Genomic DNA, 72,089 nt, shown 5'->3' with positions numbered 1-72,089 from the left:
TAATGCCTTAATTTTATTTCTTTTTTTTGTTGATGCCATTGAAACAATGATTAAAGTAATTAAATCTTCAAAAAATAAGTTAGCCTTTATGCTAAGTAATATAGCATTTATAGGTTGCAGTAATCTATGATTATCGAACGTCAATCATTCAGCAGAGATTTTTTTCTTAATAATAAATTATTTCTTACTAGGACTAAGCTTTGGATTAATTTCTTTTACTTCAATTTTATTATAAGATAAACATTTTTTAAGTGCAATTACATTTTTAAAATGTCACAAATGTTAATGTAAGTAATATCTACTGACAATTAATCAATTTAGTTTCACTAATTATCGTTTTTTTATCTACAAAACCGTAATCCAACAAATCAATTACTTGTTAGCCTTTACTTTTCTCCATGCAATAAATATCATTAAAGTAAAAAATAATCATGGTAAAATTAATAAGAAAATAATTCAGCTAAAAATTAAAGTAAGTTATTTATAATAAGTCATAGGTGTTATATTTTATATTCTATGGATTTATGAATTGCATTCATTTCTATAGTCCATCAAGTGATATTTAATTTTTAATTATCAACTTTTAAATTCATCGTTGTAATTATTTACTAATGTAATGCAATATTAATAATAAAATAGTTATTTATTAATAACTTGATTTATGCTGTATTAAAGGAGGCAATGATAAAAAAAGCTAAAATTTATTATGTTTATTTATATTTATAATTAATTTTAATGAATTATATGTTGTAAAAGTTATGATTAATTTTATTATTTATACAATTGCATACTTATCACATTTTATAATTGTTCCTACTTATCTTGAGGGAAAAAATTTTCTTTCATTGATGAACTCAATAATTAAAGGTGTTTTGAAAAATTATTTTAATTAATCATATTTAGTAATGACACTGCGTGACAAAGCTTGTTAGAATATCATTAAGAATATTGTTGCAAATACTCTTGATAAAATAACTTTAAAAAAATTCAATTTGTTTTTTACTATTTCCAAATGAATGCTTCATAGTCTGAATAATATTGCGTTACTCCAATGCTCCTTTATGTATGCATTCTTGCCTTTAACACTTATTAATTATTATTTATTTATTACTCCTATTATGTAATAAAAGAATGTATTTTTATTTATTATCAAAGAAATTAATTATAAAATATAACTCACTATTCTCTTTATTAGCAGAATAATAAGGTTTTCTTATTAACAAATAGTTGAACAAAAAATATGAATCAATGGTAAAATTTGTAATTATTTGCTGTACATTAATAATTGATAATAATTGACATATCCTGGTTAAGAGAAATATTTATGACAACTACAGCATTTATCTAATTCTGTTCAACGAATTATGAGAATTGACGTAACCATGAATCATTTTTGTGCTGGAAAATTATCAATTAAATAAAATCAAGTCAATCAACAGCAGGGATTTTATATCAACTGTATTTACCAACTTATCAACTTCACTTTTCTACCCACAAGAAAATTTTTTTTTTCTGTTATTAATAAAGATTCAATTTGTATTGCGAGTGCTCAAAATTTTTTTGCAATAATTGGGGACTTTTATTTACAACAATAATTGATTTACTTTGCCTGCAAAATTTTCTGGCATTATTTTTAAACGAAAAAGATTGGTGGTTTGTGATTTAAAAAAATAATGATCTGTCAAGGATAAATCTCCAGGTTATGAATAGTGTTACACTTAGTAGAATCCTGAAATGTAGTTTAAAAATTTTTCAAGAGTTTAAAATGATTATCTTTTTTGTTGATTTCATTTTGCAAAACTTTTTAGAAATTTTGTAATTGACTTTTAAGTGGAGTGCCTTGATTGGCAACTAATTACAACTAATTTAATAATAGTAAAGTCATTAGCTAGTGATTTTTATTGGTCTTGATTCAATAAAATAAATTTAATGGACAAAATACTTGTTCATAATTATAAAATTTATATTTAATCTTTTTTTTTTTTTATTAAAAATTTGATATATTAATATAATTGGAGATTAAAATACACTCAACTTTATTAATTCAATTAAAAACACTATTTTATAAATAATAAAATTAGACACTTAACATATTGAAGGTCTTTGTTAGATAAGTAACTACTTAAATTTATTTAAAAGTTTAAATAGACAAATTAAATATTGCTAAAAGGTTTATAATATATTTGTTATAATTTTTTCTGAAAGTGAATGCATTTGTTTATATCGTATTGGTAAATCGTTTTTAATCTTCGTAGCAGACTTTTTTCTTCTTTGAATATTACATAAATTTGGGCCTAATAAATTTTTTATTATTTTCACATGAAAAAAATGCAACTTTATGGGTGCGTAATATTTTCAATAAACTCTTCTCAACTTGACAAGTAATTTAATTTACATCATATATAATGTTACCTCTACACAGATATATATATATGTATATAAATAAACGAATCCAATCGTCAAAATTTTTCTTACAAAAACATAATCGATAACGATCTATGAAATTTTTATCATCAATACATCAGTAGTTTTTCTGAGTAATAATTCCATTTACAAATACTAATATTTTGTTTGCCATTTTTATCAATAAAAAGTCTTTTTAATTATGGTAGAAATATATTTTACTTTTTTACAACTTCTGAAAAAGAGTTTCAGTAGGCAAAATGTACTCATAGAAAAAGTTTTAAAGATGTCCTGTATATAGATGTATAAAAGGAGAAGATAAAAAGTGTAAGATGTTTAATAAGATTCACGCAGTTCGTAAAAATTGAAGTTTCAAACGCGTTAACTACTCGCAAGTAAACTTATTCAAATGGTCTGTAATTGGTTCCAGTACTCGCCAGATATTTAAACGACCCGTAGAAAGTCGACATACGGATAATACTGCTCTGATCGAGCGTTAAATCGCAGAGTTGATTTAATCGTGGCTGAAGTATCATCCTTTTTAGTTGTACAATCGAGAGTATAGAGAAAGGGATAAACAATTGAGATATCGAGATGATACTTGATCTATATTTACTCTATTATTCGTTAAAAAAAATTATAGTGGTACTCACTGAAAAGCTTCCTTTAATTTATATTTGACGTCATGTTGATATACAAGTGTACTTGTATCAAAATTATGTAACATTGCTAACATCATATAATTAACGTACATTTAAAAATTCCATATTTCCGTAACATATGTCCACAAGAGATGGATAAATATTAATTACGAAATGTGTTCTGCTACATTTCCATGCTCCCATTATCATGAATGTATGAAAACGTTGATAGTATATACTTTATATTATCTATCTCTACAAAAATAACTTATAGTATTGAGTGTAATCGGTGCGGAAAATCGTCCAAAATAATTCAAGCGTAGTTTTGTATCGCACATTTTGCTATATTCAAAGTCACCATCATCTCATGACCCATTTTATTATCCACAGTTACAGAAAACGAACAGGACTCTCTGAGAGTTACCGGCGGAAATATCATGCTCATTCTATCACTAACTGTTCGGGGAATTGAGATGTCATTAGAGAGCCCATTAGATGCTCTTCAATACTTCAATAAAGTTTACCATCATTACATTGTATTATCCTTTTGGCAAAATGCACTTTCATCACATTTTGTCAACTTTTGGCCCCACTGAATACTTTAGAGATGTTCATATTGCTTTTAGAAAAGTTTTACTGCATCATTTCTATCAAGTATTTTATAAAAATGTATCAAAAATTTTATTTCGGAAAATTTAATATTTATATAGTATTTTTTGACCCCTTATTTCTACTCTGTAAAAATAAAGATAAATAAAAAATTGTTCTTTGATGTTTTGTTTATACTTTGAGGTGGTTTATGATGTAAAATTTTTTTTTTTAAATCCATGTCATACATTGGAATATTTGTGCTTTTATCTTCAGAATGATTTTTTAATGGGTATTGTACGACATTTTTAACGAAGTTATTGGTTGTTGAAAAAAATCCATCTCTTCCAACTCTTTGAACTCGAATAACTCTTGAACAAAACATTGCACAACAATGGTCTGTAGATCACTGAAAGGCTAAAAAATTCGTCTACAAAATTTTACTCTTCAATATTTATTCCAATAATAATATTCATATTTACCTATTTTCTTCCTTTTTCTTTCACTTTTCTTTTTTTACTAACCATTCTTTCGGATAAAAAATACTATACACTGAAACCATGTTGAACAATCTTGTTTTTAGCATCGCTGTTTATAGTTGTTGAAATGGTAAATAAATTAACATTATTACTCTTTTAAAAAAAAAATTCATAAAAGATAAGTCAAAGATTGAAATATAAAAACTATTGTTAATTGTATTAAAGAGTTTGGTTTCATAATAAGCAAACTTCCCATATTAAACACAGAAAAGTGTTTTTCAAACTGTTTAAACTTCATACTGCTGTTGAATGAACTCTAAAACATAAAACCATTTTTTTCCTTGATTACAAGAAAACATGATTAATTTCATGGCATTCCATAGTAAAATTTTCAGTAAATTTTTCTCAGTAATTTTCGTCGCTATTGAAGAATAAAAAATATTTTTTCGCCACATGTATGAACATACGAGCATACACAGCATAAGCGCTTCATATTCAGTACAGTTTTTATCGACTCTAAAAGACTATAATAACAGTGTTGTACCTAGCAATATTCGCATACAGGACTATGGATTCAACGTCCGAATATATATATATATATATGTAGCATGAAAGCTTAACAAAATATTGCCAAACTACACTTCATCAGAGACATACAATTTTTTTCTATGCTTGTGATAAATATTTTTTACTATTTGTCCCGCAGGTATGTACACTGAATCTGGAATATGTGCGGCAATTTAGAGGAAAAGGTCGAGAATAAATTCTCTACAGATCCCGAAGAGTGGTGAGTACACACAAGAACTAGATGCGTATTCGAGCCATATGTGGGAATATTATATATGTGATGAGCATCAACCTCACACATGAGATTCATCCGTATATTTATTTTTTTTCTATTCAAAGGCTCACTCAAAGCAAAGCTGCCATCCAAGAAATTTAATTTCTTCAATATGCGCAGTAAAAGTGATGTATAGAATCCGTATGTATATTTTTAACCGCATTCCCCCAATTTTTTTTCGTCATTTACATCAAAATGTAAATGTTAATAATCCAGTAATGTTTCCCATCATTTATTTGTTGTTGATAATAATGAAATTCTTCGGTAACGAATTTGTTAATTGAGTCTGCAGTGAGGTGAGTGAATAAAATGAGTCATTTGAGACACGTGAAATGTGTCCTCGGACACGTTGGAATTTAAATGAAAACCTACACACCTACGTCCAATATACATACATAGTTATTCAATGAAACACGTGAGAGAAGCAATAATCGCTCGGCAAAATCTTAAATCAGCGACCGAGATCTCGATACTTGTTCACGAGCATGCGCAACGATCCTTGACGATAGCTGATTTGAATCGCATAACTAGTGATCGACGCAATCTCACTTGTATCCGACCTTGCGTCCATTTTCACCGCCAATGATGACTCTTTCTTTCTTCAGACACAATCCTTATAATCGTATACACTTTACACTTACTTCATCATTGTTATGTATAAATCTCGATGGGTTTTATCTTTTTATGACCTTGATACGACCGGAACCAACAATTCAGTTGCCCCTATTCATTTTCTGGTACTATAATATAATAATGAGAAAGGGCTTCAATTCCATATACTCCGTATTACGTACAACATTACGTACAAGCAATGGCCGCTATTGAAAAGGGTACTGCTGCAGGTACTCAAACAGCTTTTCTTCAATTTCTTTTTTTTTCTTAGTCTCGTTCCCTCGTGTACTTACAGTAAATCGAATTTATATCCGTCCACTTCCGGTTATAAGATCGACGTTAGAGTATGAGACACGCGCGCAAATATATAGACGATTTCTCCAAGATTTTCTGCTGGAGAAAATGGATTTCCTCGTTCCAACGATATCCGGATGTTAGAGAACAGTTTTGAAGAGGGGGACGGAGAGTGAACATGACAGTTAGTTGGTATTACCTTCGCTTTTGTCCTCGACTCCACTTGGTTTGACAGATAATGAGGTTTTATAAAAAAAAAATATATATATATATATATATATCCAGTAAATCTAATTGTAAATCAAATTGCTTCGAGAGTTTATAAAAAAAGAGAATAGTGATCATGATGAAAATTGAGATAGAGGACAGGAAATAGTATAATATTGATAATATCATTTATTTGTAAATTTAGAATTTTTTTGTTTTAAGAATAATGTCATTACTTAACTTGCATTAATTTTTTATTTTAATAATTTTTTAATAATTTTTAGAATTATATTCATGAAAAAAGTTTTATCAGAAAAATAATGTAATGAGTAGTGGAGTACTTGAAAAAGTCTACGAGAATATTTTTGAGATCGTGTGAAGTAGATATAGATATTTTTTTTGTTTCTGTTATATAATTCCCAGGAGTCTTGAAAAAGTTTATTAAACTTTTAAACTTTATTACAGTTTATTTTATTTGTTAATTTTTATAATAAATGTGACAATTTAACTTATTTATTGAAATTATATTAAGAGCTGTTATTCAAAGCTTTATTAAACGAATGATTTCATGATGACACCTATGCAATCATAAATTTGTATTTGATTTATAATCGATTGTTGAATATAAATAATAAAGCGTAAGAAAGTATAACAATTTATTAACTACCTTCGATATCAACTTCTCAAAGAGGACTTTATTGGGATTATTATTGTTTTTATTTTTATAGTTCCAATGTTATGAGCCAGTAGTTTAATTATAAAGTTGACATCTTTAACAATGTAATTATTTAATACCAATGTAACATGACACTGAGTATAAATTTCAATCAGTATTATTTATTCAAAAGAATTCAAGAATTTTCTATAATAACGTAATTTGAGGCATTTTAATTTTGATTTGCAATCACAGATTGTAACAAAATACCAACCTTTTCGAGAAACAACTAGATATGACTATTGTTACAATTTAAAGGATTTTTTTCATTGTATACGAATGTTCTTTAAATGATTTTGATTTTATTTTCTTATCTGAATCTGAATTTATGAAAACGGGACAATGTGTCATGTTTTTTTTTTCATTAAGTAAAAGCTTTTATTGCCATAAAAAATTTATACAGTATTAATACAAGCTTTTGAATTGATTTAACTTCAATAAAACTCTTTATGATTAAAATGAGAAAGGTTTAAAACATCGTAATAATTGGAATTTACATGGATTTATGAATTCCTTTGAGCACTAATACCTCTTTCATTAAATCTGTCATTATTTTTCATCATCAGTATCTAAAAATCCAATGAATTTAATTTAAAAGCTCGCTGTGGAGATATATAAAAATGAATGTTTCAGTGAAAAAAAAACCATTCGATACTTTTATGGACCATATCAATAAATTTTTCAGCAAATAATATTAGAAAGTTTAATAAATCAGTATATTAGTGATAAGTCGATGAATTTCACAGCAATCTATTTGTTTTTACTTAATCAGAAAAATAATAAATTACACCATTTCTTTCGTTCAGTCACCTAAATTATAAGATGGCTCTAAATGAAACACCAACATAAAACCACTGATTCTTGCACTTGAGGCCACACCTTTCATGTATATGGTATCAAACAAAAAAGAACGAATCAAAATTTATATATCTGTATGCATGACAATTGGATGTATCGTGAAATTTATACTCGACGGTGTCGACGAAATAAATACGTTTCACAGCGTGAAGTATGCTAACGTTGCATACAATTTCTCCAGAATAATTTCTACAAACTGTTATTTGAGGACCAATCGGGGTCAAGCATTTTTCCAATCGTCCAAGTTGCGAGTGAGAAACACGCCCATGTATTTATTCAAGTTATTCGAGATTTATGCGAATGTTTATCTGGCTTCTGATCGAAAATGGTAGAAATGATGTTACAGCAAATTGAACCTCTGTACAGTGAAAAGCTCGATTTTTATTATCATTATTTTTATTTATTTAATGTGATTTAAAAAACATTTATTTATTCATTTTCTCCATCACTCTTTCTTGACAGACTTGTATAAATACGTAAAAGGGTGACTAAAAAGAGAGATAAAAAAAAAGATGATGAAAAGTACCTGGGTAAGAGGAAAGATAGGAAGACGAAACACGAGAAAATGGGGTCGAGTAGCCACTCCTGGATATATAGGGCCCCACCAAAGGCTTAAATAAACGTTGGTCGTTTTCTGTGCTACTCGTTCTCTTGCACTTCATGTCTTTTCTCCACAAAAATGCTCGATTATTCTTCCCTTGACATTCGCTTCTGTCAACGCGTGGGTGCGATCAAGGTGCGAGGAATAAAACTGTTTTAAAGGCTGCGGAAGAACAGTGAGTACTAAAGTATTACTTTTTCCAGAAATTCCCGTTTATATTTTACCTTGGCATTAATATTAGGTGTTAAAGTTCTGAAGTAAAATATATTCAGATTCCGCTTTCACATTCTCCTGTAGCAAAAAATTATGTAAAACACACCGTGTAAATGAATTTCGGATAACAAAGCCGACTCTAAAAATATAAATTGCTGAGACAAAAGTCACTTAGTGTATAAAAATCCATTTAAATATGATAAATGATACATAAAGCGTGTATAATATGTTTTATTTTATTTGATGTTAGATTCTTTAATTTACTAAGGGCATTAAATAGCTATGAATCAAAAAAAATTTAGAATAAAAGTAATATATGGTAATTTTTTAAGTAAATAGTGTTTGCCTTCGGTGCTAAATCAAAAAATAGAAACTTTGAATAGAAAAAAAAAAATTTTAGTGTAAAACCACTCTTAATTTGTCAACGAATTTTGATGTAAAAATTTTCATCACTAATTTCCTTTTTCTCTTTATTGTTGAAAAGATACCTATTATAAAAGATTAATGAATATTTTATTGTAAATATTAGTGAAAGTGTCAAAATAACAAACAAAAAAGTGAATGAAAAATTTGTTTATTTTTTACTAAAAAATAAATGAAACATTCCTTGCATGAAATGTTCGTTTGACGTTATTTTTATTGTAGAGCTATTGTTCTAACAAACACGACGCGTTTTTGTAATTTAGTATAAATGGAACAATAGTTTTTTTATGCGGTAGGTTAAATGAAATAGAGTGCACTGTTGTAAAAATGTAATTACTTTTTACAATTGGCAAGAAATTTTTTCTTCATTCAAAGAAAATCAAAATAGGAAATTTCAATACAATTAACATATTAAAATTTAAAATAAAATCTTCAATAGCTGAAATACAATTAATTAGTAAAACATTACGAATAAACGAATGAAATTTAAATTTTTAGGGGTAAAATTGATTAGTGAAATGTTTCGTATTCAATTCTGATCAAAATTGTATGATAATTATAATTTAAGAATCAAAACAAATGTAATTCCATTTGTCATGGAAGATTAAAAAGTATAATAAATTAATGATTTACAAAGATTGATTGGCAATTTATGAATGAGAGGTGAATGACGTTGAATTCAATTAGAACTTTTCGCACAATTATATTATCAGAGTATTCTAAAGACTATTGTTTATTATTCACAAGTAATAAACGATTCATTATTAACAGTTTTTTTGCTTTTTGAAAAATAAATTTTAAAAGAGATAAATTTTAGAAACAACATCGTGGTGATATGCTTCCTTTTAAATTGATTATTGAATTATTTATTTTATTGTTTATCCAAAAATCGATAAAATTATCCATTTGACTGATATTACTTCCTCATCATATTGGATAAATTGTTTTGAGAAACCTTCGTTTGCATATAATGCAACCTATACTAACTTGTACTACAGTACTCGAACAAGCGTTTCATAGATATTTAATCTCTTTATTGAGTTTAAAAACATTATTGATGTTAAAATATAAAAACTTTTTTTCAATTGTTGATTAAATCTTTAATTCAAATAAAAACATTAAATTAAGATGTCAAAGCATACAAAACCCCATGACGTCGCAACAGGATTGTACATACTAATGCATATACATAACACACTCTTGTTAAAACTGATGGATATTTTTATATAGATAAATGACAATGTAATTCCACTCTGTTAGAAGAAAATTTGTGCGTACATTCTCCAAAAATCTATTTTCACTGGAAAAAGAGCGTAGAATTCATTAAAAGTTTTTTTCATATATATTTAATAAAAAAAAAAAAAATTACAAAAAAACAATTTTGAATTGAATGTTAAATTTTATTGGAAAAATATTACCCTTTGTAGTTTTCTTTTATATCGCTTACAATATTTCGCAATTTATAAATCGAATTTTGTGACCAAAAAAAATGAAACGTTCGAAAGAATCTTTTTTTTTTTTTTTCCCAAGCTCTTACACTGAGGATTGATTATGGACCAATGATGTTCATCATTTGTAGTGCGTTAATTAAAGCATCGTATTTAGTTAAATTTTATCCACTGCCAATATAGAAGAGAATACAGAATGTCCTACTGACAGGGATATAAAGCAGGAGAGCTTTAATATATTATAGAACTGTGCTCTCAAGTGCTTTATTATAGACAGTTTGGTTGTAAGTTTAGCATGCATAATTTATATAATGTCACACACGGTACATGATATAATCCCTTTAGTATAATTGTTTGAAAAAATTTTTCGTTTCTAAATCATTTTTATTGCCGAGTAGTTTATACTAAATATGTTGATACATTTTCAAGTTGGTTAATACGGAAAATATGGCTGTAATTATAGAATATTAAAGAGTTTTTTTAATCTTCCAAAAATAACTATTTTTAGTACTTATTAAAAGAATATTATATAAATTAATAAGATAATCAATAATTTAACATGACGATAGAAATATATACATTTTAATATAAATATTATTATATGTTGAATTTACATAATTGTGCAATAGCTACTTTTTTAACAAGAACACTGTTGCTGGGAATGTTATTCAAAGTTTAATTATAATAGAATAATTACTGTTACATCTACATACAGTTGATTCGGCTCTAAATGTTATTTCTAATTTTTAAATCAAGCCAAAATCTATGAAATCATGTTAAACCAAGAATTTACATAACTAGTTTCATGTTAATAACATGAAGAAAAACATTTTGATTAATAAAAATGAAATTTATTAAAAATTGGCAAAAGTTGTCAAAATGCTTTTTAGAAAAAAGATAATGAGATTTATTTTTCTCAAATATAAAACAATGAGCATACATAACGATTTACTTCTTATAATTAACTAAAGTTAAAAACTAACTGTTTAATAAGAGGCTCAAAAAGTAATTCTTTAACTAGGATATAATTAGTATTTCATCTCATTAGAGAATCTTGCAATTATAGAAAAATTATATGAAATAAACAAACGTTTGAAGCTTCTATTAAAAGTGCAATAAATTTCGAGATGCAAATTTCCATGTACAGAAAAACTCACTCAATTTGGAAGTGAGAGGAGAGAACAAAAAAAGCGAAAGTCGTTACGGGACGGAAGCAAGCGGTGGTCGATTTTCCCACGTGCTGGAGCGCGTAACAGTTGCACTAACACCTATAAGAAAAAATATAAAAACTAGTGTCATAGATATACAATACACTTCAAACGTTAATATTAATTGAATTCGATAAATATCCGGTCGATTTACCAAGTCTATGTATCTATTAGTATCACACTGGAGGTAATAAACAATGAGAAAAGCTACAGAGGAAACAGAACACAAATTTCCCTATTTTCTTTTGAGAATTTTCAACGCATCCCATGGAATTGTCCCATATATCTTAAACAATCATTTATATCGACAGAGTGGAAATAGAAATGTAAAAATATACCTGGACTGCACCAACCACAGTCAGGTAATATATTTATGTTGAAGCTGTTGGAGGAAAATGCGATGGAAATCGAAGGAAAGTGCACCGGCCCTTTGATGAAGACCAGCTGTTTCAAGTCTAGGAATAAAAGCCTTGAGTCAGCTGTTTTCTAACGTGGCACACGCCATCCTGACAAATGCCTTCGTGGTAGGAACTCAGCAATCATGCTGTTAATCCCTTAAACTTCAAACGCTTAACGTTGGTTGAAAAACTCCAATATCATCGGAAACAAATTCTTTTTATTTTTTTATTTTATGTTTGAAAGATGAATTGTGTTTCTACGCTCTTTTCAAGAACAGAACTAGGAGGTCAATGAAAGTCAGATTAGTACTGAAAAAATCTTATTTGGATTTAAAGTTGTGATAAGGTAAATTAGTCATAAAGTATAAGCTGTTTTATCATAATATTTGTAACAAATGAAAATTTTATTGAGATTTAATTAATTTTAAGTATTGAAGTAGGGAGAATTAATTTTCGTGGTAGATAAAAAAATGTACAAATTGAAGATAATTTGCATATAAATTAAAAATATTGGAAACTAAATACCTACAAATATTTTTCAATGATGTAATAAATTACTTGAAGCTATCAACCTACACTTTGTGAATGATATAATACTTTTTTATAGCTTCAAGTACTGAAAGAAAAATTATTCAATTCTACTCTAATTTTTCTGTAATGAGTTGTTGGGTCAGTTATACAGAAAGAGAGTTTGAAAAGTTTATGCTGAGAATCCCTGGCTGTACCCACTTGCCCGTAACAAAATAACCCAGGGAAAACATACGGCAGTTGTATACTAATGTACATAACGTTCCAAGTCCTCGTAAGAAGCAGGTGCTCCAATATGTAAGTTTAAAAAACTCTATTAAAAATATATAAGAAGGCTTATGAATTTAATTTCCTACACAGCTAAATCCATCAAAATTTATTAATAAATTATTTATAAACGTTTGAGTTAGAAATTTAAGATGTATTTGTCCACGATACAAACTTGGAATAAATGTCACTAGAAACGAGAAAAATTTGATAAATGTTGTTAATAAATGAATTTTCATTTCAACTTGATGTTTGAGTTAAGTTGCGAGGAAAATGACAAATATTGATATATTACTTGGAAAATGATGGAGAAAGAATTCACATAAGTTTTATTTAGTTCTTTCATGTTGACGTCAACCGGAAGCACTAAAGTAAATCACGAAGAAGCACTATGAGTACCGAAGAGTATAACCAACTCCGAAATAACTAACACTTGCAGTTGTCGATTTAGCTAATCCTGACGTTTATTTCTACAAAGTTGTAAAAATCTATCAGTTTTTAGTTTTAGCGACTCTGTTTTTTTTTATATTGATGTAATTCATTTAGAGCTTATTTTGGTTGAAATTTTTTTTTTTAAAACCAATTGAGTTGATTTTGGTTCTTTTCGACTGAAATCGTAGATCATTTTTTTGTGGTTACGTCAGTAGCATCAAATGACAAAATAAAAATTTATTTCTTTCAAACAAAAAACGTTTGGTCCATGATCTTGTTAGACTTAATAATGATCTAAGAAAAAAAATTAAACCGTAAATTTACTTCTATTTCCGACGAGAAATACTGAACTTAAACATGATTGATATTATTCAACCACAAATATTCATATATATCTATTTTTTAAAATTAGTATGAGTATTTTACTGGTCCTATTATGCTTTTGTATAATAGCTATCAAATCGAATAGATGAAAAAAAGTTTATACTTGAAAAATTATTTATACTAGAAAATAAAGTATTCAATGTTATTAGTAACTTTTAAGTTATAAATTTCATGTTTAAAACCGCAACGTGTTGTCCTGTTCTTTACGATAAAAACATTATGAACGATTTGAAAAGTCTCTACAATTTTATTCTTTGACAATTATTTAAGCCTTCTTAAAGTTGAAAGACTTTAACTAAGCTACACAGGTCACGCGCTTGGACTAACTAGGATTCTTTAAAAGCAGCCATATTCTTTTATACATAAAAGAAAAGTTGAGAATTAATTTTTTGTCATTGAAACAATAAATTTTTCGGGTCATTTAATTTTTTTAGGGTCAATAATATTCTGTCTGAGTTAAACTTGAGATTCACTGCAAGATTTGTGAAGGGCAATTTAATATTAAATCCAATAAATTTTAATGCAAAGTTGAAATAGAAAGTGAAGTAGTTGACATAAATATTAATTCTTAGATGAATTTTTCTAATTAAATTAAAATCTATTTAAAAACATCATTGCGATTTAATTTTAATGGGAATAGATGGTTATGCAACTACTGGGTTCTCAAGTTTTATCCGGTTGCTCATCTTACACTGGTTACCTCGGCTGACAAAGTAAAGTGAACATACAGCAAAGCCAGACAGCAGCTGAGTAAAATCAGAAATCCCTCGCAGGCACTGTGGAAGACGATTCAAAGCAAGGTTATATATAAGAATCGATGGTATTTTTTTTATTACTAAAAAGTTTGGCATGTCATAAAATATCCTTATTTTGGACAATTTAAAACTCGCTGTTTTTTCCTTCATTTACCGACGTAACCTTTTTAAATAAACCCGAATCATTCTGTAAAAGATGAAATAAAAGTGGCTGTAAAAAGAAACTTGCTTGCCCACGAATGAAACCATCAACTGAAAATGTACTCGTAGTAGACGACGTAGGCTTTTGGATTTTCGAGTAGTTCATGATGGACCTATTGAACTTGTCCTCTCTTCTGTTCATCTTTTTTTTTCTTCCTTTTTAACTCTCGCACTTTTTTCAATGACCCTCATTCCCTTTACCGTTTTATTTCATGGCAGCCTCGATGCTCGAAGAGTGGACGATCCTGCCTCACTATGCTTTTCTGCACTATACTCTATATGTGCCAGACACAACTAAATTAAAAAAAAAAACCTCGGGAAATCGTTCATTCTGACGCTAATTATCGGAAATCGAATCGCCACTCTTTCGTTTCTTCCTACATTTTTTTCTGTTAAATTTTGTTAGAATCCATTGAAATCGCTGTGGACTTGTATGGTGGTTTAAATTAAATTATAAGAATTAATTTTCATCTCTTGTAGGTTTATTAAATTTCTTGCTATTTTTTTTTTTCTTTTATTATAACAAATCCGAATAATTTGCATTAGTAATTGAACATTTTTTCTTTTAATTTTACCGTTTTATCATTTAGATTTACTTAAAAAATTTTCATATTTTTTTAATGATTAAAAATTGAAATCCCGACCTACACTTATCCTTCATTTTTTCTCTTGAAGTTTAAATAAAATAATACTTAAAAAGTATTTGTTTTATTAAAGCTCTCATACATATGGTTGAGTAACGTACTTGAGTTCCTAATCAGGCTGTTTCTTTATTTTCTTAAGCCCTACGAGAGGTTAGTCGTTTGGTCAGAATAGTAGAAACGATGTTTTTTGTTTTTTAAAATCTTCGGTCTACTGAACTTTTTAAATTTATTCTAAACAGTCATAACACACTGTCTTTTCTGTCTTCAAACCAAATATTTTTTGGAACTTTCCAACGAATATTTACGAAAACATTTTTATATCTTTCACCCCTTCTAACTAAATGTTTTTTCACTCTTGTTTCATCGTGTTCACCACCTCATGAGTGTTATGAGATTTGAATGAACTTTTTTGTTATGCATTAAAATTTTCTACGTGAATAAACTTACAATCTTTTTTAATTTAAAATGACAAAAAATTTGTCCAATCAAAAAAGTTTTTCAATTTATTGAACAATTTGAGAGTAATCTTTATTCGAATTTGTATTCCTTCAATTAGGTAATTTAATCAAATAAATAAATAAATGGCAGTATGAGAATCATCGTATAATCAATTTGTTTAACGAATTTCTTCAACGATAAAAGTCAAGTAAATTAAGAGAAGAACAAAAGACAAGAGTAGACTACAAAGCCAAAAGTTTGACGTCACTAAGGGTGAAAATGAGTGTCATGAAGTAAATACCCAACCTGAAATCGCCGAGAGAGAAAATAAAATTTTTTCTTCCCTCTAGCTACTACTAAGACGTGCAAGAAACAACGGTGAGTTTTTTCTTGTCGACGAGTTAGTCTCGCACAAGGTGTTAGGGTTGTTTTTTTTACCTTCGAGAGCCTCAACGGTTTGACCTCTCCCCTTTATTCACTTAACCCCTTTTCTAGAATTACTCTCTGGCCGTTAGCCTCCAGCGTTGGTCGACGGAGTAAAAATTAGCATTACTAAATGAAGTTAAACATTTTCATCCCCTTGAGAGTGGTTGAAATGTCTTCGTTTAGTACAAATTTATAAAATATTTAGACTAATGTGTATTTTCGCTTGTCAAGATGCTTATTATTAGCAAATTGCAAATACTTATGCTCTAAAGATTCTATTAGGATACATAAAAGGTCAAAAAAGGAGAGAAAACATTGGCAATATGAAATTGAGGCAGTTCGTGCGTAGATGTTGGACTTTCGATCGCCTAAGGGTCATTTCAACCGCCTGCTTGTCCGGAAATGGCTGACAGTGACCAACGACTTACATAGGAGTGGAAGAGAGAAAATGTTAACCACGGCTTTCCGAGATCTCACTAACTACCTTTAGGGGGAAAACCCTTAGTACTCGTGATGCTATGACGACCGTCGGAACAGCCGGTGGTGCCTATAAGTTTCTCTCGGAAATTTATGCCGACCTTCATGCTAAGATCCATGAACAATTGGCGTAGAGGTTGCATGTCAATTTTCTAGCACCATTATATTATCAATTTTAAATTCCACTTAATATCAGGATTTTATTTGACATTATCATTTTTTTGCATTATTTTATTATGCTATAAACAGTCAATACAGTATTTATTTTCTATGAAAAAATTTTTCATGAAGCTTGTAAAAAGATAACTGTATAATTATTCATTCATAGAATTTAATAGATTTGTAGTATAATATATCGATTTATAATACATTATTATAGATAAAAAGAAATTAAAATAAAATTTAATTTAAAAATAAACTTTTTTATTTTTACATTGATTCTGAAAATAGTGATAGAAGGTTTTGTGGCAAAATACTTGGATGATTATTATTTTTGTATTACAAATTTTTTAATCAGTCAAGAATTAAAATAATTGAATTCTATTATAATTTGACTATTTTTTAATGCCAATAATTTTGAAAAAGAAATTCCATTTTTGCGAAATTTACTAATTTTTGAATAACTTGAGGCAACTTGGAATCTTCAAAACTTCTTGTTGCTTTAGTAAATCTTGTCAATTTCACGGTAATTTGTTCCAGATAATTCACTTCATGTCGTTCCAACTATCGTTATTTGAAAGCCATCCCATGGTTAAGGTTACAATACCACTAGTTTCGAACCTATAGTACACGAAATAACGTTCAACTAAAATTGGTTAACTTCAGAAGTTAACGTGTTTAGCTGTCAATGCAATATTCCTTGCCCCTAAATTAATCTGTTTAAAAATATCCTTTGAGTGCAGTTTAATCTACAAAATATGAACACCAATGAATTCACTTATTTGATCTTGAACCTAATGATGAAATTTTTTTTCTCCGATGAAATTTGGACAATTTAATTACAGCGATTCCATTTTTTCAGCTCTCTCGCTGCAGAGTTACTTATAGAAATAAAAGTTTAAGAGTATAGTTTTGCTACTGCAAAAGCTGCTACTTTTATCTCGAACAACGTCTATTGTCATTGTCTCTTCGTTCTCATTCTATTTTGTTCGTGAATTCGTACATCCGAACTACACAGAATCTTTAGCTTTTTCAATGTTTCATTTTACCAAGTGTGAATATTTAATTCAGAGAAAAGCGTGGCGAATCAAAAAAAATCTTTTTTGAGATTTCAAGGCATTTTTATTATTGCACGATTAAGATTCATATATACATATATACTGAATCATAAAACTTTTTTGCATTTCTATATGTCATCTAGCCAAATAAAAAATTGAAGGTCTCAAAAAGTTTTATTCATCTCATTTTTCTTAACACATGGACACACATAAAGGGAAATTCAAATAAAGAAAATAAGGAATACTTTTTAATAGGAAGAGTGTTTTAATTGAATAAGCGAAGCCGTTTATAGCCTCAAAGGACCTCAGTCATTTATGCACTAGACAGTCAGAAGGGATTAAGACTTTTTCCAACTTTTTCTTTGTTTTCGTAGTGTAGTTGCGAAATGGTGAACGATGAATTGTTTCAACTGCTGAGAGCTGAGAATCACCATGGGAAATCACGTTATTATCCGATTAAAATCCGTTTCGCATCGTTCTCCCTGCTCCAACGGAACCATTTACGTGCTTTGTATGTTACAATGTAATTAAAATTGACATTGGCAATGTAAAATGTAATTCTTTTTTTTTCTTCTATACTCAAAATACATACATATTTACTCGTCTGATTAAATTGAATGTTTTATTGAAACAATATAAATACACGAAATTTTACTAATAATTCAAATAATTTATTGTTCAAATAATTTTTATATAATGAATTAAATTGAAAATTAATTTGTTTTTCACATGATATTTTTATTTTGTAAAATCACTCGATTTGTTTCATTTTAATTTAATCAATTTAGATGAATATTTGAAAAAATCCTTTTTTTGTAGTGAAAATTAAGTAAATAATAAATATCAATGCATAGGAAAAATAGTTAAAATTCTTCATTGAATAGAGGATAATTTATATTTTAATAAAATTAATTGATGTCAATAATTATAATGTCAACTGTTCAAATATCTTGTTCATCAATTGATAAAATCAATTCTGCAATTAGAGAGTTGCTCAGATGAATAAAAATAACTATTAAAAAAAATCAATTACTGTAATGATATTAAATTTCAAATTATTATTAATAATCCCTCTAATGTATTGGCATTGTAGAAATAGAAATACAAAGGTTTTAATTAAAAATAATCTAATAATTAATATCAATATGATTAAAATATTTGATAGAAAATAAAATTTTTTGAATTATGATGTCATATCATCAATATTAAGATATTTAATGAATTTTCTATATTATTATTATATTTTTATCTATTTGATGAAGCGGATTTTATGAATATTTAAAAAATTTTTATAACTTCAAATTAATCGATACAATTTTTTGCCATTCGAAATTATTGATGCCAATATCTTTTTTTTTTTTAGTTGAAATTGAAACTTTCTATTTTGCCATAAGATTCCAAATATAAAACAATGAGATATAAAAATTACGTAAAGAACATTTAATTGTTTCAATTGATGAACAAGTGTTGTAAGTTACATTTTATTATTTAAAAATAATAATTTATCATATTGATATGTCCAGATTGTAATGAAAACGAATGTTCCATTTTTTATCGTACCAATATTTATGCTGTAATTGTGATGTAATTATTTCCATATTAATAAAACAATTCAATGTAAAGATGAAATTACTACTTTAATTTATAAATTGATGAAATAAATTCATATTCAATTGAACTAAATTGAAATATTTTAGCTCCGAAAAATCAGTTATAAATTCAAAATATTCATAATTTATTATTCAGATGATCAAATACAACACATTATCTTGACTTATTTAAATTAAACATTACACTTTAATTTCCTATTTTGTGAAATAAATTCTACAGTATTGTGTAAAATGAAATTGACAACTTTATATTTGAAAACATTTCTTTTTAAAGCTTAATAGATGAAAATTAATATTGAAATTAACATGTATTAATAAGCAATGCTTTTAAAAATAAAAAAAATTAAAATACTTGAATATAAATTATCATTACAGCGATAGAATATGCAGCAATTCAATTTATATTTAAAAAAGAAATCAAACTTGATCTCTTATTTTGTAAAATTAATTTTCATGTCAATAGATATTGCAGAATAATTGAAAATTCATACTCCTAGGGATATGAAGTTGGAAATAAAATTTTCCAGATGGCATTTTTCGTGAAGTAGCATATTACAAATTGAATTTTATGTACGACAGAATAGTACCTATGAAGGAATAAAATATATTCAATAGTTCTTATGCATTTTCAAGCCGATTTATTCCTCATCAATATTGAAAGTGCGCACTTGAAGATCAAAAAGAGAAAAAAAAATAGAGAACCCTGTATGGATACTCTCTTCAGTGTAAGTTTCTTTTATATACTTTTCTCTCTTTCCTCTCTACCCAACTTGCCGACATTCTTCGTCTCACTGAATATCTTTCTCTCTTGTCGTTTCCTTTAGAGTCCAACCGCCTTCTTCAAATTGTCCGCTCAACAGTCTGGCCAACGAAGCTTTATAGAAATCCTACTGACTCCATTCACGAAATTTTGTCGGCAATGGAAGCAAATTCAATCATGTATTTTATTATTGGCGAACAGAGAAGCCCATACAATAATAATATCCTTCCATTTGTCAACTCTTTTATTACAGTAAATTTAGTTGTAAGACAATGTTACAAATGATATAAAATTTATGCTTGATTAAAAACTTTTTTTTAATAAATTCGAGCAATTATATTGGAGTGAGAGGTATAAATTGTTCTGTGAGATAAATGTATCAAAGCGACAGCATATTTTTTCGACCACCTGTTCTTATAAATTGCTTGAATAAATATGAGAATAGCGCATGACATAAGGTAAAACTGATATTGCCTCAAGATATTCACTAACGATTACAGTCTACAAAAAGAAAATCAAGTTTCAGGATACGCTTTCGACGCCACTGTACTGCCAGTCAGTCTCGGTCGTTTCTCTGGGATCGGCCCTTCAAGGGGCGTTAGGCTTCTGTCTCTCTTGCGAATTGAGAGAAGGGGATCCTGCAACGTAGGGAAAAACCCCATAATTTCTCCCACTATACCACGTGTGCTATTAGTCTTACCAACATGTTGGTATTGTTGCTAAAGTGACGAGAAATGGAAGCTTATTTTTATACTGCGTGCATGAGTTATTGTTTTACACAACAAAATATAACTACATTTACCTTTAAATGAGAATAATATTGGTAATAACGGATGGCTGTAGGGTAAAGTTTTCATCGTAAAGTACTGAAGGTAAATTAGGTTTAACCCATTGGTAGAGTGAGTATAAATTGAAATGATGAAATTAAATTCAAGACTTTCAGAGAAACAGAAAGTGGAGATCTATTGGTAACACGTCTGTAACATTTGTTGTTGATTTGAGGAAAAAGTAAAAAGTGGATGAACTGGACTTGGTGTAGAAATAAATTGCTATGAATCTAAAAGAAAAAATAATGTCATAATGAGGAATGTTGCTTTATTGAGTTTTGATAAAAAATTTATTCTTGAAAAAATATGTTCATGTTCTCAAATGATTAATAAATGTTGATAAATTGAAAAAAGAGAATTCTTTTTAAATTTATTACTGTAATTGGAGCAAAACTATTTCTTTAAAAAATAAGTATTTTTTCCATTTTTTTTTAAATTATTCGCTATATTTAACATTCTAAGGCATTTATTCATGAACAATGTAACTTTAGCACCCTTCAAAAAATATTAATAGAAATGTTGAAAAGAAGAGACAAAAATATTTGTTTCCAGTTAACTATTTTATTCAAACAAGTAATTTAATTTTGTGTCACTGATGAAACTTATCTACAAAGAAAAAAAAAATTACTGATCACAAAAAATATAATATCTTTTTTTTTTGGTAGAATCCCTTCGCACTGTGTAAAATCAATGTTAAATTGTATGGAAACGAAATTGTTTTGTTTTCACGATATTCTTGATAAATTAAATATATATACGTGAAATTGAGTCAAATATTTTACTGTTGAAACTTTTCTAAAAATATAAAAATGAGTTCGAAAATTATTGATTACATGGAACAGAAGATAATAAATTAGAAATTGTGGTGTGTATTACAGATCACGTAATACATGATCTCTTTTGAAATATGATCTTCAAAATCTATTAATTTTGATTAAAAATGACTTTTTTATATTTTTTTTATCCAAAAACCAACGTTAATAAATATCTATTGATTTAAATTTTGTTGTTAGAGTCTGCTAGTAATAAATCGAAATTTTTTTGTTAATTTGTCATACTCATTTGCCATTTTTACTTCAAAATATCGATGATTTATTAAAAAGAAAAAAGTATTTCTCTCATGAAAAATTTTGAATTAAAAAAATTATTCATATCATGTAAAAATTTATGAAAATGAATGAAGTGAAAAACAAAAAAAAATATGACTTTTTGATCTCTCGTGTATATTAGAGTATTCAAAATCTACCAAAATTTCAAAACGAAAAAATTAAGTAGAGAATTTTCGCAGGGAAATTTTATTTAATATTGAAAAGATGAGAATAAGGTAGAAAAAAATATGAGCACGTCATTAATCCTCTTTTTTAACGAGCTACGAGTGCATGATCCTGAGGAGTAGGTTGGGATAAAATTAGCCAAGGGTAGGATGAGCAAACGAGTAAAAAAAAAATAAAAAATAAAAGTGGGATAGAAAGATAGATCGGGTTGGGTCCCAGTTAGATTTTGGTCTGGTTGGTGAATTCTTTCTCTCTCTTACTTGTGACAGAAAGGGAGAAAGGAAGTCGTGTATATGGAGGGTAGGTTCCGTGGTCGTTTTCCCCACCTAGTGATGATGGCGCACCGGTCGCGTTGGGCGCACGAGAGGGAGTAAAACAACGAAGCGAGGGACGCCGACGTCGGGACGTCGCAACGCGCACTTCAGTTACCAACAGACCGCGCGAGCGTTCGTACAAGTGTGACGTTAAAGTGTGCGTCAGAGAAACGAACGCAAATGTTAACAAGACCGTGAGAGAGTGAGTAGGAGGATTAACTGCATTATAATTAGTATAGTGGCGTGGAATAAGAAGAAGAAAAAATTGTGTGCATTTTAGTCGTAACAAACAAAGGATAACTGCTGGAAAGAATTGACAAGGAGAGAAAGAAAGAATAAGCGAGAGGAGTGACTCGCGTGGGCAGTTTTAGATCGGCAAACCGTCCTCGAACTCCCGCGTCCGTTCGCCCTGCTCTCGCTCTCGTGTCTTCTCGTGCGCGTCCGCATACGCGAGTTCATCCGAGGAAGCGGTCAGTCACGTAGTAGCGTTCAAGCTGTGAGCAACAAAGGAACATCGAAGCTGAAGTGAGACAAACAGTAAGGGAGAGACAGTTTTGTTCAGTGTGACCTTCAAATAAATACTAAACTAGAGAATAATATTATACAAATGATTGAAAATTCGTTCTCACAGTTGTCATATTTTTCTCAGCGTGAGTGTACCGTATTATAACGCCTCATTGTCGTGTACTTAAGTGGCGTCCAAAACATTCCTTGTTGTGTATGTCCCACGTTATTACCTAGTTTATTTTTGTTTTCATTGATAATATTGATAATAATATTTTAAATTCTGTGATTTTACGAGAAAACTGTAGTGGTTGTGTCTTAAATATCAAACTAAAACCACATCTTTGATACTTGTGAAACGCGTTGTAAGAGAACCGGCAACCCAACCTAACGGTCGACAGAGAGACGACGCCGGGAACACACACGCGAGTCCAGAAATTATATACGGAGGAAATTTTAGGTAGTTAAAGTGAATCACAAAATCACTTTACAAACTGTACGAGTAAAGACATTGTGATAATACGTCATTTGTATTTGTCTGGTTAAAGTTGCCTTTTACGTACACGAGTTTTGTAGTGAAAAATATCGAACGTGTGAAGCAAAAATTGAATTGAAAGGGAAACCATTGAAAGAGAAACAAGAAATTTAACCGGCCAAGTGTACTTATCTTAAACCAAGAAGTTGGAATTCACTTCCCGCGATCGCTTTCTTTGTGTGATATGTACCACGTTGGAAACGGAGTTTGAAGAGGAATTTTTACGAGAGCCTGCGGATTATTCTCGTCTATACGGTGAGTTTTTTCTATGATTTATATTGCGCCACGTGCTCATATCGACCAGTTTGCCGAGTCTTTTCGCTTTTCGTACGATTTCCGGCAGATGTAAAGACAAAAAATGTCAACAAGTGACGTGCGGTGATTTATCGTAAACCTTAAATTTGGTGTTTCTTTATGTAGAATAATAAACTAACTTTTTTCTATTCTGCGTTGTTGAATTATACCCTACTATATATACACTAGTATAGCACATGAAATCGATACGAAACTATGCCCGTTGTTGAGTCTCACTGAGATACGACGGAGAAATTTTCAATGTATGCTTTTCATTCATCTAAAGACGTAAAAGTATTCCATAGTAAGTCTATTGGTAATTACTTTGAGGTCTCAATTTCAATGTGACTCCAATACCTTTATTTATAGTGGTTTAGAAAATTTTTGGTAATTTACTAAACAATCTACATATCTCTTCTCTACTGCTGTTATAGTAATTTAATTTATCATAACATGTTGAAAATGTTTAATGATTTAAAATGTGAAAAAATCTTTCTTAAATTATATACAACTATAAAGAGCCGTGACAGATTACAGATGAGTTTGAGATGGTATAAAAGAAGTTGAGCGACGACGAGACAGACAGGGAACGCGTGGAATTTTTTCTCAGGCTCAAGGACGGGCAGCTGCAGTAGAAGAAGCGAAAATTAGCCGGTTATTCATATAATTGTATCCCAGTGTAGTGAGTGTATATATCGGGGTGTTTCGTTCGTTTTCGTGAACGAGTTAACGGCTGATCGAGGGAGAGAGAGAGAGAGAGAGAGAAACAAAGAAAAGAGAGTTTGAAAACTAACAATCCAAAGTTCCGGAATGTTTTGTTCTTGGGGACATGAACAAAACCTAAAACTATTACAAATTTTCACTCGTTTCTTTGTCACAAATATTTTTCTTTTACTTCTGTGTTATCTACCGGAGAAAAGGAAAACTTTGAAATAGCCAAAGGAAAATCGAAACTTTGTTAAATTTCAGATGTAAAAATAAGTTATCCACATACATGTATTTCTGTATTTATATGTGAATAAAAACTTATGGAAATTGAATGGGCGAGAAATTCTACAGTCGCTTTCCCTCAGGGATACTTTAACAAATTGCTTTGTATTCAATCTGATGTAAGCATTATTACTGAAATTTATGAATTACTCATTAAACAATAAGAATTTAATTTCATAGTTTCATTCAACACAATTGAAATATCATAGAAAATTAAGTACTCCTTTGCCACTCCTCTAAAATGAATATCCGACAGAGAAAGAGAAAATTCCACTTGCAAGAAGGTGGATAGGAAGGTTAATTGAACGTCGTTTAGCAAGTTGAGGAGGTGTCGCACTTACCTCGGTGACGGTTTAATTATCAAAACGATATGCTGAAGAGACGGTCTTGGCCACGAATAAATGAAAGAAGAAAGAAATGAACTGCAAAGGAATTTTTTTTTCTTCTCAAGTATATATATTTAGTTGGCAACAAGTTGAACCTCATGGTAGTCAAGTCAATTTTTCGGTGACCTTCAGTAGAACGCCCTTGAGAGGAATTCGAATGAGAATTTATATTGTCGATAGGAGAAAGTTAACGATAACATTACGCAATGAGAAAGAGTAGTCACGTTGCAAAACTCTTCGAGTATATATTTTTCACTTTTTTTCATTAGTACTGCTATATTTCTTACAGATAATCTTATTCTTCAATTCGATTGTTGCAAACCGTGAGAATAATCTAACCAACAAATTATCTATGTGAATGTAGTGGAAGTTTACTCACTGAACTTGAACGCTCACGCCCTCTCACGATCCAAAGTGCTGTTCTTATTCTCTCCCTCTCTCTCTCTCTCTCTCTCTCTCTCTCTCTCTCTCTCTCTTTCTCCATTTTTTTCTTTTTCCTCCTCCGCCTCTTCACTTCCCGTATACCCATAGACGTAAGATTTACGAGGCACAGGAGACTTCAAGCAACCCAATAAACGACCAATCGTCATAAACGTGCTGAAACGAAAACTGAAATGTTCTGTTTCCGCCTGTGTTTCTATCTCAAAATCTTCAATTTCACTCTCACCACCAATTCCAAAGTTTTTTCCAGCTATTTTATATAATACCTTTTTACGTAACATTGTTAGTAGCCCAATAAACATTGATAAACTGAGGTAATGTAATTGATGGAGATTGTTGATTGACATAAGAATATTATAATGACAATGTGAGCATGTAATAAATGTTAAATCATCAAGCTTTTATGATTATATGAAAAGGTACAATTAGATGCAATACAATATTATAGCTCAGTCTATGTGACCAAAATTGATTGTTTTCCATTTTGCTCATCTAAATAAATTATTATAATATGGTCCATCTGGACAAATATTTACTGTATGATTGAAAACTTTATTTTGATTTTATTTAATATTATGATTGAAAATATTAATAAATATAATTAGTTCGAGTTAAAAAAAAATTTAGAAATTAGAGACAAGTATTAAATATAAAAGTTGAATTTTTGAATTATTAAGTTTTTATAAGTTATAAAGTTTACACAGTAGAATTGAACAAAAAAAAATTACTTTCTCATAACTTTTGATGACTTATCCTAGGTCGTAGCAAATAAAAGCTAAATTGTTTTTTTATTCAGCAGTTTATTTTACATTTGTTAGTATGCATCTAAACGCAGAATACAATGGAAATTTGTATAAATGTTTTAGGCATAAAAAATTTTTAAAATAGAAAAGAAGAATAATGAAAAAATGCAAGTAAACAAAGTAATTAAAAAACAAAGCAAAATAAAATATACCAAAAAATTCTTGGTTTCATCAGAGTCGAGTTGGACGTTGCACTAGGAAAGGGATTAACTCACAATTCTTGTTCAATTTGCGCCCAGGGTACGAAAGATCGAACGATTCGAATAAATCAAGTCTAACAAAATTCTCTTTTTTTATCTACTTTGTTCATATAATTACTTTATTCAATTAATTTCATTTAATTGACCTTTTCTATTTTAAACGTCAAGTCTCACTGTGTGTACGACAAAAAAATTCAAATATTTGTTATCAAATGTGCTGTTAGCAAATGAGTAAACTTCTCACGTCAAGAAATTTTTATCCACGTGGCTCATTTGTGAGTCACATTAATCGATTATTTTCTTAGAGCGTTTAAAAGACGAATACCAGACTTGCCAAGCTAAACCTTAAGTATTACAAGTTGGTTATTACGTACATACGTCCTCATTTAGTTCTGATACATTTTTTGATAATGATAGAGAAAAAAGACATTTACTTATCATCAACGATTCGTTAAGACATCACAGTAATTTCCGGTTACATTCAAACGTAGGATCTTTTAACAAAAATTAATGTGTCATAAAGTGAAAAATGAATGAGTTGAATTAAACTCTCATGTAGATGGATTTGCCGCTGGCGAAAGTAATATCTACGTTATTACATTTACATATATGTGTACTCCCAAGTATATATAATATGCTTCCTACTACTCATGTGTTTAATTACGTAACAACCGTGGTAAAGGAGAACGCTCGTCAGAGACAAGGCTTGTGGCATTTTCCAGAAAATTCACGGTCGAATAAAGATTTTTATTAATTTCTTTAGTTTCTTTCTGTCGTAGTTGACATTTATTCCATTTACTCTGTACTCTGGAGGGTAATGTAATTGTATAAAAATATACAAGATTATATTTTATATTTGTTTCTCACATTGAGAAACCAGTTCATGCTCATAGTATATAGTGAAAGGGAAAGTCTTTGTCCTCCGTAATATCGTAAGAGATAGAAGTCATTTAGAAAGGACATAAAATCTGTAACTCTTTTTTTCCAATTTACTTTTCGATATTTTAGCGTTATTTTTTTCTTCATTACACCGTTATGATATTATGAAAGTGCTTTGTAAAATGATGATGTAATTCCGTAATAGTTGAACCAATTTTCTCTTGCTTGACGATCAAATTCTGTGCGAATAAGAAAATTTAAGCGGGACAATAAATGAAATGATTAAATAATTGTTTCATGTGAATTTGATTTTAACTTGTATACTCGTCGTTGTTGCAAGTATATAGCCTTGTTCTCTTACGTGACTTTTGAACACATACGTGATTCTCCATGTTTCAGCCCGCTTCTTCTACGCACGCTCGTGAGCGAGGACATGACAGACAAAGAAATACTAGTGTCAACTCATGCATCTCTTTCTCACTCGATCGATTGATCTCACTTGTGTTCTATGTCTGACCAGTGAAAGATAAGAGTAAATAAAAAATCAACATTAGCCGATTAATTTTTTTTTTCAATCGTATTCGAAAACTAAATAAAAATAATCTATACATTCATCTACTTACTTGCTTCCGTCATAGTGCTTTTCTTCGTATTTGCGTTCCACTTTACTAGCATTTCATCATTGTATTTATATTCTAAAAAATGCGACAAAATTTATATTGGATACTATTGATAAGATAAAATAAGTAAGAAAATGAACTAACCGACTTAAGTATGCTGAGAAAAAAAATATTTCTGTCAAATATTTGAATTGAGCAAAATATTCTAAATATAAAATTCTATCAATCGATCAAACTAGAGAAAGTTCAACTCTGAAGTATTGGATCGAGTTGGTTTGATTCGAGTTTCAAATCGGTTTCCAATTGCTACGAGTTTTGTTTGAACTGGATATTCTGTATATAAGTTATTCAACTTATATATTTTCTTATTGACCCACTCGCAAGTGTGTTTACAAAGTAGCAAAGCGCATGATTAAGTTTGTTTTGAGCCGAATGAGTTTTTATGAATTATTGATAAATATACTATGTACAAGAGTCGTTAAACTAGAGTGTTAAACACACTTTAGAGGTCATATCATTGCACACAAAACATACGCGTTGCGTAGTGTAAACATGTATATATATATATATATTGCTCTATATAAGGTTGTATCTGACGTGTGTAAAGACGATTCGTTGTGTCTTGTACCATCGCAAGATCGATATCTTAACATGACCACTCAAGCTTGTAAGGCGCGTGACGATGACGGTCTTTAACCTTCCCTTCTTCCTACGCGAAATACCACTTTTCCCTGTCATCATTATACTTATCTGATTAATTATGTGAGTAATGATGTTTTACTTCAAAGATGGAGTCAAAAAGAAATGACAACAATAGTAGATTTATTCCCGTCATTTTTGTAAATATTTCAAATTTTAATTGAAATTGTACAAAAAAAGTTGAGTTGATTTTTAGTTAAATGTGAGTTTAGAATTCCATTTCACTAATGTGAAAATAAAATAACTCATGAACTCTACTTGGTTTGATATCCCTTAAGGGAAAAGTGTTACGTTTATCTCGGAAAACAATAATAAAAGCTTTTATGAACGTTTTGGAAACATTTGGAAATTCAGAAGTAGATGAATATCTTTCATAGAGAAAACTGAATTCAGAAGTATTAAAATACTCATCCAATTATCATTTTTTTTTTGGTCGTTTAATTCTTTTTAATTATCATGTCTTGATGTCCAGTAACAAAGCAACAAAACGAGATACATTTTCTTTTACTTTTACATCGTAAATTGCATTCGTAAAAAGTCAAAAGAGCAGGGTCTAAAAGAATCATGATAGAAGAATAATCTGGTATTAGATGGGCTTCTGGAGAATCTTACTATCATTCATTTACCTTTGCTTTACACACATGCTCCAACCCCAGTTCTTCCATCAAAATGAATTCTTCTTTCTTCTCCTTTTCACCAGTTCTTACAGTTTTTCTTTATTTTAAGGCACACAATCTGTATTAGCCTTGGCACGATTCGCTTGTTGTCCCGCGTAATAATTATCTATTATTGAAATAAAAAAATGCTGATGTGGTAATCATTGTGCTTCGGTACGTTAGAATCGATTATAAATATGCCAGGTGCACAAGTAAACGGTGCGACCGGATCCAGCTGCCCGTTATCAGAGCTCGTCGCGAGTCAGCGATTATAAGCGTTAAACCGATTGGGCCTCTTTGTGCAGTGCCAGAAAACTGACGATGTGTTTTATTGCTGTTAAATATTTCTGTATAGATAATGTACTCATAATTGACATTATTTTCAAGTAGCATAGTGGATTATTGTGTTATGTCATGTAAAGTAAATTAACTGAAACATAACAAATGTTGATAAAATATTTTTTTCCAAGAAATGGCTTCATTTTGTAGATTATGGTGTTTTCGAGTTAATAATTATCTTTATTTGGTGTTGATATTCTTCTCAATTTTTAAACATGTTTTTATAATAAAATTGAAATTTCTTGAGTTGAAACTTATAGTAATATTTATTACAATATAATATTTTTCAGAGTAGAGATGAGAATTTCTTGAGCAACATTTACAATGAATACTTTACTAATAACAATTAAAATTATTTGTATTGGTTTTTTTTTTCTTTATTTTTTCAATTCTAAGTTGATTAGGTAATTTTTTTATTTTTATTTAAGGTATCTGTCGAATAGTTTATTACGAAGATGATTTTTAATATTAAAAAAATTTTTTTACGTAAGTAAAATTTATATTAATTTGCATTTACATATTTATTAAAATTTATTGTTACAATCATCTCAGTACATATATAAAAAGCTGTTAGTTACTACAATTATTGGAATAGATAATTTTAAAAATAAGAAACTTTCTGTTCAATATACCATTCATTCAAGTGTTCACTGATGTTTTATCAAACTTCACATATTTGTTCAAATAACATATTTTTTCGTGAATTAATTGACTTAACTTCCTCCATTTTTTTAAGTTTTCGAAAAAAAATTACTCACTGATTTTTATAAAAAATCAAACAGTGTATGGGTTTTGTGCACAGTTAACAAAAAAATACCCATTCAATTTTCAGTTGTTTAGTCAAATTGGATTAAAACAGCTTCTTACAATCAAATCATATCATGAATCATATATCTTGGAAGTATTTCGAACAATTATTAAAAATTATTAAATAACAAAATAATAACAAAATTTACTGTCTTAAAATATTTCAAAGGTGATGAAATTTGATTTTAGAATTTTTTATATTCAATAAAAAGGGTTTTAAATTATTTCTTCTCCAAAACGTCAAACTGATAAGTATTTTTTATAAACCCATACCATTAGAAGCACTAATAACTCGTAAAAGTCAAATTAGTTGGTTGACAGTTTGTTCTATAGAATTTTGAAAATATAATATTCAAAGACAAACAACCTGCGTGTAAAATAAAAATATAAAATACAAATAAAAATAATCTCTTATGAGATCTCTTAAGCATAGGCATTTTATTGGTCTTTACGATGTTTTTTCTGTATCCTGAGATAAGAATTAACGTATTCCTCTCTCTTATCCAATCTTGAGTAAGCAATTTGAATATGAAATTAATGATTACACTCATGCAATTTGACTCAATTTCCTATTTAATCATGGCACAGCCCAATTTCAAGCACGGTTGATCTCGTATTTGTAAAATCATAATTAACCCAACATAACAGATCGCGTAGCCGCAAATAAAATGAGTGTGATATTTCTATATATATATGTTCCTAATTATTGCCGGACCATATGCCAGCTAGAAAACATTATTGTGGTTTAACATTGTAAGCAAATTCATTTTATTACATTAACAGGAATCATGAATAATTCCCTTTTCCTATTAGTAGAGTTAAATTTTCTCTTTTTATTAATTTTTTTCACTCTTATATATTTACTCGTTAACTATGCACCATACATATTTACCATTTTTTGAGCGAACATGCTGCGAAATAGTCTTAGAATTTCTTTGCATTGCTTCTTTCTTCTTGTTCGCATAATTACGAGTCGTTGTATAACGCTTAAAGACCTCTTCATCCAACTTTCATTTTTTTTTGTCTCGTTATATACAATCAAGGTCGTGCTTTCATTTAGGTTAATATCCGGTATTTTGTACCAAAAATTTTAGGCTAACTTCTTTTCCCGTCGCTCTTCTAACGATTTTTCATTTTTTCATCCAATAATAGTATTTCGGGCCATGAAAAATAAAAATTATGAACATTTCAATCAGCTCTGAATTCTGGTATGTTTTTGATGCATTAAATACCGCAATATTAATCAATTTTGCAAAAGAAAAAAAATTTCACAATTTTTATTTAAGATTATTTAACCAGGATAAAATGAAATGAAAGATGAAACAAATATTTGTAGCTTCATGATATTGTTTTCATTTGATTTAATCCTCTATATCACGATGTAGACTGTGAGCAACATACCGTTCAACCTACTGCTAAATTTATATGATTCGATTTTTGACATTATATTGCCCCCCAGGCAACACTCCCTGTTTTTCTAATTTTTTTGGAAACTAATTGAATAAATAAAAAACTACGAAACACGTCTAATTTTATTTTGTCTTAATTACCCGTAAACAACATAAAATTAAAAATGCATATTCTTGAGTTATAGAGGGTTAAATGGGTAAAATTATATTTATTGAGAAAAACATTGTAGTAAATGAATAATTATTAGTTTTAAAAGCTTTCAACACATATTTCCTTGTAACATATGTCGTCCAATAGGAATTAAACTCATCGCATTATATATTATTATCGCAGGAAGTGGTTTTCCACATTTCCTCATTATTTGTCTATCGTTGTTCTTGCTCTTTTGAAAGTGTATTTATGAATTATTCTATTTCTCACGTAAACAGTTTATTATTCACATCAAACAACTTTAGAAGTAACTAGAACATGCTTTCTTTATCAGTTAAAATAATTAAAAATATTTGCTTTTGAAGCTAATCTAATAATTAATATTAAAAGGTAGTCTTGCTTCCGGGAGTTGAAGCATAATAATAAGGATAAGGATATAAGGATATAAGGAAATTTACAAGAGAATTTTTGCTCTTATAATAAGTCGAATAAACGAGTACGAGAGAATTCTCATTTATTTTTGCCTGATGAAATATCCAAGCAAGTAGAAAGACGTATTTAATCTTGTAATCGGGAAGTGACGTGAATCATCACCTTCAACGTTGATTCTCTGAGTTCTGTACTCACCAACTAGGACGACAAGAGAATCTCTTTTGTCATTCAGCAAACGTGCATGAGCATTTCCGGCTCACTAAATTCCTCGAGTCGTGATTCTTACTACTCCTATCACTTTTTCACTCTTGAAATCTTATTCTCTTTATATTGACTTTTCTACTTTTCCATTTGAACATTTCATTCAATTTCAATTCTTAGAGGGAAAATAATTATTCCTAAAGTGTGTTAAGAAATTAAGTGTCAAAAAATATCGATTAAAAATATCATTAAACCTTAATAAAATAAATTGGTTTACTTATTAATATTGAAGAAATGAATTTTCTTTGTAAGAGATACGAAGACGCTTCCAAGTGAATTTCTTGTAGACACGTATCACTCCTTCTCTAATTAGATTCCAAAGTTTATTTCAGCGCGTAAAGTTGAGTAAAATTTCACCAAACTTATGCCTCTCTTATTTATCAACTATTTGTTATTATATTTTTAATTTAGGGAATCCTTTGTTGCAGTAAAAAAAATTTTTCGACGAAATTGATTTAATTAGCTAATAATAAATCTTTACATGTTGAATTATTAGACGATATAAATGTCCACATTCTTGTATTAAACTAGCTTTAATGAAACGATTGTTTTAATACTTTTTCAAAGTTACCGTTTAAGCAACATATTAATTATATTAATCAATTGAAAATGTTTTTCTAAAATTTAAATACGAATAAAACTATAGTTTTTCTATGAAAAATATTTCTCTGACAGCCATTGATGTAATTTTGTTAAAATCTCTTGGAATGTATTAAATTTTTTAATGCTTGTAAAGTGAAAAGTTATTATAGAATTAGTAATCCTAAAAGATTCATTAGGATTAATGAATAATCTGGGTACAGTCGAACTCCTAATTTTTACGCCTTCGGCTATTTTTCCTAAGAATAAAAATTACGTGGTCGCGTGTTAAGATATAGATTAAACTATAAGGTATTGACATTCAATATAAATAAAGTATAATTACGGGGCTAAAAATTAAATGAATTCGACTGTAGAAGAAAAAAAATCCCAATATCAGAGTTAACTAAGCTCATTAATAATCAACATGTGATAGGTTAATTCAGCACTACTTTTCCGACCATTTACTTATTTTCAATGAATTGTATTTGAAATTTTTTTTTTATCTGTTGCTACATAATTGTAATTATAAACTATTATTACAATAACTACGTGATTTAATGAAGCTCCAACTCGATAAATTGCAATTAAAATCTTTTCTAACTTCATAATGCTATTTGAACAATCAGAAAAAAGCTACATTATATAGTAACTCTTTGTATTATCACTAAATATGATTTTTTTATTGTGCAAAAAAACAGGAGTAGTGTTGAGAAATAATAGTATGACAGACTACTTAATGCTGAACTTGGTTTGAGGTCTCTTGTATTTCAACGTTGTGGTAATGGTGGAGAACCACGAAGGACGCTAGAATGGATCAAAGGCCTGAGTAAGCAGAAATGTTGTGCGTGGAATCATGAAGTATCTTTGCAAAGCATTACATCTGGTTGTGAGAGCCGTAAATAACGACCAAAAAAGCAGGTGTAACCTTGGCTTAATTCGATCTACCAACTAAATGGTCTCTTTTCTTTTTCTACTCACACTTTGTTGAAAGTTATTATTTTTTTTTTTTTTATTATAATATTTACTGCACAATTTTCTGCTTTGATGAATCCATCAGTTTCTTTTGACACTACGTTTCAAATCATAGAATTTTTCATTTATTTTAATTTTTATAGAACATTAAATAATGTAACAAGTTATGATGTATTTCAATAATTAACTTTTTAATAAACTTACAAAAGTAAAATTGAATACGCGTCGCAACCGTCACAAGCCCCTTCTATTTAATAATTCACTGAACATATGAGTAATGTAAAAGTGCAATAAATGCGGACACGTTGTTGTTTAAATAGCTTCTAATTCGTAACTGGTAAATTTTATTTTTCAAAATTATTAATAAATAGATTAAATAAATAAATTATTTTTAATTATTTTTCAAAAAGTTTCTACTATTAATTATTTACTCCGAGTACCTTTCTTGATTTAAGTCGAAAGAATTTCAAAACAAAATTCTTTCCATCATTTTCTTAAACACAAAACTCATGAGTTTAAAGAAAAAAGGGAAAATTTTGGCTGAAACGACGCTTTTATTTAAATAAAGCAGATTAGACCTATAATAAATTTTTTTGAAATCTTTTTCAACTTAATTTTTATTTTCAGTAAATGTTACAGTGGAAAAAGAGACTCAAGATACAATATTCATCATGATCTCAAAAAAAATTATTTTTCGCAACGAAGTGAGAAGACAATGGTGAGAAAAATGATGGATCTTCACATTCAACATGGATTTCAACTCTTCGACTTTACCATACGTCTTCTACGTTTTTATTACTTTTTAGTTCACTTCTTCACATTTATATTTTTTTCTTATTGTTAGTAATCTCTAAAATAGACTGAAGATCTCTAGTCAGTTTTCTCACCAACGATCTTTTTTATTTTGTTTCCTTCGATAACTGATCCATCAAGCTCTATCTTAACCTTTTACAAAGATTTTATACAGTTACCAAAAAGCATCAACTCTCCTCATATCCGGTAAATTTATAAACTTTTCGTATAGTATAAAGCTTCGAGGACATTCCCGTAAAGAATACAAATGATTTTTACGCCAATTTAAGTTTCTTATGTCAAGTTTTAAAAAGATACACGTATACACCAACAGAGGAAAGTATATCTCCCAACGACCTAGGTCGAGTCAATACGACAAAGAAGGAAGTCAGAATCGCTGGTGGTATCGCAACAGGAAGCTAAAGACCGGAGCGAGACTTGAAGGGGTTTCTGGAACATGTAAATATATACCACCAAGCACAAGATAGATAACTATACCTTATGTACGTATACTTATGCGTAAAATATAGAGTCATTACGCACACATGTGTCACGTGTGTATAGTGAAGAAAAGCTACTAGGTCGATAAGACTATATACCTACTATGCTGCTATTATCTACAAAGAAAGTTTGGGATATTCATTTTTAAAGTGATCTCAGTGAAATTTACCCAATAACTGACACGTGTTTTTCTTCGGATGGAAAACAACATCTATATGTTTTGTAATTCGTAAATCTACAACAGAAAAATCCATTGTTTTTAAAGTGCAACTTTTCAACATCTTTGCAAATTTCTGTGGAAGATAAAGAAATTGGAGATAGAGGTTTATTCATGATGATTTCCTTGCAATACAAAGTGACCATTTTTTGAGATACCTATCAATAATGGATAAGAAAGATTCATAAATTAGATGTTGAGAATGTTCTTTAATTTTTATTCCTCCAATCGATGCTCATACTAATTACAAATTAACATAAATTCGGTAACATAAACGTTCTTAGTTTATGACATTAATTCTAATCAACAATAAAACAATATGAATAATAAATTATAATTATTTGAAAGTAACGTTTTTTTAACATAAAAAGTCTGATGTTTAAAATAACCAAATATTTTACAATTTATGTTAATTTGTCCATTTTAACAATTACATTATCTTTTGGAATAATTTTTATAATTTACAAGTAAAATAATTCTTTCTTTGCAATTATTTACATATATCTACATTACTTCAAGGAAGTAATTTTTTCCGGGTATATTTTATTAAACTGTCTCACCTTTGTTTGAGAATATTTGTTTTATAGTCATAAAAAATTTACTTTCGAACAAAAAATAATTGTTTTAAAATTCTTGAATAATCTGATAATTATATTGGCTGAATGAAAAGAGGAAAATACGAAAAATGACTATTCCACGTTATTTCTAGGTTCCTGGTACATTACAATTCCCAAAAAAAAATAACTATCATAGTAACGATAAATAAATTGTTTTATTCAGCTAAGCATTTAATAGAAAATTTTTAATAAAAACAAAGTATTTCAGTAGAAAGTTGGACAGTCCATTTTATGCAGAGTTTAAATGTTTGGGAAGTACGACATAAACTTAAAGGTAATATTTAATTAGAAACGAATCTGATGAAGTCAGAGTGATATCTTATATCTGCACCATTTAGGTAGTTCCCCTCGAGGCGTTTCTCTCCCGGAAATTTATGCCAGCAGCTCGTGGCACTCACCACTACCGTCAGCCAAGTCGACGACATCGTCGTTGGGTACTTTGGTGGGTGCTCGTTAAGCATTGAGTTTGAGGGAGAGGCAATGTAGGTACCTATACCCGTCGGGCATATCGGGGGTTGTTGATGACTGAACTAGAGAGAAGGCTGGACTACTTTGCCACAGAGGTTCTCATTACGTTGTCGTCCCCTGTACGTTTGTTCTTCATAGTCATACACAAGAACAACGTTTAAATGTACTACAGGGCATGCTGCACCTCCAGAAACCTTTTAACAAATCTGAGGAAAAACCGTTTGAAGCTTTGCAATAACCAACAAACTCTTGTACCATCAATGACTCCGCTTTCTCTCTCTCTCTCTCTCTCTCTCTCTCTCTCTCTCTCTCTCTACATTCATAACATAATAGTTATACAGTGATTGTCCGTTCCGTAATTGTCCTCTGTTTATTTTGCATCTAAAATAGTGGTTATCATGTAGTTTTGAATATAATAATAGTAATAATAATAATAATCCTAAAGGTCCTTCCCGGGAGACTGGGACTCAATCTTTATGGTCAGAAACTTGACCGATGTGGTTTGAACTTTGGATTATAGTTATTATCCAACTACTAACTTTACTAATCAAATTCTAGCGGAAATTCTGGTGTCAAAATGACAAGGAGTGAAATGAGTTTGCCAAACTGGAAAACAATAGTTTAAATAAAGCGAGTAGCTGTTCAAGAAATTCGAGATCATTATTAAATACCATAATCTAGATTTATCTTCTATTTGAAACAATAGATATTTAGTAATTAGAGTAAGTGTACATTACTATTTTCTCTCTCGTTCATCAAGAGAAATTAACGGTACAAATTATGCGAGGAATGGTTTGGTGTTCGATTTTCAATACATTATGATGCAATATATCTATATATCCTTTAATTTAGTAAAATTATTATGTAAAGATTTTTCATGGAAACAATGACAAAAAAATTTACGTTTCATTAAGGAATGTTTTGTAAAATGGAACGTCTAGTCTGAATGTAGACGTACATAGACGGTAAAAAAGTTTTTGAGTTCAAAGAAGTTTTATTGATTAAAACGAATACGAAGAAAGATTCAAAAATGAAGTAAAAAAATTGAAAAAATTTTTTGTTATGGTTTTAAGAGATTTTCATGCAACTGCAAGGTTCAAGATGATGTTAAATTAGCAAAGATAATAAAAGAGATGCTAAAAAAAATCAATGAAGAGAAAATGAATGTATAGAATATATTTTTGACAATTTTTTCTGCATTTTACAATGAACATATTCATATAATAAACATAAATATTAAATAATAATTTAAAAAACTAATGTATTATTTGAACATCGAGATAAAAGTGAAAAATTGTACTTGGTCTCCACTTCCTGCTAAAAGTACATCATACTCTCATTTGAAAATCCACATTTCGATCTCTTAGAATTTTTAAATCCAGTTCTTCTCTCACATAATTTGACTGTCAGACTGCAACCATCTGTGACTTTTATGTTGTTCTCACATAATAAGTATCCGCCAGTCATTACCGGCAATTAACAAACATGCAGCACTCTACATGTTTACATCCAGTAATTTCAGACTCAAGAACTTCAGTAATTACTTACTTTAGAGGATTTCTTGTCCTCATGATGTGAGGCTTTTGTGAATAAGAAAATACGTTGAGCCAAGTGAGCAACTTTGACTTTTATTGTTGCATAAGAGGTTTATGTTGATAATTGTAGGCTGACAAAGTTTTATTGCTGTCTTGACATATATATCTGTTGAATACATGACTTGTCCCAATATATACTTAAAGACACTGCTATTTATCGAATCAATTTTGTATTCACTTTCTTTGTTACTATACAAAATTTATACTTCTTCTTTGTCGCGTGTTTTCAATTCTCTTTAAGTGATATTATGCTATTGAGTATCACGAGTAAACTGTTGTATGGATTCAGCGAATGGATAAAAACGGTATCAATTGCACCGGAAGTCTCACCCAACTTCCGTTAATCGAGATATCGTGTTTACGATGTTGATCGATTTATGAAAGAAAAAAAAATTGACAAAATAAACCTACAATCCTAAATACATTCTATTAGAATTCATGAAGTTGAATCACGAAATTCAATTTCTATTTTTATTTTTTTTAATCAATTATTTTAATAAATATAGTTGATTTAATTATTCTATAATTTTTTAACATTCAAGTCACTTTTATTTGAATCAATTCGACATAATATCTGCAAAAAATGACTTTCAAGGGAGTTGGACTGTTGCATCACATCCAAAAGATTTCAATTAAATTTATGAAAATAACATGTTGAGTTCATGGGTTTATCAAAGTCACATGATATACAATTTATATTACCATTTGAATAGGTACGGTAGTTGAATGGATAATCATGTCCTTACTATGAAAGCTTAGATTCAAACTCAACAGTTATTACTTTTTCATTTAAATGAATAATTTGAAGTAAAAATTAGCTAAAATAACTTCAAAAGGTTAATTGCCACCCTGCAAACGAAATGAAATGATTATAAAAATGTTTTTATTTAGAGAACAAAATTTCTCCTTGTTCTAGACAGTTTGAAAAATAATATCCCATTAATATTTGATTTTTATTACGTTTCTCAGCTTGATAGATAATCATTTATATAATATATAAAAAGGTGAAAAAATATAAAGAATATAATTCTATCATTTGAATGCCGGAAGAAAGATGTGGCCACTGGAAGCGAGATTAAATGGAATAACGTTATCTCTCTGTTGAAAATCAAGAGGGATTTCACGGATTGAAATTGAGTGCCATCAATTTCAATGTCATTTTCGAGTGAGGAAGTGCTTTTCGGTATAATTCCTAAGCTCTATGTAGTTTTAACCTCAAGAAGACTACATCACGTCATCAATTATTGCACAACTACTCTCGCGAGAGTAACGCTTTCGTTCAAATATTTATACAGCCATATAAAATACTGATACATTTTTGAATAATACTCTCAGTTATTTTATACGGTTGTTAAAAGCTCAATTTTAAATAATGTTTTTATTTTTAAACTAATAAATGAACCATTTACTATGATTTATTACTACGTGTTATCATATTACCTAGCACGTTACAGATGAATTCACTATTGTATTAACTTTTAATTAATAATTATATTATTGGCGTAAAGTGAGTACGAACTATCATATACAAATATGTACATCCTTTAACAACTTGTTATTTTATTGCTAATAAGATTTTTATTATTCATGTTACAGGTGAGTCATCGACGACTGTATTAGGCGGTATTAAACTTTACCGTTCAGTGATTATTATTGAATATCCAGGAGCACATTAGGCATAGAATTAATTGATGAATTAGGAAAGAAAGGTAAGATAATCCTCTGACACTTCATATCTTTCCACTTCCGACATATCCACCTGTTCTCTTAATATACGTCTCAGGAAATTAATTCATTAATCAACGGATTAATTACACAATCCGGCTTGGGTTTACCATAATCTACCCTATGTCTGATGAATGAAAATTTCATGAGAAATTTTTATTTCTCTCATTTATATCAACCATACTATTCAGCATGAAAATTTTACATTTGCTAACAAGACTGCTTTCTAATGAAATTTTAAAATCTTTTCTTGGGATTGGTAACCATCTAAAATAACATCATTGAACGCCGCCGGGTCGATTAACCTCTTCTAAAAATTGACAATGTCAAGTGATTTATAAAATGGAGTAAAAATATACGCTTTGATTGAGATTAAAAAATCACTAGGAAATAAAAAATTTTGGTAATTTTGTCTCAAAATGAAATAAAAACCATTTTAATAGAATTTATCATATTCTATCATTAAAAATTTTTTTTTAATGACTTTTTAATGATATCAAAAAATTTTACAAATCAATTTAATTATCAACTTTCTGTCAATTTAAAAAAATAAAATTATTAAGATTTATCACTGTTTTTTTGTGTCATTTTAATCTCTGACTTGAACTCGAAATATAATTTTTAGTATTAATTTTCCATTAATACAAAATAATTTCACTTAAAAGAGTAAAAAAAAAAAAAAACTACATTGTTTTTTATTTTTAAATTAATTTTTTCCAAATCTAAAAACCCTGTGGGCTTACTATTAGTTGATATTATTTTTAAAAATGCCCGCAGGCGTTAAAGTTATATGTATTTCCCTAAAAATAATTCTCAAATTAATCATTGAATGCATAAAGCGTAAAATAGTTGAATATCTATAGATTATTCGTAAATTAGTTTATCTGCTATATAAACCAAAAAGTGAACATGATACTAATTAATCCAACAATTAATGAGCTTCATTTTCACAAGCAGAGAGTTTATCACCTTTAGTATAGGTATACCAAGGTTCTCTTGTAAAATTGATTAATGTCTCATGTATACGGTGGTACACCATTTACCACCAAGTATGTCACCCCTTGATCCTATATGATATTCATGAATGATACGGAATTAATTTCTCATATGTATGATTCTTTTTAACATTATAATTTTTTGCATCTCATCTGCTACTGCTACAACTACCATTGCTGATCATCTCGGCCATCATTAATTTTATTATCGTTGTTATTAAAATTAACCACCTTGAACTGAAAAAACAAATTTACAATCAACAATACTAGACCATTATTCTATAAACTCGAACAGGGAAATTACATCAAGATTTATTATTTAATTGGTAACTTAATTAAAAAGTTATAAAATAATAAAGTTTATGATTAATTTAACGACTCACATTCAGAAAGAAACATTAACTTAAAATTCTGTTGATAAGAAAAGCTTAAAACTATGAAGAAAGAAGGGTGGAAGAGTTAAAGTACGGGAAGAGAATTGTTTTCATTGGAATTTGGCAAGAATAGAATGAGAATTTGTCTCTGGTGGCCAGTAATTACGTCCCTAATTTCTAAGGAATGTCTTAACTCGTGGCCGCGACTAAAGCAGCCGGTACTAATGTCACTTGGTGGTTGTTGTGGTGTCATTGATGCGAAGGCGAAAGCATAACAGAATGTGAGTATCGTAGGAAAGACAAAGAGAACCTGGCAAGTGAATACGTTGTAGAGTATCAAGTCCAGTCTTCCAATGAGTCATCGCACCCTACTGACTCGTCGAACAAAGGAATCGCAGTTGTTAGTTTTCCCAACGAGTAAACGAATTCGTATTATTTCTACTACCACTGCTCTTAATAATAATAATAATAATAATAATAATAATAATAATAATAATAATAATAATAATAATAATAATAATAATAATAAGCGTCAATTTGTCCATTACCAACAGTTGGTAACATTTATTATTGAAATGTAACAAGTTTCTAAAAAGATATAAAGAAAATCATACTTTATCGAAGATTCTCAATTTCCAAGACTTAGAAAAATACACCGAGTCTCTAGACTCTTGATTCTTTTTATTTCATTTTCTTTCCTTCAATTTCTTCTGGTTCGCTCACTTGCTTCGTTTTATTCTTCTTATTGCCAATTCTTGACTTGCCCTGCGAACTCTTTGGTTTACATTTCCTTTTGCATTCCATACTCAAGAAGAGAGATACATTGTAGGGAATATATTCCGCCTACAAGAATTTCTTGAATTATAATTATTCTCTTTTACACTTATATCAACACTTTTTCAGAGAGAAAAACCATTTTTCCACGTGTCTCATCTCCATTATTGTTGTTATTATTATTGTACGAAACACAAAAATTTTTATTATTCTTCTTACGGAAAATAATAACAGAAGATAGTTTGTTGCATGATGCACCATAGAGTTTGTGCAGTAATTTTTGCGCCGCTGATAACCGTCAAGAAATTCCCTGAGGTGGATCTTCTCGCGGTGGCTGTGTAATTCTCACGCGTTCTTCTCTTATATACACGCCGTGGCCCTAGAGGCATGTTACTATTATTATTATCATCGCAGTGTCAGTATTTTTTGTTATTTTTAAATCTAGAAATGCGCGTGAGGCGTCATAGAGTCTTCTGGCTCGCGGGACACTTGATTGCAATGTGCAGGAGAATCAACGAATGAAGGGGAAGGGGAACAAAATAATACACAAGTATGAAGGAAAAGGATGCAATACATTACGGGAAAGAATGATTGAGGGTGGGGAAAGGGGAAATGAGGAAGACAAAGACTATAACTAAGAGGATATTTTTGTTGTCCTGTATGTCCTCGCGTGCACAAGTCCATCAAGACTTGAAGCGAGTGAGATAGACCTAACCATTTATCGCTTGCACGAGACGACTTTGCTTTACGTTCATCACATCTAGACACATGATTTAACTTTTTCTTAAGATATGGTACCTTGTTTCTGTTCATACTACAGTCAAACTCCTCCAATTTTTAGACCCGTAATTTTACTTTATGTATATTAAATGTCAATATGTTATATTTTAGTCGATATGTTAACACAAGACTCTGTAATTTTTATTCTTAGAAAGATTGGGCGAAAACGTAAAAATTATATTCGCAATTAAACATTGACTTGTCGTTCACTTTTTTCAAATTATTTACGCCTACTTGATGCTTTTAGATACATGGTATGAGACAGTATTGAGGAAAAATAGAAATTTATCGTATTTCAACACTTTTCAAACGTTATTGTGTATTTGTGTCATTTGAGTTTACTAGGATTGATGAATAAAATTGTTGTGTGGTTATAAAAAATAAAAATAAAAAAATAAACGTGAAATAGATTAAATGTTAACAATAGAGTTATTCAGTCGGTATTAAAATATTTGAAGAAATACCTCGGTAGAGTTTCGATCATTGCTTTCCCATGGAGTAAATTGGAAAATGATAAATTTTATTCCCTGTAATTTAAAAGTATTTTTGTTAATATAAACAAAGCAATTTAATAATAAGTAATAACATTGATAAAAGTATTTTTGTGTTATTTTCTAAATAAGAAAACTTTTTATATTAATTATAAAAGTTAAAAATAGCCATTTTTGAAATTAAAACTACAAGTATTGACTCTTCAATTATTTAGGTTTTGTTATTTTTTTCGTATCATCGTGAATAGATTTTTATTCATACTACAAAATTCTCAATATCACTTTTTGAAATTTTAGAGCTAAATTCAATTGTGATAATAATCATTAAGTGATGGTTCTGAAGCTACTCAAATTTTTTTAATAGATTTGTTGTTCTTTAAAATTAATCAATATACCATTCTACTATACTTGAAGAAAAAAGGTGACATTTTTTCATTAGACTTTTTTTTTCGTTGAAACTGAGTTTCTAACAATCATTAAGATAGTCACTGTTGAAATCTATAAAAATTTCACTGCATTAATTTTTCAAGGATTTTTACAACTACTTTTTTAACGTCTTACATTTTTTTATCTTAGTGAAATTCAACTAGACTTTTACTACAACATAAAAAATCTTATCACTTATATCGACTACCATCAAAAGAAAAATAAAATATAAATTCAGAACTGTTAAAAACCAACAATCTTAAAGTCTTCTTTCTTTTGTGGTTTCAGTAAAAGCATTTTTTTCCTTCCATTAAATCAAAAATTTTCCAGCGTAAAATCAATAAAAAATATATACTATAAATATTGTAAAATTTCTCAATTTTATGGAAAATCTCATCATCAATTTATTAACATTGATAATTATTTTAATAATATTATTAAAATTTATTGAAACAAAAGTTGAATAAATTTTCTGACTTTAATATACCATCCTTATGGAAATAATATATTAAAATCGAAAACCCACGAAAATTGTTCACTATTGATGTAAACAAATAAAACATCAATCAGATGTGTGTCCTTTTATCTTCAACGAGGAAAACACAACACGTCCATTTGTAATGCTTGATATTATATCTATTATGCAATACGTATATACATACATACGAGGTTTATTACTTGCATACAACTGTTTAATATATCACTTCCAATTATTCTGTACAGTGTTATAAACGTGTACACGTCCGCTTGCATTAATTATCTTACACACGACATAACAGTGAATCTGTGAACAATATATTCCAAATTCGTTCATTATTTGATCGCCAACGAATGCAAAAAGAATCTTCGAAAATGTAAATACTTATAAATTTTAATCGCACGTATATTCTACATAAGAACTAACTCGATTATTATTTGACGATAAAGTTTTTCGATCGCTAACATACTTCTTTTCATCATCAAACACGCGATATAAAAGTTTAAGTTTTGAAAAACTTTTATTATTTTCTTCCTTTTTTATTCCATCTCTGAAAGTATTGCAGAAAATAATATTTCATAAATCTATACATCTGCATTCACAACAGGAGATGAATAAATAATACAATGTGTGCAAAAATATAATTTTTACGGTTCAACAACAAGTGAGATAGACATAAATAAATATTTTGTGTTTAAAAGTTATAAAAATTACACATTTGTATAAATAATGATTTTTAAATACACAAAAACAAAGCCCTCTAGTTGAAAATAATATTAAAGAGACATCATCTCAGTTCTTAAGTATAATATTCAGTGGTGGTGAACTTGATGTATATCGAAGTAAAGAGGGTAGCCGTAGGTTACAATGAAAATTTATGAGCGATATCAAATATTCCTGTCTACATCTCCGTCTTGTCTACAGTGTAGGTGGACACCTACTACCTTTAGTGCAGCGATGAATATTCGCCAACAAAATAGTGTTACGTATATTTACCCGGTATACTATGGAAAATCATAAGAGCGTAAAGTGTTCAGGGAGTCTCCAATCAATTCCCGCATTCATTTGTCATCGGTATTTTTATATTCTTTATGTTACAAAAAAATTAATGAAATCATTATTATATGATAACCTATTTTATTAACGGATAAACATTGATAAAAAAATTATTATTCTATTTCTATACGGTCACATGCTTCTCTATTATTTGTGTAAAACAGCTGACTTTATTCGCGTTTCAATGAACTCCATCGCGCATACACATTGAACAATAGTTTCTGAGTCATATATGTGTGTTATATAGCAATCGATTGGATGAGTCCGACAGGGATTTTCACTTGGCGTGGACGAATAATTATTTACAAGCATTCGGCGAGGTTTGAGCCCACTCGGGGATTTCGTTTCCAATTATTGGCAATCAACCAGAGGACGTCATCGGTAGTCCTCGATCTCGTTTCCGGTTTGTCACCTGCGTATACGCATTTTCATTCTCTCTATCACTCTATATATAACCAAAAATAACTATTATTGATTCCTTCTCACCACTTACAAAAGCTCTCAATTCTCTGAAATTGACGTAATTTCAATCTTGATTCATTTTAATTTGCTAATTCAATTATGTTTTTCCCCATATTGATCTATTTTATTATTATTATTATTATTATTATTATTTCGTTGACAAGAAAATTAGTTTTTCGTATAATTTTATGGGAAAAAATTTAAGCTTGAAAGGAAAAACATGTTGGGAAAGTTATAAAGATGGAGAAAATAAAAAAAAGGACAGCAAAAAAAGATGTGAAGGAATAGGAGAGTGCGATAATTTACCAATTTGTATGCTACTTCGTTGAAGCTGTCAACCGCGGATCGTAAAGTATGATATAAATGCGAAGCTTACATGCCGTGTCGACCAAGACGATGCTCTATATACTTGGAATAAGCTTGTGGTTAGCTACAGTTGCTAGTTGTTTAATTAAAACGAATTGCTTACGTCAGCGAGTCACGAATAATTCGAAAAAATGGAGCTCGGTGCTTAGTAGTAGGATGCTAAGAACATTTTCTTGAATATCCGCTTATCTATGCCACCCATTGCCACCTCTTGTGAATTATGGATGGTCGCGTGTTGAAGAAAAAATTGAAAAATAATCTTTAAACTTACAAAAATTTATCAAACTGTATTTTTTTTTTATTGGGATATTAGAATGTGCTTTAGATATTATACTTGTGCTTAAATAAACAATAAAAATCAAACAAAAATTAGTGGAAAGTAAAAAATCATAATTTACTTATTAAGTAACCAACTTTCTAGTAAATAATAATGCATGACTCAACATATTTTCATCTTTTAAAATGAATTCGATGGTGGTAGCGATCTATTTTTTTCACAAGTAAAAAATTGGCCGACACTTTGTAGCTGCTTAAGAAAGAATGCACTTTTTATTTCCTCAATATAATCCAGAAATTACTACATCATTGCTATATCATGGCAGAGAAAATTTAATTTATGTTCGATATTAATACGAATGTAATTTAGTTAAACAAGTTATGATTGACGTAAATCATAATTTATTCTGTAAGTTTAATTCCAATTTTGAGTTGAGCTAGTTTACTAGTAACAACTCAGTACAAATTTACATTAAAATAATTAATTTCTAAATCATTAATAACTGTTTGGTATTACTAAACACTTTTTATTTACTCAACAATATTCGATTACTATATTATTAATTATACCCAACTCATGTCAGCCGATGAAAACTATTTTTGATTATTTATTATGGATTATAAAAAAATGCTATTTCAAATTCTCGTACACATTATATAAGTTTTATAAAACCTCATTAATTACATTTTGCTAATAAATTCTAAGTTCAAATATATCTATTTGATCTCTATCTAAATGATATATTAGTAAATCATTATTTACAGGTGTACATGTTAAAACTGAAATAAAAAATTCAATCAAATTATTTCATTCCAATATTAATCGAAATAAACTTCGAGTTAATTAGAATTTTTTAAAATGGTTGATTTCTATCAAAACTATCCCAAAATTAATAGAGATGTAATTTTAGTACTAATTTAATCTTCTAATTTGATCCATACAACTTTGAAATGAGTTTACTGATAAGTCTTATGCAGAGGTGATTTCAACTTTGCTAAATCATTTATTAAACGAGGAATTTAACGTGTGCTATCTATAAAAGTTTAGATTCACAAAAAACATTTTTGATGTTTATCAATCCAGCGTTTTTTTTCTGCAATCAACGTGTCTCAATTATAAATATATTTTATTAATTATAATGAGATTTTCTGAACCTATACAATTAACGACGAGAATTCCTTTGTAAATACAACTGTTTTTCATATAGTTTTTAATTTAATTTTTATTTAAAAATCAATAAAATAGTCTGAAATGTTACAGAAATAATTGGAGCATTTTTATATTAATAAAATATTCATTAAAATAATAATGACGTGAATGGAAATTTCGTATTTGACCTAAACTGACTTGACGATATTTGTTGATAAATCTTTTATAGAGGTAAATTTAATAGATGGTCTATATGTGACGCGATCACAAGACTGCCTTGACGCGTGCCAACTATCTCGCTTATCAATTAAACACCACCAAGCATCCCGCTGGTATCGATCCTCTATCCAACCACGTTCTCACCACTTGTGAAAGTGAACTTGGAATTGTCTCCAATGAATAATGAACTTGACACAGAATTCGTTGTTAATTTTTTCTCTTAAATTATATTTTGATTGGTTATATTATCTTCCTGGCTTAAGTACACACATCTACTGTGCTCATAGACAGTGGAAAGAAATGCTAATGTTCCAGTTGAAAAGTCTTGCCTAGAGTTATACCAGTAACATGTGTTCTATACTCTATTGGCATATTCAAGCAAAAACCACTTCAGTCTCTAACGGAAATCGAAGAGCTCGTAATTCAGTAGACTACACCCTTCAATTTTCCCTACGGCAATGCTTTACTGAAGAATTTTGTCCTAGAATGCCACCTCAAATGGAAAACCCGAAAATTCCATCGTAAGTTTGCAGAGAGACCTTCTAAAGACATTCTAGATCTCCAAATACTTCAATTGAAGTCGTCATAAGGTCTCAAGAGGAATGAGACAGGAGGGTTGTAACATCCATGTCGTTCCCTTCTTCTATCGATATCTTTAATAAAATTTATTGTTTCCTATCAGCTCTATTTTTATTCTCTGCCTTTTTTCTGATACATTCTAATTGCCAAAATGTTAGGATCCATATCTGAGTTCTCAAAAGTCCTTAAATTGCCTTCGATATTCTTTCAATGGAATTATGATATATCTGTTAAAAGTTTTATTCTGCAATTGCTTTGAAATTACTTTGCGTCCATATTAAAACATAAAAATTTATTTGCTTCTTGAAGACAGCTATTGAGACTATTTTATAAATAAATTGATGTTATTGCTGCACTGAAAGCAATGATGGTTACATTTTTCTAGCACTGCATAGCATTTTGAGAAATAAAATTTAAACACAATCAATTATTCATTTATTATTATTTTTTGTAAAAAAATTTTTTTTCCTGACAAACTTTGCACTAACTTTAAAATGTAATAATGGTGACTATGTCGATTAGTTGGAGTAGATGTACCGTTTATGACCACTTAAAATTTTTAGTTAATATAAAAAAACTTTGAAAAATGCAACTTAATTTCAAAAATGTTTTTGCAAAAATTTATTCCTAAAATAGCAAAAAAATTATATAATTTCTAATCCGCTTCACATCGGAAAAAAATATTAAATTTCAGTTTGAAAAATATTATTTTTTCATATCACCTTATCGATTTATGGATGATAAAAAGCTGTCATAGCTCTATTATAATGATTATCCCAGCACAGAGTTTCAAATTACTATTGAATATACATTTTCTTTTTTCTTTTTTTACATACCTTTGTACATAGTCCGGTATGTATGTATTGAAGTTAACAACATCCTATTAACGGACAACAAATGGCCTACCATCGGGCTGGAATGAAGCGAAACAAAAAAAAAAGCAAAAGGATAATTAAAGATAAAATTACAGCATGATAAGAAAAAAAAACATTGTTTTAAAGATACTCGAAAATACTGAAGTATTATTTCCTACGATGTTCTGCTACATATGGGTCTAAAGTTGAACGAGTGTGTTAAGCAACGGCAAGAAAGTCTATAGAGGTATTCAGGGGGATGAGTAGCATGTGGGCAACCAACAATAGCGTTTCCCTCTTACGCCCTAGCTTCCGTATTGCGTTACTCCAGCCATTAAAGCCGAGTCCTTTGTTGCCAACGAGGGTAGTTGAGCGCTGGGTGTAGAATTAAGCGCGAACAAACCCCAGCTACAATCGCTCCAAATGTATACTAGTAGGTATACATATACTAAAGGTGCATCAGAGAACTATGGGACCAATGAAAGACTCGTTAGATACTTGCTTCTCAACTATGCACGTAATTGTTGGGTTAGTTTATAATTAAAATGACCAGCCTGCGTACTTATTAAACCGTTTCTTCAGCTAAACATCTATTTTAATTTGTATTTCTCCTAAATAGTATAGAGCTATCAGGGTAAGTCAATTTGTCTTTCGACAAAGACCATTGGCTAATTTTCACTAACTCAGAGGACACACTCATATATATTTGCTCAAGTGCGGGATGAGTTTAGGTCGAGCCAAAAGGGTGAAAGCCACGAGACCGTCACCTCTTTATATTTCTCATCTCCTTATTCTCCAGTTTGTGTCCTCTTGTCTCATGATAATCGTTAGCGCCACAGGTGTGCGCCAAGTCCCTATTTCACAAGATCTCGACGATCTGAGAGTACCTTGTTGGTAATCCTCACTACTCTGTTGGCAAAGACCAGCGGTGATATCGTTGAGAATTTACTTAGCTGCGTTGGAAGTATATACAAGTTGAAATATTGTCGAAGGTATTAGAATAATCATCATCATCATCATCATCATCATCAGTGCTGCTGCTAAGTTATATAAATTGCCTCATTTTTTGGGATCTATCTTTCTCTTTCTGTTTTGATATCTCATGTAAAAAATGGCTCGACGCTTAAGAGAAGCTTCTTTAAGTCATACATAAACCACCAAGTATCATTAGAAACTGCCAACCTTAGTATTGACCTCCAAGGTCGAAGACATTAATTATTTGATTAATGTAATTGAACTTGCTCTCGGCAAATGACTTTTATTTTTTCAAATTAATCTTTTCCGGTTGTTGAATGGAACCATAAATCAATCTCTTTAATCAGTGAAATAAAAATATAACATATCATATAAAGTGTGTACAAAAGAAAAATTTTATTTGATGATTGTAAATTTTTTTTACCAACCTTATTCCAAAGAATATGCTGTTCTCTTAGAAAGAAAAAATTTCAATGTCAGCACAGGCGTAGACTCGCACTTGGCGTGAGAATCTCGTCACAAATAAATTCTCTACTGGTGGATTTTTAACGACGTGATGTTGTGAATGTAACGGCGGGCTTTGTGTTGTGAGTCATCGTGCTCGCGCGACCGGTCAAACGGTGCTTGAACCGCAGTTCCCACTCTTAGATTGTTATATGGGGAGTGAACACATGCTTGAGTAAACGTCTCTCTTTACTGCTACAAACTAAACCTTGAGTAGAACGTCAAGTGACTCATACAACATGCTACTGACGATCACGATGATGATGATAACATGTTGTAATCTTGGACGTGTTTTTAACGCAAATTTATAATTGACAACGGTAACGGAAAAATAATAAATCCACCTTGTGCAATCGTATCGGCAATTGGCTTTTAATAAGATCGAAGGAAACTCATCAGTAATTGAATTTCGTAATGGAGATTGCTCCACCTGGCATGCTAATATTTTATAATATCCGGCAAGCATATTTGAGTTTGGTTTGTCAACGAGGGCGTGAGAAGCGGAAGCTTCGAGAATCGATATCGCCCGACTTCGATAACCAACACACTACTCGTCCGGATGGTGACCTTCCGCCGCCAACTGAACGAGTACAGTGACCCCTCTCAGCAACGACTACGTCTTCTTTCTTCTCTCTTGCACATTCGAGTCTCCTCGTTTCATCTATTTGCGTGTCTCTCTGTATATACATATCCTATCTGCTGCTCTCTCTTGGACTCGTAAAATTTCTGCAGCGGAACGGCCGCACAGCATCCGGAAACGTCGCGGGCGGCATACGCTAGGCGCTCACACGGTCACGCTCTATGGACTTTAGCAATGGAAAATTCAGGGGCATTCAACAAATCTTCCGTGGTTCTCATTGCTATATAGATATGTGTTGCATTATTTTTTGCTCAAATATCAATACTCGGTCCTCATTGTTATGGTAATATTGGTTTGAAGTTACTTTTTGTGATTTTAATTGTGAGAAATTAGCAATGTGTGTTCGCTATATCGTTTCTTTTTGTTTCATGCTCTTATAATGGATTTTTTAAATGCAACGTATTTTTTGTAAAAAAATTAATTCTTTCGAATTTTAATATTTAAATTTGTAATAAATTTCTAACTTAAACTCTGTAATAATCGTTTTGAATTATTAACATTCTTTTCTCGTACTTCTGGGAATATTTTAATGTGAATGACTGAACAAAAATACAAACCACCTCGAAATATATTAATATTAACCCAAGAAATAATTTTTTCTATTACTGTCATCCCTTTCTAATTAATAAATTGATTTTTTTAATGTAGCTAAACTCGAAGTAAAAGTTTCTCTCGATTTTTGGTTGCTGATTTTTATCGCGAATTACGTTTTTTTATTAGTTCAAAGTAACAAAGAATCTAGTGAGATTGCACGAAAAGTTTTATTGATCCCGACAGTCGCTGTCTCGTTACCACTACTATATCCTTTCGCTTTTCATTCGAATCAAGTATTTTTCTCCACTATTACATCGCTGCTGTTAAACATGTACATGCATGCACATATCCATCCAATGCCGGTATTCAAAAATTGATGGATTATACGTCAAACTCAATAACCAATATTCGAAAAAAGAATTTTTAAATAAATTTTATTAATTACAAATAATTAATTAGTGAAAGGGATGACGTTTATCATTAGCTATAACTAAGCGTTTCATCATTATGTTAGATACAGTATTGATCCGACTTAGTGTTAGGAGATTCCATGTAATTCTGTAGAGCTGCTCAGATGGTCTGTGCCGAATGACGCGTTGTTAATGACTTTGATGATTGCGATGTTTGCTATTGATTTTCCAGCTTGTCGTCGGAATTACGTTTTGCATACCGGGTGATCGAATTGCTGATTTCTTTGTTTCCAATGACAGCAATAATAATAATAATAGCTATAAAAATGATAGAGAATGTTATTATAATGATTTCAAAAAAATAACAACAATGATAATAATAAAAAAGTAAAAAAAATAATAATTTTGATGATAAAAATATCTAATAATAATTTAACAGAAAAATATAATGAAATGAATAAAAAACTCTTATTCTTTCTGGTTGAATTTTGATGAAAAAATAGTGTTCCGAAAGCAATATTTTTTTTATTAATAATATCTTCTATAAATCCTGTGGAATAAATAAAACATTAAGTAGCATAAACAAGTAATATGATAGATTGTAAGTGAGAAGGTAGACCAAGTGGTGGTTTGATGCAAAAACAAGTCACCCAGTAGACGACGACTACAAACGCACAATCGAGCTGCGTCAGAAGGGCGATGCACTGTCGGGGTTGTCGCGGCGAGGAAGAGAGTTGTCGGGGTGTAGTAGACTCTCCCTCTCTCGCTGTTGCTGTTCACCGGCGTCGGTTCGCGGCGTCCTATTCCGTCGACGTTGGTAGTTCTCTACTAGTACATACTGATGCGGGGGTTGGAACGGTCGATGCGGTGTCGCCATGGCAACCAGACGCGTCGTCCCTCGCCATGGGGTGCATTCAACCAGGGGGAAAGGCGTGCAAGCCATTGCCGGATGAATCGCAAGGGACGCAGAGAGCTCACTCCATCTCGTTCTCGCTTATTCATTCGTTCTCCATGTTCTTCTTGCCAACTTTCACAACCTTCCTCGTTACCTCCCCTGCAAGCTCTTCTCTCCCACTACTTACTCCGAAAATCGAATCGACGTTGGAAAGAACACACGTCGCGTCGAGGTTATGGTCCACGTATCAAGGTTTCCTCCTGATTTTCAAGGTTCCAAGGTCGACATTTTTATATAAAAAATATCGTCAATTGAAAGAGATTAACTGTATTAGATTTTTCCACTCTCTCATCAACTGAACTAGAGTTGGAACAATTTATTAAACTTTTCATAATAAGACTGTAAACTCAGCTGCTTTATAAAACTCATTTCTATGAAAATATATCGTAATTTATCATTTGATAGTTAAAAATTTTTTTTCTTCCATGCTTTTGTTTTTAGAATCGAATTGTTAATATAACTAAAAATTTTAAAAAACACGATATGAAAAAGTGATTGAATATTTTTTCTTTTGCGTAAAAATATGTTTGTCATGACGAAAATGTTAAGCACTTTTGTCGGAGAGAGAAAAAACGCGCCCTTATAGGCGCCAGAGCATAAAATCCCATATCTTAGAAGGTCAACCTTGAACATGGTAAAAAAAAAAAAGTAGACGTAGCTAATCGAATAGAAACTCGTAAATAAGGGACAAGAAAACTGATTATATTAAATTGGGCCGGTTGAATGGATTACGTCGGAATAAGCATTATTATTTATATCATATATTCCAAGCTTTATAAGCAATCTTAAGGTAATTTGTTCAATATTATGATATTGTTTAGTTTCAAATGGTATCAATACTATAAAGACATCAGCAAAGAGAAAAAACTTTTTCCTAACTTCCTAACTATTGTAAAACAAACCATATTATTTCTTAATAATCCATAACTGTAAGAGAATAATAATTATTGTAACAATGATTCTAAAAAAATCTTGTAAATCATTTAATTTAAAATAAATTTTAACAATAATTAATTGATCAATAAACACCAATGACATAAAATATAACTCATGTTTTTATACAAAAGTAGTTTTTTAAAGAAAATATAAAAAATTCATTATTTTATTTATAATATCTTGTAACAATACTTTTCTTATAATAAAAATATTTTTCAACAATTTGTCTCTGTGAAAAATCGAATGATGATGTTACTAGAAAATGGAACATGATTTCTAAATCTTTTTCAATTCACGATTCAATAATACTAACATTAATGACATTTGTTAATACCAATCAATCAATAAAACATTGTTTGGCCAATTTCTAAATTATCAGATTTAATCTAATAATAAACTTATCAAATACAATTGTATGACTAAAAATTAAATGATAATAAAAGTAAAAAATTGAATATTCCAACACTAATTTAGTATTATTAAAATTTGTGGAAATAATTAATTCTGGCTATTCGTGATGGTAGCACAATAACAACTTTTTACACTTTATTTAAAATGTTTCAATTATTAATGGTCTATTGACGGCCCATAGTCCTTTTAATTGAAAATACATTTTTTATGTCTACCTAAATATAATCGAGAATTCATTTATGCATAACACTGATTTATTTTTAATTCAATTTTCAGTTGGAAAGAAACAATGAAAATTCGTCCTATTATATTTTATATGATGATAAATTTTTTAATAAATATGCTGGGAATTCAACATTAATATTCAAATTATATCTCTTAACTCAATGAATCCAATGAAATTATCCGTGAGCTTCCAGCCGAGTGATCAGACCCGACAAATGTAATATTCCTAATGTTCTAAAATACACAGGCCATCTACACATGAATATAACCATACTTTGTTAAAGCTGGCTATAAGTAGGTAGAAGCATATCTCCTTTGATGTATTTCAATTCCAACGACAATGTATATAAAGTATATCCAAAAGAATATTGACTTTTATTTGATTTCTAATATCATAGAAAATGTCTTTGCGAATTTACAAATGTGGAATAAAACTAAAATTGTCGAAGAGAGGCGAGAGACCATTCAGCAATCCCCACGCATATATCGATCCATCTATAGAGGGTAGACTTTCTAGGGGTTAGAAGGAACGAACACGAAGAAAAAATAAAAGACGAGCTTTTTTTAACATAGTCTATGGTAATGATAGTATACTCGGCAACCAGATACTTTTTAATACTGCTGTTATAGCAGTCGTTTATTACAGACTTTACTAACAAAAAGAATAACAGCTGAAGTGAAAAAAAAGTTGAGACAAGATCAGAGCTTGTGATTTGCTTGATTACAGCCATAAAATACACCAAAGTTTGTGAACCTTCACAAGTGTCTCGAATCATTTGACAAAGGACAAAAAGAATATCTGGCAAAAATAACAATACAAATTTCGAAAATCATATACGCATCATTTTTTGAAAAGTATCAAAATTGGTACAAGTAGATATGAGGGTTAAAAAAATAATAAAAAAAAATGAAAAGAAGAGCAGAGCGTATAATACATAAAATACATCAATTTCTCGACAACTGCGGAAATACTATTTTGAAATAACGAGTTTTCCTGTTGCCTCGAGCTGTTTCACCACGCACAGATATATGCACCGACATTTGTCTCTGACAAACATATTAATCTATTTTTATGTGACAATATTATATTTTTTAATTCTAAAAAATATAAATGGATTGAAGTGTACATTCATGAAATAATATACTAATTAGTTTTATAAGACGCCCATGAAATAAAAAATAATTTTGCGATTAAAATAAAAGTTTAGTCAATTCCAGGAATGTTGCAATGAATAAATAGTAACAGTGGAATTAATAGAATGTTTGCATTCTGGCCTCGACGTTTTATACTCCCTGGAAAAAGTAATCTCAAGGTCTCTAGCTATTTCTTTCTCTGTTCACTCTTCTTCTCTTACATATACATACAAAATAAAATCTCGAAATTTCCTGGAACCAGTTAAAGTACCTGTCCACAGAGTTTAATCCCATTTCACGTCCACAGAGTCGCTAGATGAAGTATTATTTTACCATAAGAGACAACCAAAATAGTTGACATGTAACCTGGGCGATAGTAAGAGAAGAAGGTACTAGAGGAGTCTATGCAAAGCTTATACCACGCCAAATGCGGTTACATCTGCGTTGGGCTTTGCGATCCGGCAAGTCAGTATACTTAAAGTACCTTGCCAAGCGATGCGGCAAGATGGAGTCGTTAAATTCAGCACATAAACTTGAGTGGAAAAAAAAAACTAGCGAATGAACCATTGGAAAAAAAGTCTATTTGTTCTAAATGTTTCTTGCCATACTACTATTCTACTATTTGAATGGAAATAATCTGCAACATTTTAAATTAAAATAACAGGTTTATTGGCACTTGATTAAGCAGAGTTTGTAGTTGAAAACGACTTTTAATTCAATATCATTATGTACTTAACAATAATAATTATTTAAAAATATCAAGAAGAAGTGGTCGTAATAGTTAAAGTGGTAGGGAAAGGTAGTAATGATAATAGTAGATGTAGTTTGCAGTCTACAATAACTGGAGCAGAATGAGTTTGGATGCTTAAGACATACTGTAGTTGAGTAGTTGTAGAATCAGGTAGCAGAAGGAGCTCAAGTAGTTTCTTCTTTTCAACGTAAATAAGAGGAAGGAAGACTAGAGAAAGAGATAAAGATGCCAAGAAATGAGAGAATGTCTAGATAAGAGGGGAAGAGTAAGAAGAAGAATAAGAGTAGACTTTTGAAGGAAAGGATGTCACACCAGTCTATGTTTCATTCTGAAATTTTATTCAAAAAGACACTCAAGTTTATGAGTTGAAGTGTGCAGCAAGTAGCAGGAAACTTTTCGAAGGGTATTCACACAGTTCAGGGTGGTTTGTCATTGTTAGAAATTTCAAAAACAATTGTTTTCATGCAAATGTTACCTTTATCTGCTACATACATTTACTATAAGTCACTTCTACTTATACTTTAAAGCATCTGAAGATTGTTCTGCGAATTGTGGAACATTAACCTCTTGTATCTCTGTGTTGCATCGAAATTCCTGCACGAAGGTCGAAAGCCCTGCACGCGCATAAACATATACGAGCTCACGAAGCGAAACAAGTCTTACCACAAGTCTTTCTTCCTAGAGATGACCACGGCGGTTGGTCTTTGTGTCAGCTTCGGCTTCCTTCTTTCTCAGAAAAAAGCCAGCGACGATCGTCCTCATGGCCCATCGCTGCCACCGTAAATTTACCGGGTGTTCTGGGACTGTTAAGTGCTCAGGATAGCTCAAGAGAAGAGAGAGTTAATTCAATGGCGATGAGTGGGAGGAGGAAAGGCCGATAACCTTCAGGCTTGTGACCTTGGTCTTTAACCACTCCTCTTTGGTCTCTCTCGTTCGCAGGATGTTGGCGCTCTCGGGTGAAACATGGCTTGGCTTGAGCGATTTAATTAAAGGGTCGAGGATCTTCAGTGGGTGGAGGGGAATATTCAATACAAAGTCATTTCACGCGTGGGAATAGTCTTTGGGAGTGTTTGAATTTTCTCCAGTCAATTTAATCTGTCTAAACATGACAAAAACATCTCTATTCTATACAAATATTTATTTCTCTTTTTCATAACTAATAATTATTTAATAAGCTAATGTGTGTTATTGATTTTTTTTGTTACAGGGATGCCGGTTGACTGAAGATGGCCTCCCCGACACCCTCGTTGGAATCTCGTGCAAATTCCCTCGGCTCCCTGGTTTCGTTATCCCCGCTGACTGTGAGCGGGAGCTCACCACCTGCAAGCGATTCTGCGATCTGTGACGTCGACAGTTGCGATATCTGCCTGGACTCAGGCAAACCGGGCGACGGATCCTGTCACTGTCGTTTCGGCCGTGGAGTAAGGTGCACTGGCTGCAAATCTACCGAGTCAGACGCTGTAGCGCGTTGCTTTGACTGCAATAATTTTCTTTGTCCTAATTGCGTCATGGCACATCAATTTATGCATTGCTTTGAGGGTCATCGGGTTCTCAATCTTGGTGAACAGAAAATTGAATCAAATGCTGAAAATAGAACAAATCTTGTTATAACTGGTGGTAATGGTACCAATGGTGAAAAAGCTCTCTTCTGTCCAAGACACAAAACTGAATTATTCAAGTATTTTTGTCGTGCCTGCACTGTACCAGTATGCAAAGAGTGTACCATTTCTGATCATCCAGGTCCTCTGCATGACTGTACTCACATTTCTGAGGCTGGACCACAACAGCTAGAAGCAGTTGCAAGAACAGTAGCTGATTGCCGAGCAAAAGCAGCTGACGTTCGTGCTGCAGTTAAGGCAGCTGACCACGGTGCTGCCAGACTTCAAGTTCAGTACCACAAAGCTCAAAATGAAATTAATGATACGTTCCAGTTTTATCGGTCAATGTTAGAAGAACGTAAACAAGAATTGTTAAAAGAATTAGAGTCTGTTTTTTCAGCTAAACAAATTTCTCTCGGTGTTGTTACACAAAAAGCTAGTGAAATGGCGGATAAAATTCAACAAACTTGTGATTTTGTTGACAAATTAACCAAGTATACAACAGTTACTGAAGTTCTCATGGTAAAGAAATTTCTAGATTCAAAACTTCAACTGTTGCTTAGTTATACGCCTGACTTTTCCAATCAGTCTGCCGATTTAGAATTTGTAAGCAACTATCAAGCTATTCAAGTGGGTGTAAGAAATACCTTCGGTTACGTTCGCAGTAGTACAGACAGTAATAATGTTGGACCCAGTAAACAACCACCAATTGCAAGACCAACTGCATTATCTAATGGAAATACAAGTAGTAATGCTAGCAGTGGACCTGGCAGTGCTGGATCACTTGGAGGTTTACTTCTGGATCGACCCTACAGTAATGGCCTCGTATCAACTAACTCGACTTGTGCATCATCAACTTCACCCTCATCGTTTGAAAGCAACGTCATCTCCAAGAGGTTCAGTTCAGTCAACAGTCTTGGACCGTTCTCTACGACTATCACCGATCTAAACCTCAACGGGATGAGTAATCCGTATGAGAAGTGGAGCAATGGCGGAAGTGATGCTTACTCAGTAACCACGAACGACCATTTCTCAATTCCGAGCACGAATGGCCATTCGGCCGACTCCGTCCTCGATCTTACATCGAAACTAATGTCCGCTACGGCGATATTCCCACCCAAGTCACAAATCAAACGCCAGAAGATGATTTATCACTGCAAGTTTGGTGAGTTTGGAGTAATGGAAGGACAATTTACAGAGCCTTCGGGTGTTGCGGTTAATTCACAGAATATCATAGTTGCTGACACAAACAACCATAGAATTCAGATTTTTGATAAAGAAGGAAGATTCAAGTTTCAATTTGGTGAATGTGGTAAACGTGATGGACAACTTCTCTATCCGAACAGAGTCGCCGCCGTTCGACCTTCAGGTGATATAATCGTTACTGAACGATCGCCAACACATCAAATACAAATTTATAACCAGTATGGACAGTTTGTTCGTAAGTTTGGAGCTAATATTTTACAGCATCCACGTGGTGTAACTGTAGATTCAAAAGGACGTATTGTTGTGGTTGAGTGTAAAGTTATGAGAGTCATAATATTTGACCAAGCAGGAAATGTACTTCAAAAGTTTGGTTGCTCAAAGCATCTAGAGTTTCCTAATGGTGTAGTAGTCAACGACAAGCAAGAGATATTCATCAGTGATAATAGAGCACACTGTGTCAAAGTATTCAATTATGATGGTGCTTATTTGCGGCAAATTGGTGGTGAGGGAATTACAAACTACCCAATTGGTGTTGGCATCAATGCAGCTGGAGAGATTCTCATCGCTGACAATCACAACAACTTCAATTTGACCATCTTCACTCAAGACGGCCAACTGGTGTCAGCACTCGAAAGCAAAGTCAAACATGCTCAATGCTTTGATGTGGCGCTAATGGACGACGGTTCAGTTGTACTTGCCAGCAAGGATTATCGTCTTTACATTTACCGGTATGTCCAAGTGCCTCCCATAGTTATGTAGAGTCGAAGATGATGGGCTCAAACTCATCGAGATTGTTCAACTACTCTCCAAAACTCTCCAAAGATGAAGGAGAATAAGCAATCGAATAATGTTGAGTTGAGCTCTTCTACTACTACTACCACCTCGTCTTGTCCATCATCGACACAAGGATCAATCAAGACAGACGATAAATTTAAGCTTCACCGAATCAATCAACGCTTTAATCATCTACCTTTCTCTCCCATCGGTTTTCCACCACGGTGGTCCTCATCCACCGCTACAAAGTTCAACGATTCCAAGCGCAAGTGCAAACTTGATCGCAGCATTATCAACGAGTCAACCATCCACCCAGAAACTTGTCGACGACCACAATTTAATTTAGCCAGTAATCTTACACAAAATGCTGGTTACAACGATATGACGTGGGGCGCCAGGGATTCTTAGCAGCATCACGACATCTCGTCATTGTTCCATTATTTACGCAGTGTACGGATTAAGCCTACAGAATTTGCATCTGCACTTATACATGATATTGATGAAAGCGAGAATGAAAGAGAGTGAGAGTATCCTTGATAAACGCACAAGATGCTCGAAAAAAAAACTACTGAAATAAATTAATGATGTAAAATATTAAAAGAAAGAAAGGCGGACTCGGTCACGACCGAGATACACGTACACACGCGCGAAACTTACTTGTTAATGTTGTTATAACTGAAAATACTGTTGTTGTTGTTTAGTTGTAGAGCTCGCCGCCGCTAGTCACTTTCCCTAATTCCTTTCATCCCTCTCTGATTGCCATCATTCCACAGATCCAAGTTTACTGGATTTCTCGTTTGTTTTAACAAAGCAATATGCAAGTTAACGTAACCACTTTATGTGGTACAATACAAATATTCCAGTGAAACTTGATTCTAATTGTCCTTCTGTAATTCCTTTCTTACCTTTAACTATATATTATATATAGATATATAAATAACACTCATCACTCATCATTAAACATTTTCGTTGCGTGCTCCTCAAATCATCTTTCCCCCTCAAATCTCGAAAGCCATTGTCATCAACTATTTGCATGTTTCGTTATAATCTCGCTGTTCCAAGCGCTCGCTCTCGTGCACCGAGGACTAGCTTCAGCAGCTTAACCTCCTTAATTTCCTTTTTCATCGAATGAACGATGATGCCTATGATCGCGATTTCATAATACAAGAAAAAAAAAACGAAAATCAATTATTTTAAAGAAGCCTAAAATATGCCATCGTCATCGTTTGTTATTCCTCTTGTTATTTTTGAATTCCTGAAGACGGACGTCTATCGTTGATGATCATTAATGATCCAGCGACTGGCGATGGTCGTCGTTAATGAATATTGTTTGTATTATTATTATTATTATAATATTATTATTAATTATTATTATTATTAATATTATTATTCCATTTTTTCATACGCGTTATATATACCTCGGACGAGAGCCCGCGAAGCGCGAAATGGTGATAACTCGCAGCCGAGATGTATACATTTAGATAAAAAAAATTATGACACGGACAGTGTCCAATAAACGTTAGTAGTTTTCTAATAATCATTATTATTTTTTTTATACTTTTTTAATCTATCCTGAATATAAAGAATCTTCCTCGCATCTGTTATACTGTGTGGCAATTTTCTACTTTTAATGTTTTTACTTGTCAAGAATTATAAAAGTCTTGAACATTCAATGACTTCGATTGAGGAAGACTAATATGTGACGAATGGAAAAAGTGATATTTTTTTTTTTTTTTATAATTAATAATAATTATATGGTTGGACCAAAAAAGAATAACACAGTTGTTATCGTAATAATCAATAAATAAATAAACAATCCAAACTTTCTTCAATCGTCACAATTTTCTTCATGTGTGCTCTACAGAATGCAATGATTGCTGTTTGATTGTTCTCTCTCATTTTTTTTTATCTTTACTACTCAAACGTAGTTATATAATGTAGTCCGTAGCCGTAGTGAATTTCAAGTACAGTATAAGATTTGATCTTTTTACCATGCACTTAAATATTTTTTTCTGTTATCAAGAATATTATCACCTTTTAAACAATAATGATAATAATGGTCACTGCCGCTATTATTAGGAAAATTATTTTTTTGTTCCATAAAACAATACGCAAATAACTTGCCGCAACATTATTCAGGAACGAACAGTATATATAAATAAATTAATTACGCTGGTGTTTTTTCCATCATAGTATTAATATATTTTGTTGGATGGGTCACGTGAAAGAAGTGAATCACTTTTACGTCGACTTCATGCATGTTTACGATTTACAATTATTAATTATTACTATTATTATTGATTATTATTATTGATTATTATTATTGGTTATTATTATTGTGTATTATTATTAATATTATTATACTTTTATTATTTTATCAATATTTACTTTAACATGTCGATAATTGACCAAGGTGTCGCAGATTTGAACGAATTTACTGTTAAACATAAAATCTGAAATATCAAATAGAAAAACAATTCATGTCCCAATAAGACTGCGAGGCTAGCTGGCAAAAGTTTACGCTTGACTTCCATTTTTGGTTGAATAACGTAGGGATAAAAAAAAAATACTGAGTCGTTGGATCTCAGAGACAATATTGGTCGAAAGGACGACTCTTCAATCAGTGAGTTAGAAAAAATGTCCAATAGCTTTCTTTTTTAGCAACCTCGAAAGTACTGAGTCGACGTGTGACCTCGATCCAGGACTTTCGAGTGAATCGGCCGGGATAATTTAAAATCCCTTGCCTCATATTCCCTTCGGTGCAGTTGAAATGTGCGACTTGTTTCCCTAGGGACACTTTCTGACAATTCACAATCAATTACTAGAAATTTAAAAAATCGTGATTCAACCATAAATATAAATACAAGTACTTATTTACAATCACATCCAATATTATCAAAACTTGCAAATTTATACAGCGATGAATCGAATCGCGAGACACTTGTCATGTTAATATAAAATGATTTTAAATCTGAAAATACTCCAATAAATTGTATTAATTAACCACGCATTTATTAGTAATATTTTCTAGAAACGCGTGAATATGTTTTTTCGTTCCATGACAAAAAAGAAAATATGCTAAGTTGGAATAAAACAAATTTTTTATTTAAACATTCAATTGCTGTATTATTATAATTATAATTATTATTATCATTATCATTATTATTATTATTATTATTATTATTATTATTATTATTATTATTATTATTATTATTATTATTATTATAACTACAATTATTTCTATGATTATGGTAGCACCAAAGTAGCATATATTTGGCAATTGATTATTTATTTATTGCAAGTCTATAATATAAGTTTTTTTTTGATTTTTTTTTAACTGTCAGTGAGGATAGAAAAACGTAATGAAAGATATCAAGTATGATTCACGGTGGCATTATTTCAAATGTTTTTCATGTGACATTTCATCTTTTTCATATCTAAAAAAAATGGCATTGAATAAAAGGAACACAAAAAAAGAAGAAATGAGTAGAAAATCTTAGAGCCGACGTACCAAGCCAAAACGATTGATTATTCTATATACACTACTCTCTAGTTGTGTCACTTGTTAAGTATGACAAAAGCAATCGTTTGGCAGGATCGACATTTTATTTTTATTATAGTTAAAAATCATTCCTATACAATATTTTAAAAGTATATTCATCAATACTCCTGATTATAGATTAAATTATTATTTTTTTTTAATCATTTTATTAAAATAATAATACAAAACAAGATTTGGTTTTTTGTTATGTAAAATCTATTTAAATTAACCACCGTTGATCATAAATAATTAACACAGTTGTTTTGAATTAATTGATGAAAGTTTTTGTATCGAATTTAGAGAAAAAGATGTAATTAAAGCCATTATAGATCTATTAAAATTCTCTTTCATGCCAGCTAGCCATCGAGACTTCAATTCCAATATAAATGGGTTGGAATGGAGGAGAAAATTACATAAAGAGTAATGAACATTTCAAAAACACAATCAATATTATCATAATAATATAATTGTTTTATGTCAAAAAGAAAATATGTTAAATCTTGCGTAATGTTTTAAAAGAAAAGTGACAACTAAATGCTATAATTACAAAAAAAAGTAACACAATGAGAATCCTAATCTTCTTTTGTATGGTTTGTTATGTTATTATTTTTTAATGATACAACACAATTGTTCTTAATTTAAATGTAAATCATATTTTTGTTTGTTTTTTAGTTATTTTTTTTGTTGTAAAATGCTTTTTAATAATATTTTCAGTTCATATTAAATTCTGGCATTTTTCATTTTTTTTTCATTTATCATAAATACTTTCCTCAACTTGGCTACATTTTTCCACACCTTTTTACATACTATTTCACATTACGTATATCATAATATCTCCCTAATTGTCATGCTTTTATTTTTTAACTTCCCTCGATGAAAAAACAATTCTCCTACCATTCCAGTATTTTTATCCTTTCATGGTCTTCTGACACCAATCCCAAGTGTGATAAAATACGATTTATAATTTTTCATGCATTTGTCGTAAATTGCTTTATTATATTTCTTTGGATTTATTTATAAAGATAACTTGAATATTTTTATTCTTATGATTAGTTGCTACAGTGATTTTCCATACATTCCATTTATTATAATAATAATAATAATACTTATTATTATTATTATTATTATTATTATTATTATTATTATTATTATTATCATTCTCGTAGATTCTATATTATAGAACTAGTCTGCATTATTGTGTTCGGTATTTTTGACGTTTATCAAACTGGCTGTGTTCCTGTATACCCAATCCATTCCACAGTGTGATGTTGTGACAAGTAAGTAAAATAATTTTTCGATATTCCCGCTTTATTTTTTGTTTTATTTTGACAACTTTGAGTTCACTACCAAACTGAACATTTAAATATTGATCTACATCTCGCAGCGAATTCATCACTTTCCAATAGCTCGATTAAAAATTTTTCTTTCGTGAATCAATATGGTCAGTGGCAAAATATATAGGCAGGGGAGACAAATATTGACTCGGAGGTAACGACGAGTGAGCGAATATATTTTCAAAAGGAAAAAATAAAAGCAAAAATGTCGACATTTTTAACGTGAAAACAAGTAAAAAATGATCACATCGAACAATCACTTTGTGTCCTAGCAACACAAAATGACAAAATTTCATTGTCAACAATCTCCTTAGGACGTGATTCATAAAAGTGAAAAAAAAAAATATCAAACCGAATTACTAAGTGATTGTTCTCGTATCTTGATGGTTGTATAAGGGCTGTTGTTAATAATAGAGTGTCAAGAAATGAAATAAACTGAAAATGGAAGGAATTAAAAGAAAGAAAAATATGATAAAAAATTTAAATGGCGGCGATCGAGGATTTTGACTACACTTTCCCTATAATTAAACTTGCATTCTGGCGCTCGGCAAATGAATTACTGGTTATAACGACGTTTTTTAGGTATTAGCGTTTGGATAGATGACATATATTTTTGTACGTTCGCATGTGTATGTACCGAGGACGCCGCGAATCGCAAGAATATGAAAAAAAAACGAAATATTGACGGATTGAGATTGGCTAAAGCGTAATATTTGAGTAAGGAATTGCTGATTAAAATAGAGAATAAGAGAAGAAAAAATGTAAAAGCGTATGCAATTTAAGATTCACTTCAAAAACTTGAATAAGAGTATTAGAAAAAAGAAAAAAATAGCATTCAATCGTAAGTCGAAATATTAAAACTAATAAAAACGTAAGAAAAGGGTGTTGAAAGTGAGAGATTGTGTGGAACGACAAAGATATAAAGTTGGTAGGTAATTAGATTCAAGTTATGAATTATGAATGAAAAATTAAAGAGATAATAATGACATTGAATCAGTTGAATTACTATTTTTAAATTGTACCGCTCCATATTGTTGCATGCCTAGTTAATGTATAGCGATTTCTTATACCTAATAAGGTATTAAATATAATTGATTGGAGTAATAATAATAATAATAATAGTAATAATAAACAACATTGATATAGTAATTAAGTATAATTATATCGCTTGTAGCGCGAATGATCATTTACTAGGGACTTAAGTGGTACACATATTATTACTACTACTTACATGATAACATAATACATAAACATACATTATCGTACTTGAGTAACAAATTCTTGTACTTAAATCGATTTGAATTGAGGATATTAAGGAAATAAGTTATCCTCTTTATCTCTCAATACTCGTTGCATCGAGAGCGAAAGTATATTTCTATAGATTAGAAAAGGAAAAAATGGTTTTAAGAAAAAGTAAGAAAAAATTGACAAAAAAAATGGATAATAAAATGTTTATTTTTATGTGTTCCCATTTTTTGAAAAAAAAAAAAAATTACTCTCGACTCGATGCTACGTCGTTCAATGGCCACTTGAAATTCGACCAATTAAATTCTTGTATCGACTTGTATAAAATTTATTACCCGGAAGTAGAATTTTAGGTAGTATATTCAGAATTGTTGAGACAATTAATTAATTAATTAATAGATATATTAACGAATATATCTAAACATTATCATCATCATCATCATCATCATCATCATCAACATGAGCATGCGTTTTGTAAAAACGGTGGACAGTGTCGATATCAAATACACACAAAGATACGTGCACATCAAATGACCGCTCCTCTTCCACCCTTGTTCTATTTCTATTGCGTTCAGGAGCTATAAGAATTATCAAAGAGCTCATACAAGTTGCTATTGTTATTCAAAATATAGTAGAACTATTATTATTACTCAATGTATGAGTAAATTTTCAATGGAAAAAAAATTTTGAACAAGTTTGTTAAATCCATACTGTAGAAATATAAAGGAGTTTGATAGTTAAAACAGAAAAAAATAGTTTCTAGGTAACGTAAAATATTTATTTCGTGTCGAGCATGAATTTTTGATTTAAACAAAAGCTGAATAAAAAAACAAAACATTTTTTTAATCGTAAAAGATTAAAATCGGGTGAATTAAATCAATTGTTTCTCTTTGGATTATCAAAAATCTTGTGGACTAAACAATTTTATGATACTTTTTGATATGCGATTATTACTCCATTATTTATTACTATATTTATTGCATATTAAAAAGTGATACTGAAGCAAGAAAAAATAAACTCTTTTAATTTCCAAGGTATCTTCCAGTTGTCCAAAATATGACAATCGTTCTAAATTACCCGGCTTTACTCTGCATAATTTAATATCGTTAAACAAAGCATGCTTTAATCTTCGGTAAGACTGAGAAATCAAAGTAAATATGTGAGAAAAGGAACAAAATTTCCTTTGAACTTTCAAAAATGCATGCAACTTCTACTTGAATGCTTCATTAAACAATAAATCAAATCGAAAAAAAATTAAAACTAAAGATGGCTGAAATTTTACTAAAAATATAAGTTTCTCTGTGAGTCTGAAACACACATGTGCGGAAACTTGATATTGACATTAAAAATAAAAAAAAAAGAGACATCAGAAATTAAAGTCGATAATTTTTATCTCCGTTCACCAGATATTTTATTAAATCTTGTGTAAAATAGGAGGAAAAAAATCGGTAATAATAAGTGTGCAGCCTCATAACTAATAAGTAGCCTAAATAAACTTTTTTTAGATAATAGACTTTGTAATTGTATAAGTATTATACAAGATCGAAAAAAAAGGAGGAAGAAAAAGAGATATCGAAGAGTAAAGAAACGAGGGTGAATTATCGAAAGAAAAAAAGTGAAACGAATCCAAAGCAAGCTAATGAGTCAGGAGAATGTCTCCGCAGTATTCTAATTGTGTCAGTGTAACTTTGTTAGTGAACATTTAATTTGATTCGTAAAATAATTTAACTAAATAATTTGTTTTTTATTTTCTTACGATAATGATGAAAATAAAATACACAAGGAATCTTACGCGTGTTATAATGTACGAATAATATGAGAGTTAATTAAATACAAGTTAAAGAAAAATAATGATTGATAATAGGAGTTGTAGTATCTCAGAATGTATTTTTCTGTCAGCTTATTTCGTTATGCCACCCGTCATCTTGTTATTTTAAGATAAATAGTAAACAAATAATTAACTCACAAGTAAATTTCTCTAGTCATGGCTTCTCGAAATAACAGAAAAGCTGACAAAGAAATCCACAAATGTATTTGCTACATCATATTTAGTTATAAATACGGTATTAAATAAGATAAATAAATTTTTATTAATTATCCAATTTTTAACAAGTATCAAATTAATGACGACTCAATCATTGATAAGACGTCGTTTTATTTATATTAATGATATCAATTAGTTATTAATTATTAATATTTTTTATTATTATTATTATTATTATTCTTATTATTATTATTAATTATTACTATTATAAAAGTAATTATCTTTGATATTTAAAAAATTATCAAACAAAAAAATTTATATATTTATTAATATAATTCATAAACACGTTGATTATTCAATGCCAATATTTTTTATAATTATTAAAAAAAATTTTGAGGCACAAAACGATATTATTTTACAAGCACTTTTTATTATTATTCAGCACGTTTTTAATGACCATGCAATTATTTATTATGGCTGCCTCTAATTTGATTATTATAGTAATTATTATTATTATTATTATTATGATTATTAAAATTATAATTTTGTACTTATTATTATTGATCTTAAAAAATTATTAATCGTGATTATGTTCGGTCAAATTTACTCATATCCAATTGCTAATTGAGATATCTATGAATAAGTATAAATGATTATTATTATTATTATTATTATCATATGTAATATATATTATATAAATATATTAAAAAAGTGTAAGGATATTGAGCGTTTTTTGGTGTAAAAATAATCCAAAAAAAGAAAAATTAAGTGATAAACATTTTTGTGAAAGAAACAAAAAGATTAAAATGAAGAAAATAGTGATGCGTTGTTTGATCGTTTTTTGAATAGTTAGAAACAATCATGGGTTCATTGTCGTGTTAATAATTTCATCTTTTCGACGTTTAAATCAATGTAGACACAAGAGCCCATGATAGTGGATTGAGATATATGTATTTTTTTAAATTTTGACAAAAAAAAATGAATAAATAAATCTGGGAACAGAACTATTTGTAGGTATTATCTTATATATATTGACCGTATAACGGATAACATTTAACTGCTTTATTGCGATAATATGCCGTTGTGTCTCAAGAGTAATTGGATAACTGAAAAAAAAGGAGTGTACGAAACAATAAAGTAAAGTGAAGAAAAATCATAAAAATTAATTGAAGAACAAAACTTTAAGATCGTAAGATATAACAAGTTTAACTTCTAGAACAGTAACAACTGAGGGATTGAATCTTTTAAGATAGAGGAAAAATGAAGAAAAAAAAGCGAGGGTGTGAGGAACAACGAAATGAACCGACAAAATTGCTTTATAAATAATCGGACTAGATATGTCAAATTTTTTATTTGTTCTATATTTTCTCACTATACTCATCTATATATAACACTTTATCTCAATATAATACAATTTTTAGCATTGAAAAGGCTCGAGATTTACGTGACTTATGAGAATATTAAGGTCTCTATAAAATAATACAAAAAATCAGGGATAAAGTTTAAATTGAACCAATGATATTGAATGAAAGATAATGTTTAAAAAAAAAAATAAAAGATACAAAAAATAACCCTGTACCTAAATCTCGTGATACAAATGTCTAAAAAAACCTTGCAAAGTATAAAAATGGCCGTTATTGTTGAAAAATAAAATAAAGTCTGCAAAGTTCGTTTCAATAGATTTCCATGTTATATTTGTAAAATGTTATTATGATCGTTATCTATTGTGATCGTGAAACAAGTGCATATTTCTTCATCTATCAAAAAAAGAAAAAACAAAAAAAAAAGAAAAAAATTACTAAAGTAAATAAATGAATAAATACAGTTACTGCGTCAATAAGTCAACGAAAAACTCGAGCCTTATCTATTATTTAAATAATACCGGTTTCAAATTTTCTACTGTTATTTTTGTTTATTCCCATCATTATTTTCATTATATCAGAAAAAAAGAAGTAATTAAATATTTTAATAAAAGATAAAAGTATTCATTATTATGTGATAAAAAATAACACGTTGGGGGAAAAAAATTAAGTATCTTCACGTCAGTTACACCTAGAGGTATAATCATAAAGAATGAAACAAAAAAGATAAAACGAATCATCAAATTTCTGCCAAATTTGCAAATAGTTCATAGAGCTTTTATTTTATATCAAAAGCTGTATTAATTCATGTCTAACGTTGTTTCTATGTATGTTATGATGAAAGAAAAATATACAAAATAAATTTTAGCCAAACCTCCTCCGCATCTCTATCACGTTCACATGTTTGCAATTGAATTTTTTTGATTTTAAACAAGTGTAATGAACGTTACGATAAATGCGTAAGCCACGAATTAAGTAGAAAAGTCCGCGCTTAATCAGACAAAGTGATTACTAGTTATCTATTTTTGTTTACTCAAAAATTGTTGTGATTGAACAGTTAATTGGTAATTGAAAATAGAAATAACTGAAAACATATGAAGACAAGGTCAGAAGTATAATAAGAAAATGCGATAAAACGTTATAATTGTATTAATTAATAAAATAATAATCTTTAAAGTATAAAAAATTATCAATTCATTAATTATTACTAATATAAGGCGTAAAAATAATCTGTATTTAATCAGAAATGTTTGTATGTATTTTTTCATTGAATATATATATATTTGCTCATATTAGACAGCTTGACTTAAAAGTCACACACATACAACTAAATAAAATATCACGAGAAAAATGAATTTAAAAAATACAAAAATTTTCATGGAAATTTAAACACTTTTTTCAAATTTTTTGTTTGCAAGAGCAATCGATTGTATTGGTTATTCTTGATTTGATTAGAATCGAACACAAATATACGTAATACTAATAAAAACAGAATAAAATAGAAAAAAAAAAATGAAAAAAAAACACCTACAGCGCATGCACTAATTGTTACGCAACAGACTGTGATCTTTGCAATCGCTTTCTACCTACTGACAAATTTCATTAATTCTCAATTCACCCAAGATAGAGAGAGAAAGAGAGACTCGTATATGCTATATATATGTATATGCTATATGTATATATATATATATACTTGGTTCCTGCATCACAAATAAAAATATACCTACACTACACAAGTAAAAAAACGTGTAAACATTATATTTCACTCAATGTGCGATACATTTCAATTACTGTCTATAATCGCTGTACTTCTGTAATAATTCTCCAAAAATGTGATTGCCGGGTATTTAAAAGACGAAAACATGAATAAAGATTAACAAAGAAAAATAAAAAAATATATCGAAAAAATTCACAATAAAATCGTTTAATCAAT

General features: G+C 30.0%; 1 protein-coding gene across 2 annotated transcripts; it reads left to right on the top strand.

The window, feature by feature from the left end:
- Positions 1-23,650: 23,650 nt before the first annotated feature.
- Positions 23,651-61,291, top strand: brat (brain tumor). Of its 2 annotated transcripts, XM_035078475.1 has the most exons (3): positions 23,651-23,777; positions 40,230-40,342; positions 58,321-61,291. In XM_035078475.1, the coding sequence occupies exon 3, from the start codon at positions 58,340-58,342 to the stop codon at positions 60,674-60,676; it is 2,337 nt and encodes a 778-aa protein (XP_034934366.1). In that variant the 5' UTR covers positions 23,651-23,777; positions 40,230-40,342; positions 58,321-58,339; the 3' UTR covers positions 60,677-61,291. The 2 variants fall into 2 exon arrangements, with proteins under 2 accessions (XP_034934366.1, XP_034934375.1); XM_035078484.1 differs by lacking the exon at positions 40,230-40,342 and having other exon boundaries at positions 23,657-23,777.
- The last annotated feature ends 10,798 nt before the right edge of the window (positions 61,292-72,089 follow it).

The sequence above is a fragment of the Chelonus insularis genome, unplaced genomic scaffold (assembly GCF_013357705.1).
Source record: "Chelonus insularis isolate UGA/USDA-ARS -01 unplaced genomic scaffold, ASM1335770v1 contig_116_pilon, whole genome shotgun sequence".
NCBI classification, from domain to species: domain Eukaryota; kingdom Metazoa; phylum Arthropoda; class Insecta; order Hymenoptera; family Braconidae; genus Chelonus; species Chelonus insularis.
This window is presented reverse-complemented; position numbering and strand designations above follow the sequence as displayed.

Bases quoted from the DNA above. Each gene is read 5' to 3' on its own strand.
- brat (XM_035078475.1), top strand. From the start codon at position 58,340: ATGGCCTCCCCGACACCCTCGTTGGAATCTCGTGCAAATTCCCTCGGC.